At 42.3% G+C, this 62697-nt stretch overlaps 2 long non-coding RNA genes across 2 annotated transcripts; both read left to right on the top strand.

Annotated features, from left to right (window-relative positions):
- The first annotated feature begins 39887 nt into the window (after nt 1–39887).
- LOC306923710 lies at nt 39888–41137 on the top strand. Its single transcript, XR_013790100.1, has 3 exons — nt 39888–40030; nt 40148–40258; nt 40556–41137. It is a non-coding gene; the product is annotated as an uncharacterized lncRNA (long non-coding RNA).
- Nucleotides 41138–43862: 2725 nt separating this feature from the next.
- Nucleotides 43863–44605, top strand: LOC306921467. Its single transcript, XR_013789776.1, has 3 exons — nt 43863–44005; nt 44123–44233; nt 44531–44605. It is a non-coding gene; the product is annotated as an uncharacterized lncRNA (long non-coding RNA).
- Nucleotides 44606–62697: the final 18092 nt, after the last annotated feature.

Here is a 62697-nt window from a genome sequence, read left to right on the forward strand (position 1 = left end):
CTTACTTACTTGTAAATCGTCTGGATTAAGAGCATCTGCTAAATGCCTAAATTGTAATTGTAATTGTACTGCAGAGACATAGGGCTCCATTTTCATCACCGCTAAACCCCTTATCCCTAAACTTCTTTGCCTTTTTTACTATTTTGCAAAACATTTTTGAATAGTTCAAATGGCCAGTCTACAAGCTCACAACATGTCAATGTAGATTGGCTAGTTGAACTATTCAAAAAGGTTTTTCAAAATAGTAAAAAAAAGGCAAAGAAGTTTAGGGATAAGGGGTTTAGTGATAAGGGCTCCATTTTTGTTCGAGCATTCTAAATACACAATTTGGGGATTTAGCAGTGGGGAAGGGGCGTTCCCGCACTAAAGTGGTTATTTTGGTCACCTGTCTAAATCCCTAAAACACCTCCACTACCCGTTACATTATGCATAGGTGTGGTTTGGGCTTTATAATAATGAACCCTTACTTTTTATTCTAGACTCAGACAGTATTGTCCTTCCTCTGTCACAGTCACATTCAATAGAGGAGAGAAACAGCTATTTATCTACAGCACATCAGTTTGGCATGGGGAAGTAAGTTTGCTGAGATAACAAGGGGACAAAAGAGACATGTAAGATGATAGAAGTAGCAGAAGGAGAATGTAGGTTGTCACTGTTAGAGATACTTTTGTTACATTTAACCCCAACCAGGCAAGATGACAAAGAACTCTTTGTTTTCGTACTGTAGCAACTACTAGCAAGTCCCTGGGTACAGTTGCAGGGAATGTAAGACATACACAGTACTCGCAGCTGGGAGCTGCTGGTACAGTACTTGCACTGAGCATCTCCAACTGTTGAGAATTCACTACTTTGCTGCTTAGAGGCACTGCATGTGCTGGTACTGTACTGTAGGTGAACAGGGACTGAAAACTGTTCCGCATTCATTTTAGCACCCAGACTTTTCTTATTCAGGCATCTCACACTGATCCTCAGGGCTACTGGCTGTAAGAAAATGCAATCAGTGTGAAATAATACAGTATTTGAGCCAAATGCTATCATGAACAAAACAGCCCACGTTGAATGCACATGCATGCAGATTCATGCATTGTACTGTTACTGTCTTGTAGATGTGTCGGTATGGACAGCAAGTACTATATGGACAGCACATTTCTGCATTCCTGTTTAGACAGAAATAGATGGCGAATTACTTTTAAATAACAATGGCACAATTTAGAAATGTGCAAAAATAAACCATTGTTTTTTAATCTTTTTTTATAATACACAGAATACAAGACATGATTCTATGTACAGTAGCAGCAGTGTAGCAGTCTTTGCATCTGTATTCCTCCATATTCCTCTCTGGCTTAAATAAATAGAAACCGCCATCATATTCAAATGCTAATTCCTCATCTATATGCTCGACCTCAGGTGAACATTCTGATGGGAGTCCAGAAATAGTGCTAAACACTAAACGAGCTCCTCTGTCTAGAAATAGTGGAATAATGGAGGGGGCAGAACCACCGCCCCCCTCCATCAACGCCACTCAACTCCTTTGGAACGTCACAGCATGACAGATACCCCCGACATAACGTTTTCAGACTAATAAAAGAATATAAGCCTGTATTTGGGAGAAATAAATACGTGTTTCCACATTAGCCCGACACCCTACCCCAAACCCTAACCTCACAGGGAAGCCCAGGGTGAGAAATCTGGGACCAGCACTATTGTGTCGGGTGGGCTGACCACCCGCCCCACATCTCGCGGGACAGTCCCGAAATAGCACCGTCTGTTCCGTGTCCCGCAAATATATATACAAAGATATGGAGAAAAACATTTGAGCATGTGAGATTACCATAATCACAATAATCTTTATTCCTTCATATTCAAGGGCTTTTGGAGAGAAATGACTCCAGACTCTCAGAGGGCAGGTGTGTGAGAGTGTGTCTGTATTCAGTTGACCAATATCAGTCAAAATGCAAAATGTGAAATATTGTCAATTAACTATGCGATAGAAAGCCTCCAAGGGTCAAATTATGCGGACTGTTGTTCAATGTCAGCTGTGTTAGCATAAGTCCCTCATTTGACATGGCAGTGCAAGATTGGATTCCTGTCATGCGAGCAGCGAGCATGCTGTTTTAAAGCCCTGTGTTGGCCAAGTAAGCTCATGGATAGATTGTGTGGAATATCATGTATTTGGCTGAACTGGCTTAGCGATCCCAATGTCGCCAATCAAAAACACCCCAACAGTTGCCATTGCTCTCGACCATGACACTGAACCCCCAATTACTCCCATGATACTGCTTCAGTGACAGTAGAAAATGAACCCGAGAGTCTGGTGCATGAATGAATGAATGAATGAATGAATGAATGAAGGGACTGCTTGTGTGCTCTGCAAACAGGGCCTCGGTTAAAAAAATGATTAAAAAGAGGAACAATCTTTTATTTATGTCTTCAACCGGGGGTTCGGGACCCCTAGGGGGTTATTACATGGGGCCACCAAATCTTTGCCTGATTGGAAGTTTTTTTGTACATTAACCGATTGGTTAATGTAAAAATGTTCCCCTTAGGCCCAAACTGCACCAATGATTTACCATGCAACTCCTTGCAACCAAACGGTCACCAGTAGTTGCATGTAGTTGTATAAAACCATTATCTCCAATGGCAGTTGCAAGGAGTTGCATTGGTGCGGTTTGGGTCTCAGAATAGCATCCCTATTTTGAGGGGAACATTAGCCGGAAATAGCAGACCTACAAACTCACAATGCTCACAACTCTGCGAGGCAGAGGTTTAGTGTACTGTAGGTGAAAAAAAGAGAAGACCAAGTACACGTTCTCTATAAGTATTGAGGGTTTAACTGTCTGAAAATACACATTAACATGAATGCAACAAAACGCTACACAAGTCTATGAAGCCATCTATGAAATTATGAAAATGTTTAATCTGCAACACAGTTTATCCAATATGTACTGCTTCATCTCTCTCTCAGCTAAGGGGTCCTCAGCCTGAAAAACGTTGCAGACCCCTGATTTGTCACGACGTCTGACCTCCCAGGACATAATAAGACCAGTAATGTGTGACGCCTTATTTATGCTTGGTTAGTGCATGGTCACACATCTCGTACCGCAAACAGCCGATCTACAAGTTGTGAACGCTGCAGCGAGAGATGGACTAGTGCAAAACTGTCCGCCTGAAGCAGAACATTATAACTGTCTCTTTCATTTCTGTTTATTTACAAGGGACAGTCTCTTTCATCCCCACAGCACAGCACACGGTTGTGTCATCTCCAATGTTCCATTCACTTGTCCTGTATGAGCCACTCATTAACTCTACAATTTACAATTTAGGCATTTAGCAGACGCTCTTAATCCAGAGCGATTTACATTAGGCAGGAACAAAAGTGTGGGAATACATCACATATATAAAATGCATTTATCAAGAAACATGCGTAAACTAAGAACGTAACTAGAACATATCTATATAATGACACTATACATAATAACTATACATATATACTATACTATGCTATACATATGTACTATGATGTGCTATGACTATATACAATGCAATTATTGTGCTGTCTACATGACATGCTATAAGTCTGTTTCAAATGCTATCTAAGTCTAAAAAGTGCTATCTAAGGGGGTAGGATAAGTGCTATGGGCCATGATGGAGTCTCTAGGGTAGGTAACCATAGAGTTACAAAAGATTCTGCACTTCATTGGCTGCACATAGCCTATACTGCTGCACCACACCAAGACTATGTGTATAGCTCAACCTTGCTGCTGCTTGCCATGCATTTAAATCAAGTCCTTTTGAACTTTGCACAACTGAGCAAGCTGTCTCTCTGCTGGCATTCTCCCTGGTGTGTGTACATCCCTGAGCCCAGATACAGCGCGCTACTAGAAAGACAAGGGCACAATTAGACACTTGGAAACACCTGCTGATCAAATAACGCTGGTATTGCTTCCATGAGTCACTCCCCCTGCTTCCAACCACAGCAGACTTAATCGAGGGTTCACAGAAATGCTAATAAACCTCTCACATTTAGGAAAAGTTAATAATCTAATACACTGACACCACGCTAGACAGGAACGCCCAAAAACGTCACATCCGGTTTTAGCCTGGGGTAAGAATTTTCTATGGCTGCCAATGCAACTTGGTCCAATCCTTAATCACATACGGACAAACATCTATGCCGATGCTATCTAACTTGTGGATGTAGCGTGCCTTGTCCACGGGCAACAGATTTGAGGCGCTGTTTACGCACCGTGGTGTCAGTGTATAGTCTTCACCCAATGGCCAAAGCATGATGTGCAATTTGAGATTGATTGGTCTACCCACAGAGGAGAAAAATGGATGAGGACAGACAGACTAGATCAGAGTTTTGCCTTACTTTAATATGGTGTATTAAGATAGTATAATAGTGGAGAAAGTATAGCATAATAGGATAGTACAAAGTAGGATAGGATAATAGTAGGTTAATAGTAAGATATACTATACTGTAGGCCTAATACTAGTATAGGATAGGACTTTTATCCAGCCTCATTAATTTACTGTGCATTTTATTTTCCAGTTGTGTTTTTATGTTGCGTTACCCATATGAAATCCACAAATACCTGCACTGAAATGTGAATGTCTTGTTGACTTGACACGGCAGACTACTATCGCTACTGTGATTTTTCCAAGACAAATCTAGGCAGAGCACCAAAATGTCACGTCTAAAATTCAGATCAAAGACATTTTATCCAAGAATGTCTTGAATTATAAAACGTAAAGAGTGAATCGTCAGACATTAGAAACTAGAAGCCTAAGGCATATAAAATTAATATAAATAAATTATGCAGGTTTCCCCAATAAAACTACCATATACAGTTACTACTGTACATGTATGCTTTTGAAGTATAAATGCCTTGGGTGCGTGTGTGTGTGTGTGTGCGCGTGCGTGCGTGCGTGCGTGCCACAGTCAGAGGGTGCATATTAACAGTACATTATAAGCTTCTTGCTGCAGCAAGTCTCCTGCATGCTTCAGAACTACCATTATATTATGCCTGCACCGCCCAGGCTTGCTCCTGTTTCAGACCCTGATAATGTAAACGGCATCTTATTTTAGAGTTTTAATGGGTAAAGTAGGGAAAGGGAGAAAAAAAGAGTTTAGCAAATGCATGCGTGTGCTGGATAAGAAAGAGTCAGGGAGGAGGAGGAGAAACCTTTCTATACCACAGAGCCTACACCTAATAGGGAATTCTTTCTGATGACGACACAGGCACTATTTGAAGTCTTCCAGCGGTTTGATATCGCAGCGATCAGCGGCTCACTGAGCCGAGGCCAGCAGTCTTCTCATACCTTGAAAGCTAATTCTAATCGAGGTATACTGTACAGTTCTCTCTCGGCCACCGTCTTTCCGAGTCAGACAGAAATAGCACAGTAATTGGGGGAAAGATAGGCTTCCCTTCATGTATATATATGAAGGGGAATAAAGTCTCCTCAAAAGCATACAATATTGTGGTAAGTGTAGCGTGGATATCTGATACTACCTCGGTCGGTTCAGAACCCTGTGACTCCCCCCTAGCTGGGTGAAATGGTAAAGGAGGGACATGACCATCTTAATTAGCTGGCCTTCTCCAGAGGTCACTGGCCATGTTAGCAGCCAACGGTGTGCCTCTGGTCACGGCTCCATAATAATGTCCATAAATCCCACCAGAGGATTGCCATTACAGACCTTATTTCGGGGGTGCGCTCATGCATTATCTTTTAAATGTGCTCAGTGCTCACGCCCTGAAGAGGTAGCAGCGTATCGTCTCTGACCTCTTTCACAGCGATCTGAGCACAAAGGCAGATGAAAAAATGTGGATTGTTCTTTGTTTTTCCTTACGGAAATATCGGTTTGCCTTTTGAGGGACACAATTTGGACTCCTCCGTCAGTCAGCATAGTCTCAGGGGAATGAAAACATTTTGCTAAACACACCGTTCAGAATTGACAGGCTGGAACGTCTTCATAGTTGATCCACTGTCACGTCTTTCATTTATTTGAGAATTGGGCTTGCGTTTGTGCTTGAAACACTGATTCATTTCACAGTCGATCACGAAAGCAGGGAGAGATGGAAGGATCAGGCCGCTGGGGTGGTGGGGAAGAAAAGTGGAGTGCAGACTGCAGAGGAGAAAAGGGACAAATAGAGCGTTGCAGTCCAGGCCCCTATGAGGGCATCGGAAGAGAATTTCCCATTCATTTTTCCACAGATATTTCAAAACATATTTATTTAAAGACCTTTAAGCCTCGGACAAAGCCAACAGCCGACTTGACAAATCATGACAATAAACAATTTTTTTTGGGACAAACAAATAATTAGAAAGAAGCAAAAAAAGGTCAGGTTTTTTCTGAGACGCTCTATAGCAAGACATACACGTGAGCTATAAGAATGAGAGCAAAAAGAGAGAGGCAATAAAAGTGGCGTGTGAAAACAAATGTATGGGCAAGGGAGGCAGTGAAGAGAGACAGTGATTGCGTGTGTGAGGAAAAAAGCGATTATACAATTAAATCAATGAGAGATTGAGCAAATAAGAGAAGGGGTGTGGAGAAGGAGTGAGTAAAGTACAGAGAGAGAGAGAGAGAGAGAGAGAGAGAGAGAGAGAGAGAGAGAGAGAGAGAGAGAGAGAGCACAGCAGGGGTAGGAAAAACAAGAGAAAAGGAAATCAGAAGAATGAGATGCAATGGAGGAAAACAGACAGCGGGCAGGCTGTCTGCAGTGAGATCGCGTGCATACAAATTAAAGAGGCTGTTCTCTGGGAATACATGCATTATACAGTATTGGCAGGAATGGGGAAACGAGTCACGAGCACATACTGTGTGGGGAAGCCTCTGATGAACAGCCAAGGTGACAGACGACCACACAACTTGGACACATTATTCATAGAGAGGACATTATGCATTGGAAATCTGCTTTACATTTTTCTTTAAAGGCCACATTTATTATGAAGTGGAGACATGGACATGTGTTTTGTGGCGTCTTCCTGCCACACACCTGGAGCTCAACTGATGTGTGATGTGTACAACAGTATACTGTAGTCTTGTTTTTGTGACTAAGTTATCATTGTTGTTATTTTAATGCTTATAGAATTGTATAGGTGTCAGCTATTATATAAGGTAGGCTGTTTAACATTTACCAGAATGCCTATGCCTTGGACTTTCTTTTTCCTCTCAACGTTATAGTTACATTTCCGTGTGTCAGCTCGCTCAGCTCTGGTAAATCATGCAGTGTTTTATGGGTATGTTTCTGCCAGTTCAGGATCCACTCTTGTTTATTCTAGTAGAAAGCTTTTGGGTTCTCTTGATCATTAGTATGGAGAGACTAGACACAAAGAGATGCAGGTATGACATTAGTGATGACAACAATATACCTCATGATTACAGACAATTGAACTATGACAATGAACCTGTGTGCTTGCACATTGGCTTTATACACACACAAGAGACTACCTGCATAAATATGAGCACATGCATGCTTGCCTGCACATATATGTGTGCAGATACAAAGTTGCAGCTTTGTATCTGCACACATTTTGTACAGCTAAAGCTGCCCACTTGAACACACTTGAGCATGCACACACACACACACACACACACACACACACACACACACACACACACACACACACACACACACACACACACACACACACACACACACACACACACACACACACACACACACACACACACACACACACACACACACACACACACACACACACACACACACACACACACACACACACACACACACACGTTACAAAGCAAGGGATTACCTGAATGGATACAGTTTTCTCAGGAGGCTGGAAGTGAACAATAGAAGTCATGATGGATTAGACTATGGCTGGATCCACTGTGAGTGTGAGGTCAACAATCACCAACCCAATTGCCAGAGAAGAAACGTTTACCATTGCATGTTTCTGCAAACCACTGACAAGTTGCATCCCAACGTTGCAATGTAGGCTGACGACTCAGCCATGTGTAGGTTTGGCTCTCTGTTCTGATCTACAATCTTCCTGTGAAACATCATAAGTTAGCAGCTAATTATATTATTGCGACTGTAGGTCCCATTTACTATGAAAACCTGCATCTCCCGTCCGGCCATCCGTTAGTCACCCACGCCTCCATATATGGTCACGCCTTGTGACATCACGTCGCCATATATGGCCATCTACATATATTAAGATCACGACACTGACCTCATCTAACCCTGGATAACCATACATGGAGAAGACTGGATCATCACCTAGATTTGCATATATGGAGCCGACCAGCAACTCTACATCTGACCTCAAACCTTTAGATCTCCAGCTGACCCGTTCTGACATTCCATATGTTGATCTGACCTCATCAAACCCTGTACTCAAGACACACTCCATATATGGCCAGTACAGAATTCATTCCATATGTTGATCTGACCTAGCCTGATTATCAGACTGTAGCTTTCTTGAAGCTTCAGTCTGACATTGTCTCCTGTCTGAGCGATTTCAAGGGGGAGGGGATTAGAATTTCCCTCAACCAGTAGCCATTGGTGTTGTTTTTCCCTCCTTCCTCTGTGTGTTGCGCTGCGTGATGACGCTGAAAACGGGACTCGGCGCTGATTGGTTGTTCGTTAGACCCACCCCCAAGGGCCCAGCAGTCTGCCATCACCCAGGCGGATGTCATCTGTTTATTATGATACCCAGGTGGATGTCTGGGTGACGGCAGTCATTGTAGACACCATCTACAATTCTACAGTGGTGGAAAGTAACTAAGTACATTTACTTAAGTTACAGTACTTATTACTTAAGTATTATATCCAAATATTGTACTTTTACTCCACTACATTTATTTGACAACTACTAGTTACTAGTTAATTTGACTTTGATTATTATTACAAAACACTCACCCAAAGCTATAGCCAAACTCTGCAATAGATCTTGGCCGGCCACCCATTTTACATTTGAAATCAGCCCGGGGAGTGATACCATCGCTGTCCAGCGTTGCCGTTGTCTGTGGGAGTGGGAGGTCTATGTGCTTCAATTATGTTTACATCTGGATTCACGGCAGAGCAATGCTGAGGGGGCTATTTTCCAAATCGCCGGGAAGATGGTAAGTCTACCGTGGTGTTATAGGCTAAACTGTGGTGAAAGGGCCCTTGCAGGGGGGCCTTGGGACTTTGAGCGATGCTACTGCATGGAATGTGAGTGCATATACTGTACTGTATTGTCTGATGATGAGTACAGAACGCCCGCATGCGTCTCCATGGCAACTTTAAATGTCTCTAGAGCTTACACTGAATTCACAGGCCAAAAGGGTTGAGGATTACGCACGAGTACTGCAATGCATGGTGGGTAAAATAAGTAACAAACACTGGTGGTGTAGTCGGGAAGCAAAAGTGGGTCAGTAGATAACTTCAGTCAGATGTCAACATACTGTAACTTTGTGGTGGTTAAAAGTACTGCGAATGATGGATGTCAACAGTGTGTAGTGTAGTACACAGCTATTTTTATCGGAAATTCTCTTTCATGAAATCCACAACTCAATCCTCAAAAGCACAGAGCATCCCACCGTAAACATGTACCGTACGACTGGAGCACGCTGGTGTCGCGAGTTAAGTATTGGGGACGGGGGGGGGACATGGCCTTGATATCTTTTTATATTCCTTTGCAAACCTCATTAACAGAGATACACTGTAGCACATCATCCCGTTTGTTCCGTTCCGTTTCGAAAAGTTCTGAACAAACAAAGACGGCGATCATGACTTACATCGACAGTACTATCAGAATACTATAGAAAAACAAATGGTTTGGAAAATGCCTGAAACAAGCCTTTTGATTTGGCCCCTTGACTTGAGAATTTTCTCAGGCTGTCTGTTGTTCCTTTGCCATTTCTTTTTTTTCCTCTCCCATGGCATTGGCCGTTTCAATGTCCGTCTGTGGACATAACAACAACAAACACCACCTTTATTTCAAAGACAGAGAGAGACAGACAATAAAACATATACCGTAATGAAAGACACTAGAGAGAATCTTTCTTTTATGTCTTGCATCAAAGGATTTGCGCTATTGATGCCCATGGAGGATAGAAGCTACAGAGACACAAAGCATGAAGGCACACCTGTTGTGCATTAATTCGTTAATTTAGTTTCCATTGTAAGCCAGTACAACTATAACATTTTACAAATTATGCATTTAAACATGTTTTAACGCTATTCTGGCAAGCATGCACGTGATAATATTTATGCAGGGAGTCTCTTGTGTGTGTATAAAGCCAGTGTGCAAGCACTCAGGCTCATTGTCACAGTCCAATTGTCTGTAATCATGAGGTATACAGTATTTTTTATTTTATTTAACCTTTATTTAACCAGTAAAAACACATTGACACTACGTCTCTTTTATTGTTGTCATTATTGTAATTTCATACCTGCATCACTTTGTGTCTAGTCTCCATACTAATAATCAAGAGAACCCAACAGCTTTCTACTAGAATAAACAAGAGTGGATCCTGAGGAAACAATGAAACATACCCATAAAACACTGCACGATTTGCACCCACTGAACGTTACAAGTGTCGTTTTAAACGACACGACATCATAGTTATAATAATAACAAACTTTATTTATAAAGAAAGCACTTTTCAAAACAATGTTACAAAGTGCTTTCGAATACAGAATGAAATGCAATGCAGTAGAATAAAACAACAACCATAAACAAATTTAAAACAAGTAAACAGGTGAACACAAAATAAAACAATCAATAAATCAAGTGAAAGCCATAACAGGTGGGTTTTTAGCTGTGATTTAAAAGAACTCAGAGGCTAATGTGTCTTAGGGCATCTGGTAGGGCATTCCACAGCTTAGGTGCCCGGGCCGAGAAAGCCCGGTCACCCATGGTGACAAGCTGGGTAGCCGGAACTTCCAGGAGAGCTTTGCTTGCCGATTTAAGGCTACGGCCTATGGGGCTCCAGCATATCTTTGATATAGATGGGGGCCAAGCCATGTAGTGCTTTAAAAGTGGTAATTACAATTTTAAAATCAATCCTAAAATGAACAGGCAGCCAGTGGAGGGAGGCGAGGACAGGAGTAATGTGGTCACACCTTCTGGAGTTGGTCAGTAATCTGGCTGCTGAGTTCTGTACTATTTGGAGACGGGAGCATTTTTATTGAGTCCGGAATAGAGTGAGTTGCAGTAATCTAGGCGTGATGTAATGAAAGCTGCATGAATTACCTTCTCAAGGTCAGAGAATGAGATACATTTTTGCTATATTTCGGAGTTGGAAAAAACAGGATTGTACAACCTTAGTCACTTGCTGATTAAATGATAGACTGGAGTCGAACATCACGCCTATAGATTACGGGCTACACCTTTGACGTTATTGGACAGGTTGCCAAGCTGTGACTGGAAGGCGGGGATGGAATTTGGGAGGCCAAAGAGGAGGATTTCAGATCATTAAGCTGGAGGAAGTTCTGGGACTGGGACATCCAGCACTTGATGTCCGACAGACAAGTGAATGACATCATAGTTGCGATGTTGCGTGGTGATGTCATTTCGTGTACGTAGGCTCCACTGTGATGATGTAATATGTATAATAACCGATTGCATCTAATGAAAAATAAGCGCTCGTCAGCCAAGTCTATGGACTTTAATGTTTGTTTAGGGCAGTAAAGGACAACATAAGACGTCATCTGGCTGATATAAATACTGCCCTCCCTGCGCCCCTCACTTCACAGAAGTGTGATTTGTTTCCTTGAGTTAACTCTTTTATTGCCCGCTAGGTGGTAGCAGCTCAGCCTTGCCAGCCATTGAGTCCCATTGTACGAGCCTCAGTTTTCATTTCCGGGTTATCAGGGAGGTGGGGGCTGTTGTTATGAGGAGTGATCGTTAGCATGAGCACACACTGTTTACCTCTCGTCAGAAACGGTTACATGTACAGAGCGATGCGAGACAAAGTCACAAATGAAATCCGATCATCGGATGCATAACGGCTCACCATGGACAGCGCTCAAAGCTTTAGAGATACAGGGCTTTGAAAATCCTGCTTTTAACCCTTAGAAGATGAAAGACGCCAATTGGCGTCTTCATCAGAATTCCGTAAATGATCAATGACGCCAATTGGCGTCTTCACAGTTTTTGATGAATCTAAACATATTAATATGCTCCGAAGCGCTGTTTAAATTCCTGAGCTTATATTCCAACTACATTACCCAGAAAACCCGTGTCACGTGACACACGTGTACGTGTTGCCATTGGAAGCTGGTCCCACCCCCTGTAAACAGTGGGGGCAGAGGGAGTCTTCATAGTTTTCATTGTTTTGCCTGTTTGCCGTCTCGCCCGAGCGATTTTCTAGCAGAAAAAGTTGAAAGCAGTACTATTTATTTGAGCGAGTTTTGTGGTAGTAGTATTGATCCATACGCGTCCCAGTCGCCTTCTCCAGGCGGAGTAGCCCTGGTCCAGTGCTTACAGCGAGACTCGCTGCTCCCTCCCTCCTTTTTTCATTGTCTCCCCATCGTCGTCCGATGAGCTATACCGGGAAACCATTGAAGAAGACGATCAACCCGGAATGTTTTGAGGTAATCTTATTGTAGAAAATGCCCTTCTATAGTGATCAGAAATCATAAGATGATCGCTACAAATAGATGCTTGGATAATTACTACTACTAGTCAGATCATGACGCCAGAATGACTCACCACGATGGCCCCCAGCCATTAGCCAGCACCGAAGGTGCTGGCTAATGGTGTTGGTCGGTGCATTGGTGCTGGCTAAGGGCTGGAGGGGGGGGGTTGGTGTCGATCGGTTGGTTGGTGCAGTACAAATGTATCGTAGCAGGCATGCACGCATGGCAGTACAAGTATTTTATATTGTAGCGTGCCTTATAGGCGATCTGATCTTTAGAGTAATGTTCGCTCCTTTTATTTACTGTCTACAAAGACGGAGAACAAACATGCATCGTTTACTGAAGCAACGCGTGGTTATGATGACGTTGCTACAAGGATCGGAGGGGGGACGGGGAGTGAAGCTAACAGTAGCGTATTATATAAGATCTGTATGACGTTTCATTGACGTCTGAGCTTGCATGATAATTGCATTCATTGTATATTGTATACAATCATGATTGTACATTGTTTAGTGTGTCTCCGTGTGATGATGATGATGACGATGATGTCAGATAGCCTACGTCCCCCCCCCCCCCCCAACTGGCTATTGGCCGGGCTGACTACAGCTAAATGTTTATTTTTATATATTTAGAACTGGCATCAGATGAGGAGGAGGAGGATGATGATGATGATGATGAAGACGAAGAGTCAAGACTGCGATGGAGTTCTCCGACACTGAACCGGATGCATTCATTCATTTCAGTTGTTGTTTTTTTTAAATTTAGCCTACACACACACACCGTCAAGAACAACTGGAATGCAGTGGTTTGGGGACACTGGGGAGTTTGGGGACAACTGTTTTGTATGTAGGCCTATTTATTTTCTGTAATATTTATTATAATTGTATTATGTTAGTAGTCATAAAAAATAAAAGACAAGCTTTTACAATGAGTTAGACCTGTCATGGCTATTTTGTTCACTAGTCTGAGGTTTATGGTTTGACTAAGCGAGTTTCAACTGTGATTTACTCTGTAGCGGTAGATGGTAAGAACCCAATTTTTTTGTTATAATACAGTATACATTCAAGTCTATATTTTGATACATATCATGGGCACAAAGTCATATCAAAACAATGTCCTTGGATGAGTTTTTTATCAAAACTGTTTCTTCACAACAGGTTTTTGAGATACATGCATGAATAGACACGGTACTGGTAAGACTATGTAAACATGGTATATATCAAAATGTGCGTTAGAATGTCTAATTTTACCCCAAAAAAGAATTGAGTTTATATGATGTTCCATTTCAGAGCTAGGGGGACTTTTAGCTGGATAGGTCAGATTGATCATGACTGACCATGCTATTTATAGATGGCAAAATATCTACAGTGGTACATGTGAGAAACTTTTAATTTTATTTTAATTGAACTAGACAACTCACCCTTTAAAATGAGATATTGCATGGCTATGTACGCCCAGCAGAAAAAAAGTTATTTAGAAAATAAAACTTCAACCGGTCATAACTTTTTTTGTTGTCCTAGAAACACTACCCAGTGTAAATGCAGGCTCTTTTAAATGGCTTCCAACACCACAACTAAACATTTTATCAACTCAGTTCATTTTTTTCCTGGAAGCAGACAAGCCAAGCTTTCTCTGAAGGTCTTTCGTTGTCACACATTCACAGCAGAGAATTTTCAATAAATCATTCAAAAACGCCATTCTGCCATAGAGAAGTCTAAAAACTATATAGAAATCCTTGAAACTCTCAAAGAGTTAATGGAGATAAATGCCTGGATGTACCGGAGCAATGCTAAAAAGTAAATTGATGGTTGCCGCTTTCATATATGGAGTATATTGGGGGGGGGGGGGGGGGGGGCGGGGGGTACAAACATGTATGTAGTTGGCTGATCCCGTACCCTAGGGGGTATACGATTATGTTTGTAGATGGTAGAAAAATAATTAATAGTTATCCTTTCAACGTAAAAGGTTGATTGTTACACAGTGATTCACATTCTTTAATGGATGATGTCAGGGCATTCCACATTATGGTGACAGAGTATATAATGTAAATTTGTATTGTATATTGGGGTGCCGATTGACTGTTTTACACATCTTTGAAAAAGACTATTCAGCAAATTAAAATACACACATACAATTTGCCTGGTTGGAAATGGGCAAAACAAGAAAAGATGTAAAAAATGTGATTAGCACAAGCTTGCTTCTTGCTTTTAATGACGAGGCACAGTGGTCTGGCAGAACACTCATCAGAAGTCGCAATTGAAAAGCAATTTGAGGAAAAAGTCACCATGCAGTATGAAAAATGATGAAGCTAAATAGATCATTTCCATCCTGGCCATTCACATGTGGCAAGGTGACTTTGGAGAGAGTCATGCAAATGAGGATGTGGTTGATTATCACACATCCTTATTGAATCACAAGGAGGGAAAAAGGCTGCAGTCAAGAGTAATGCAACAGAGAGCTAATGAAACAGAGCCCAAAGGGCCCTTGATTTGGATAATGGTAAATGGTAAATGGTGCATTTATATATAGCGCCTTTATCCAAGGCGCTCTACATAGATTCACCCATTCATACACCGATTGCGGCGGAAGCCATGCAAGGTACCAACCAGCACATCGGGAGCAATTTCGGGTTCAGTGTCTTGCCCAAGGACACTTCGACATGTAGACAGGAGGAGCCGGGATTCGAACCGCTGACCCATGGATCATTGGACGACCTGCTCTACCTCCTGAGCCACAGCCGCCCCGGGATGTCCCCAGGATGTCTATTCAATAGTAAGGCAGTGGTGGATATAGCAACAGCCTGGTTAGGGAAGACCTGTGATCACCAGAAAGACAATAAACTGAACAAGGTGCTCCCCTGCAACTACTGTGCGTCTCTCTCAACTCCAGATACGAAAACTTTTATTTCAACCTTTCGCCATATTTTGGGCACGTCATAAAAAAAAATCAGTTTTCCCCCCCAAAACAGCAGAAACAGCCCCAATGCATTGTGAGCTTGTAGATTGAATATTTTCAGCTAAGATATTTAGTGTCGAGCGAAAACAGGAGGTGGGCTATAGAGAGCCCTCAACTACTGTAGACATAGCTCCAGTGGAGATTATGATTGTACAAGACAGCTCTCTGGCAAGACTGTGTGTGTGTGTGTGTGTGTGGTATAGTGAATATGAAGCAGAGCATCGCCGTATTTTCAAAAGCATCAGTGCTCCCTGATTAGATTAGATTAATACAAAATCCCACCTGTTTGAAGTGAGGGGCGGTCAATGGGAATTTAATCTTTGTGTAGGACAGAAATAGCTGATTTGCTCGTCCACATATGACATCAATTCTCCATTCATTGTCAATGGGAATTTAATGTTTGTGTAAGACAAAGATCTACACTAATAGCTGAATATAGGAGGGGCTAGAGCCCCTCAAAAAGTAAACAACTGTAGCCTTATAGGCCACTGTTTCCCAAACACTGGGTCAGGAGTCAGGACCCATTGTTATGGGTCCCCTTATCTTTGAAATAAAAGAAAAGAAAAGCTTTTGATGAATTAAAAACAACATTCAATGATTTTCTTTTCAGTCGTTTCATGAAGAAATAAAGGAAAAATCCAAGAAATTCCACAAATCAGAACAAATATTTAAGAAGTAGTGAAAATAGCCGATCTACAAGCACACAACGCGGCGCGAAGCGACACGTTGTGATCTTGTAGATCGCCCCGCGTCCGAAACGGTTGAGAAATGACAGAGTTACCGTATGGGGGTCACACGGTACTGTACAGCTCTACAGTACAGTACAGTACAGTACAGTACAGTACAGTACAGTAGAGCTGTATAGATAACTGTACTGTACTGTACTGTACTGTACTGTACTGTACTGTACTGTACTGTACTGTACTGTACTGTACTGTACTGTACTGTCACACCCGAAATCATCATACAGTTAACACCCTGATGGAACACAAGGACGGAGTTCTCTGTTCAATCAATTAGTAACGCCCAGTGCTCAGGGAGATTGATCAAAAGGACGGAGATTATTGATATCAAAACCGATCGCACCGCTCCACAGGCTGGGAGCGTCTGTTGCGCAACATTCAATGTTATTTTCCGGTGGGACGTCATCGAAAATGTCCCCCCCCCCCATTTTAGCCGACGAGACCGAAAATCTTAAAACGTGAATAACTCTTGATCTAAATCATTCCGTCCAATTCTAAAAAAAGATTGTGTTAGACGGCCCATCGCGGTCCCGTCGCTAGTCGCGTTAGAATTAATCATACCTCCCGTTGTTGTCGATCGCATCGATAGTGTTTTGGCTACATCTAGCTACTTCAGCTACATCCGGGAAAGCATCCGGTCCGTCGCAAAATGTGCTCCGCTGCTATAAATCGCTGGGCGCTCTGATTTAATGGATGAAATAACCCTGGGCGTTTGGGGTGTTAATTATGTGTCTGTGTGTGTGTGTGTGTGTGTGTGTGTGTGTGTGTGTGTGTGTGTGTGTGTGTGTGTGTGTGTGTGTGGCTGCGCAACAGTGACACTTGGTTGTGAAAACCAACCAAACACTATATTCGTACTCGGACAGACAGACCCAGGCAGCCAGGGACAGACACACATAGCTCCGTAATGGAGTGGTTGCACCACTCAAAAAAAATATTACTCACAGAGATAAAAATTAACCTACATAACTATTCCCCTGGTGGACTCAGCGGATTTATGATACATATATGTGGAATAGTCATCATCCACCAATTTCCTTCACGGGGGTCTCATAATGTATGCATCTCCTATGGAAAATTGATTATTTCACTCTAGCCAAAGCTCTATCCTCTTTAGAGTGTTCCGTTCTTCAGCATGACGACCCCTTAAGTGGCTTACTGGAAGTACTGTATAAGCATGGGACTGTGAACTCAATGTTTTATTGAAGTACTGTCTAAGCATGGGACTGTGAACTCAATGTTTTATTGAAGTACTGTCTAAGCATGGGACTGTGAACTCAATGTTTTACTGGAAGTACTGTCTAAGCATGGGACTGTGAACTCAATGTTTTACTGGAAGTACTGTCTAAGCATGGGACTGTGAACTCAATGTTTTATTGAAGTACTGTCTAAGCATGGGACTGTGAACTCAATGTTTTATTGAAGTACTGTCTAAGCATGGGACTGTGAACTCAATGTTTTACTGAAGTACTGTCTAAGCATGGGACTGTGAACTCAATGTTTTATTGAAGTACTGTCTAAGCATGGGACTGTGAACTCAATGTTTTACTGGAAGTACTGTCTAAGCATGGGACTGTGAACTCAATGTTTTACTGGAAGTACTGTCTAAGCATGGGGCTGTGAACTCAATGTTTTATTGAAGTACTGTCTAAGCATGGGACTGTGAACTCAATGTTTTATTGAAGTACTGTCTAAGCATGGGACTGTGAACTCAATGTTTTACTAGAAGTACTGTCTAAGCATGGGGCTGTGAACTCAATGTTTTATTGAAGTACTGTCTAAGCATGGGACTGTGAACTCAATGTTTTATTGAAGTACTGTCTAAGCATGGGGCTGTGAACTCAATGTTTTATTGAAGTACTGTCTAAGCATGGGGCTGTGAACTCAATGTTTTATTGAAGTACTGTCTAAGCATGGGACTGTGAACTCAATGTTTTATTGAAGTACTGTCTAAGCATGGGGCTGTGAACTCAATGTTTTATTGAAGTACTGTCTAAGCATGGGGCTGTGAACTCAATGTTTTATTGAAGTACTGTCTAAGCATGGGGCTGTGAACTCAATGTTTTATTGAAGTACTGTCTAAGCATGGGACTGTGAACTCAATGTTTTATTGAAGTACTGTCTAAGCATGGGGCTGTGAACTCAATGTTTTATTGAAGTACTGTCTAAGCATGGGGCTGTGAACTCAATGTTTTATTGAAGTACTGTCTAAGCATGGGGCTGTGAACTCAATGTTTTATTGAAGTACTGTCTAAGCATGGGGCTGTGAACTCAATGTTTTATTGAAGTACTGTCTAAGCATGGGGCTGTGAACTCAATGTTTTATTGAAGTACTGTCTAAGCATGGGACTGTGAACTCAATGTTTTATTGCATGGAGACAGATGATGAGTAGATTGAGTACATATATCCTCCATGGACCATGGCTGCGTGATGAAGTGCCTTTGAACAAGACGAATCTGAACTGTTCCTGATGGTTGCCTCTGCAGTGTATACGTGTGTGACTGTGTACCGCACAACAAAAAACGCAATGCCTAATGGTGTTGCGCCGTGTGTGTGTGTGTGTGTGTGTGTGTGTGTGTGTGTGTGTGTGTGTGTGTGTGTGTGAGAAATGTGAGTGGCTCGATGGATCGATGGATGGATGAGAAATATGGGAGTACATTGCAAAGCGAAGTGGAGTGGTCAGAGAAACTATAAGCACCGTATAAATTCAGTCCACTTACCATTTAGATTGGTGGTTTAAATGCTCAAGGGGAGGGTTTTATTCTTATACTCGGGCATTAAAAGGGCTTTGTTGTTAACCACAGAGGTTCAAAGGCATAGCAAAGTGAAGGTGTTAAATAGAGGGGCCTCTGTTAAACTCTGCAATGATGTACTTTCCTGTGTGTGAAGCTCCACTCCACCAACTCACCACACGTTACAAAGTGATGACAAAGCGTATAGAAATGAGCCATTCACAACAGCAAGATCAGATACACATTGAAATCTGAGATTATGAATGAATTGTGCCTTAGTAATATGTGGACACTGCATATGAGTATAGTAAGTAGCCTTGCCGAGCCATGAGGCCCATAGGGCAGGAGCCCATCTCCTGTTTCTGTAGCGTGAGGCAGCTTGATGTACAAGTACACCCCCTGGACATGACGCTAGTATGTCTCACACTGCATATGAGATGCATGTTAATGCAAAGTGAAGGCTAAAGGGGACTGCGGCTATACACACACATTGTCAATTATTTTTGTTTGGTGGTGAAGAACTATTGTTCATCTTTTTGTTTGTGTGCGTGCGTGCGTGCGTGCGTGCGTGCGTGCGTGCGTGCTGTATGTCTAAACATTCACACCTGAGTCTAAACACTGCATTAAAACATAAAGGCATAAAGCCACATGTGAACAAGCGCATACACGTGCCGATTGGAAAGTTCCCCCAGTCTTTCATCGCCAGAGCTCTCTTCCTCCACACACATCACACATCATCTATTTTGTTTTATTTCCAACGTTTATGGAAATATTGCCTTTGTTCTGCCAGAGGGGTGCAAGCCAGCTGGCAAAAACACAAAGGAGTGGCATTTGAGCTTTGTCTGTGGTATTTCCAAAGAGGATGGGCAGACCAGGGGGTGGGGGGGGGGGGGGGGGGGGGGGGGGGTTACACAAATACAGTAGCCACGTATCCACATCACAGGCTCATTTCGCAAACACTTTCAACAATTGAATTATCACAGTGGCGGCACAGCGCTATAATAAAACTAATTTCACTTTCCCCCCATTTAAATTCTGCCCTGCTTTCCTCTCTTGTCGGTGCCATGTTTTTGATGGCTTTGGCTGTAATTCATCATCAGGCGCTATATTAATATAGGGAAAGATATGACAGCCACTGTAGACCTGTACGTGTCTGCTGTCATCAGAGAGTGCTGTTTCAAGTGGAGGAACCAGTGAGATAATCTGCCATTTGGAAGAACTTAAATAAATAAAACCTGTCACTCTCACAAAATGATTACTAATATGGGCGCAAACACATACTGTGTTATAATTGAAAGCAACAACTCGTCTTTGTAAGCAATTATGTTTTAGCGGTTTTCCACCTACTCTACAGTATGAAGCCCAAACATCATCTCCGTTTCACGTCTTATATTATTATTTATTTTTCTGTGGCTTTTTTTTTCAATTTGCTCCCTTTTTCTGCATTTGCCAAAAGCTTCAGAACGGCACTGCCTAACTGAGAATCCTAATCACGGGGGTGTCCGTCTCTGCTGGGTACAAGCGTGTTGGACAAAGTACTCAACCCCAGGCAGTAATTGAGTCAAAGTATAGATACTTTAGCATACAGTAGATGCTCTGTCAAATGTGTACAAAAGTAGCCTGTGTGCCTTTGAAAATATTTTAGTATTCAAGGGTAACAGCACACACTATGAAGTTATAATAGAGTGTCTATAAGTGGTCAATGTTCAGGGTAACAGCACACACTATGAAGTTAACTAATAGAGTGTCTATACAGTACGTGATGAAGCTTTACTCACAAATTGTGACATGTCATGTACACTGGGCTCACTTACTTCCTGGACTACATGTTGTCTCAGTAAGATAATTTCCCCCCCCCCCCTATCCACAAGGAGCAGTGTACCAAAGGCAAAGCATTATGGGAATTGTAGTGCGAGAAGGAAGTGAGCCCAGTGTCCATGACATCATGGGCACATTATCCACATGAAAACCCCAGGAAAATGTTTGTCTCCCAAACATCATTAAAACTACATCTGGTTGCAAAAGGGGTGGAGTGTCCCTTTAATTTATTTTTGGAAAAGCATAAATGTAATTAATGCATATAATTAGTCACATCTGCCTCGTGCAATTATTTTGTTATGAAGCCTAAAAGCCATAAATAAATTAAAACTTTGTATTAATGCATTTAACATCAAACACAATTAAAATTGTTAATCGCAATCATATGATAATGAATCATCAATTTAGCACGATAATGGTGACACAGCCATAGTTTCTACTCCAGCCATATGTAATCCAGGTACGTACCGTGTGGGGCCTTCTGTCGCTCGGTTGAAGATAAGCTGGTATTAATAGAGCCGCGAAGGTTGTATAGCACATATGTCTCGAGCACCGTTCGCCTCGTAATCTCAGGGAGAGCGTTCGTTGACACCGTTATACGTTTCAGCTCTCGGGGGCTTGGTGCATCGACTCCGTCCAGGTTCCATCTCCATGCCCCCTTTCCTGAGTATACACTCTATTATACCAACCATCTCCTGATGACTGCATCCAAGGTCACATGGTTAACTTGTAAGACACATACATATACCAACATTACACTCTTTATCCATATTTTATACACTGTAGAATAAATATAATATTAAAGGGATATTTTTTTCATTTTCTTTTAAATATCAATGCATTACTGTATTTAAGATTTTCCAGAATTGTTAAAAAATTATAACAGAGCAGATCTACAAGCTCACAACGCAATGTGATGCATTGTGAGCTTATATATACACTATGTTCACTATATTTCAATACTTTCTGAATGAAGTGGAGTCAAATGTCCAAAATGTGTCTTATCAAGTTATCAGTGGAGTGAGTATCCAAAAATACAAATACTCAAGTAAAGTACAGAAGTACTCAAACATAGTACAGTACAGTACTCACTACTCAACTCATGTACTGTCCAGCACTGGGTACAAGGACATGAAAGCAGCCTAGTCACCCCAGTCAAGGTAATGACAACATCTGGATGGTAAGGGAAGGGAAATGTGCCGCTGGAACACATCAACGCAAAATCACTACGGTTTGAATTGTTTAAAAAAAAAGCACGAAATCTCTGTACATCTGTATGTCTGTCTGTACTGTAGTTCACTTATCTTGAGAATCGTCCGCCAATCGTAGCAATGAAAGGCATGCGCCCATAAATGATATAGCCATATATGGAGATCCAGCTGTCCAGAACTGCAAGCTCACAACATGTCATGAGCCAAAGCATTGTGAGCTTGCAGATCTGCTATTTTCAATTCCCTAATATCTTTGTAGGAAAGTTTGTAGGAAACAAACAAAAAATACTGAATATGTCCTCACGATCCATACAAATGTATCTACGAGCCACAATGTGCCTCTGGCATGGGTGCTCCAGCCAACACAATTGGCCGCTTTCACAGGTGAGAAACCATTTGGGGAAGGTGATCTCTTTCTCTGCACCAGTGAGCCCTCCAGGTTGGAGTGCCTGTTCATGCAGTAGCAGAACTGGTAAGGATTGCTTGTTGGTCCTCACTGTCAGGTGAAAGGGAGCGACTGGCAACTCCATTTGAAGTCAATCCAATATATTTATAAATCACATTTACTTATTGACCAAAATGCTGTACAGCCAGCGTAGACCAGGAGGTAGGCTAAATCAATCAAATACAGAAACCATGAACTTAAACAAGACATAGAACTTAGAGGTACCAGTAAGACACCCTGAGGGCGAGAAGCGAGCATGCATCCCTGGGTGATGGCAGACGGCAGACTGCTGGGCCCTTTGGCATGGGGGGTCAGATCAACATATGGAATGAATTCTGTACTGGCCATATATGGAGTGTGTCTTGAGTGTAACAGGGTTTGATGAGGTCAGATCAACATATGGAATGTCAGAACAGGAAGGACGGGTGGGGAAGGATCAACATATGGAAAGTCAGAACAGGTCAGCTCCATATGGAGATCTAAGGGTTTGAGGTCAGATGTGATCTTTTTGAGGGGCGCTAGCCCCTCCTATACACAGGTTTAATGTTTGTTTTTCCTTAGACAAACATTAAAAACGCCATTGACAATGGACAGAGTTTAATGTTTGTTTTGTCACTAACACAAACATTAAATGCCATTAACAATGAACAGAGTTTAATGTTTGTTTTGTCAGTTACTGTTAAAAGCGCCCCTCACTTCACACGGGTGTGATTTTTGATACAGAGACAGTCATGGCGGCAAGACTAACTAACAGGAGAGGAGAAAAACTTTATTTTTTCATCCAAAATGAGTTAATAGCACAGGCAGACTCTTCACATACTAGAGCATGTCTGAAATAAATGTCAGAACTGAAATCGTAAATATTAAATAAATGCTTAAACATGTAGGCAATATGGCTAGGTGTAATGTTAGAGACCACAGAAGTGAACCTTTCAAGCCTGTTTTCTCAACTCATTACTCTATAAGCTATTATCTCCGAAACTGATGGGTCAAACTGACCAACCAATATATCAATTTGAAGCTATAATGGGGATGTGGGGGGGAAAATATATGTGAATAATTGTTTTGAAATTACTATTGTTGTTGTAAAGAAAAATCAATAAACATATGTTTGTTTGTTTTTTTAAATCAATGACTTAGCCTCGGTCAGAATAAATGCGGTCGCAACAAACAAACAATCAGTAATAAATACACAAATTCAAAAATAAATCTTTGATATAAACAATAAAATCAACCATATCAGGGATATTCAAACGCTATAGTGAATAAAAGAGCATTGAGCCTTGGCGAAAGATTCAATGGAGGGGAAAGATCTAGGGAGGGGAATTCTGTTCCACGAGTCTAGGGCTGCGACAGCAAAGACTTGATGCTGAGTTTAGTTCAGCTAGACAGCTAGGAGGCTGAGGGACTTGGAGGAGGGGTTAAAAGGTCAGCGATGTAGGTGGGGGCCGACCCTAGTGCTTGATAAACCATCAGAAGAATTCTAAAATGTATTATAAACCACACTGTCAGCCAATGGAGAGAGACCGGTATGCTTCCTCTTCAGAGTATGTGTCAAATCTATCACTGTTGTTTTTTTTTTTTTTTAGACAATAGCAGTACAGACAGACCATGAACAAACAGCACAGTCATACAACAAAACATCACTTCTTGTGTTATTGTTTCAGGAATTATCTATAATTTGAATTAAAGATGCATTAGTGTATGGGGCAAAACCAAACGATCCAGCAGGAATCACGACAAAAGCATCTCTTTCAGAATGCCTCCACATTTTGAGCATTGCACATTCCGGTAGCATACATTACATCTCAAAATGTACTGCTAGCCCTCTGTGGGAGCCTGATGGCTCCAGGAGGGCAAACGTCTGTTTGTTTCTATATAAAGCAACCTGCTAGCAAACTCTCAGAGAAACCATCATAGCCATGCCTGCTGAGTCTCTGAGTATGTTTGTGTGGGTGTTTTATTTATTTTTGTAGTGCTCGTATTCTCCATTCATCCATCGTTGCCCAATGGGAATGTGTGCCATTCCAAGTGACTGCCTTAGAATCCCTACAATCAAGCTTTCTTTCTATCGTACGCACGGTATATTTCTTTTGTTCCAACTTTAGCTTTGTGTATGTCCTTTGTGTCTACAACACTTTGAAAAGAAATTTCCTACTCAATATTTCGGGGAGGAGAGTTTCTGTGTCAGTTTGGGGAAAACAATGGATGTGCTCTTTCTGTCAAGTTGTCAACCCACAGTGCATTGGCACTTTGGGTTATGAGAGGAGCACACAGTTGTTGCACCGTGCCATGAAATGTTTGCGGGAAACAATTGAGACATATTACGATTGCCCATGCAGTAATTATGTAAGAATTCAAGTGACTAATTATTAACCGTCATCATTTGTGACTCTCTTCCATCTCCTTTACATAAGATGATTTAACTATGCTGTGGCTTTACAGTCAAAGACAAAATAATTAACAAGGAGATAGCAATATGGTTTACTTGACTCTGGACTGGAAGTTTGGTGGACACTGCAGAGGAATAACCCACAATTCAAAGTGGTAAAAGCTTGTGTGTTGTATTGCTGGCAGTGTTTTTGTGGTGTGGAAGCTCATGGTTATGATGCTTGGGTGGCAGATTGGCATGGAGGTAGGAAGACTGACTAATGAGTGACGGTGGCCAACTGTAGGTCACTTTTGACTTGCCCAGTAGCCTACTCAAAAATGGCACTTGAGTTTTGATACCTCTTTCTTAGCCTTACTGGGTTCACAGCAATAATTATTTCAAATATAGCTACAAGCAGCAATAACAGGGGCCAAGGAATGCAGCAATTTAGCTGTGCAACTAGCAATGTGCAAACAACTAGCAATGTGCAAATGGCAATGTGCAAATACTGTTCATTTCATCAACACCATGAATCTGCAATTACAAAGCAGGGTGCCAGTTGACCGGTTTCCAGACAGCTACTACAGGCTACGTGTTTGACAGGTGTAAAGGACAAGTGTTGCATGGGCCGGTCGAGCACCCCCTTTGATATATAAAGACTCGAATATGTTGGCTATTCCTCACTGTCAGTTTCCCTTGTTTGCACGCCAATGGGTCCTCAGGGGTTTTCTAATTCACAGCAGAGGTCACCCCCGAGCACACTGCCTTCTGTCTCGGTTATCTGTGGCGTGATATCGCTTACCCCGTCTCTCATTCAACAAGCTGTCAAGCATTTGACATTTTTTGCTCACTTGGGCAAGTTGGGCCTACATTTTGGTGAACGTGATGATAGATTATACAACAGGTAGTTCCAAGCAATCTGATGGTTGAAATAGGCTCTCTAGCCGTGCTTAAACCAGCATGATGGAACACCTAGCCCTAGGACTAATCACATTAAAAATAAATCGCTCCACAGTCCTCACCTGATTAGACCGTAATATGGCACAGCTGTCCTAGCCTACAACCGCCTGCAAGCACTGGAGAACAACAAACAGCCAGTACCGCGTTCAGAAATTGACTAGATTGTTAATTTTGATTTATTTGGTGTACTAACATGTGATGAATGGTTGGAAGAGGATGAGGAGTGGTTAACACTCCGGTGTATTTTATACTTTGTGGTATGACGGTATCGCACGGTATGAAAATAGCCGATCTACAAGTCACTTTGGCCACGCAACACGGTCATACGACAGAGCATATTGGAATTCCTCCCACTGACTGCACCGGGCCGGCATTGACAGCTGTGTTGATTGGTGAGATGGTGCGGCTGAGCACTGCTACTTTGAATCAACAGGGAGGGACTATTTAATGTCTCAGTCAAATTAACTTCTATTTACAGGGAAACAGACTAACAGAGGTCGAATCAATATTTTTTTTTGATGAGTGAATTGCCCCACAATATGAATACATTTTGATGTGTTTTGTTTTGTTGGCAACTGTATAATCGCAATATTACACGAGAGGGTGTGCTTTACCGTGAATATTGGCATGACGACAGTGATGCGGTCAGGAAGGAGACCAAATCGAGTACGTAGGGTTGATTTGTTATGAATCTGCTGGATGCTGTAGCTCCACCATCGGGTCTATTAGCCCACAATGCTAGTTGGGGAAGTGTGTCATATGGACCTACAGTATGCATGTGTATTGCTTATTTCCATGCACCATAAAAGCATGAGTAAATCTTTATTACCAAATAAAAAGCTGCTGCGATGAGTTTAGGCAAGTTCATCCTCAACATCCTTCCATGTCCATGATGAGTTCTTTCTTTACGACTGGCTTGGGATAGCGCTTCATTACAATGATTTATGTGGCAGCATATTCATTAGTTGCCACCAGTGAGGAGCCATACAGGGAGAGTGTAATCATGTAATCCATCAGGTCATTTTGCACAAGGAATATAACAGATACAAGCATAATACAGTAAGCACAACTTTTACTGAGCCTTTAGTGATATTTGACCTGACGAAGATGTGACTGATACATCGAAACGTTGTCAATGTTTACCTGCACCCTGTGAATTAAAAAGGGCTCGAACTGCCTGTGATGCTCCAGTGTTTTCCTCCCTTCATCAATCATCAGTCCTGCCTCTGAGACTACCTCAGGCTTGAGGCACGGTGGAACTCCCTTTTCCTTTTGTGATCTTGTTCCACTTCCACCACAAAGAAGACCTGTTAAATTAAAGGGTAAGACCACTTTTTTGAGGTTTGGGTTGTGTAGTTACCTTGCCATGATGTAACTCCAAATGTGGACAAGAAATAAAAAAGAATTGCTCCAGTGATTAGTGTAATATCTTGTGTTTGTGGGTTAGTTCAATAAGACAGCGTTCTTGAAAGAGTAGACGTAATGTACTGCAAGAATAATAATATGAGGCAGTTACAAACAGGAGCACAACAGGTTCTGGCGGGCTCTGTATTGAGAATGCCAGCACAGCCCCCTGGGAAAGCTGTGTGTAGTCTCTAGGCATTACTAGTCAAACTATGTAGTGATCAAAACAGATCAACACAACACAGACATGAATAATCAATGAAGCAAATACGATTTGCTCATATCATTACAATTAGAAATTGATAATTCAAAATATGCTCCTCATTGACTTACATTGTACGCTGAAACAGTCACTCTTTTAGTACGTAAACAAACACAAACAAAGTTGATTCAGACAATATAGAGCATCACCAAACCTCATGTGGTTTTATTTTTTCATAATTTTTTTAACTTCCTGTTGATTTGTCCATTTTATTAGGAAGAAAACCTGGACTGGATCTGTGGATCCGGATCCAGATCTTCAAATAATATCTACAATATCTTTCTAATCACTGGAAAGAATAAATACATATCTTGTCCACATTTGGAGTTACATCATGGCAAGGTAACTACACAACCCAAACCTGGTTTGGGTTGTGTAGAGTTGTGTAGAGTAAGTGGTCTTACGCTTTAAGTCTTGCTCTATTTTTGCGGTGCAAGCACTCCCATAGTGCGGTGCGGTGCGGTGCGGTGCGGTGCAAGCACTCCCATAGACAGATATGTGTGTCCCTGGGTCTCTGGCTGGCTGGGTCTGTCTGTCCGTCGTGTCCGAGCACGAAAATAGCGTTTGGTTGGTTGGTTTTCACAACCAAGTGTCACTGTTGCACAGCCTAACACACATACACAAACATATTATATACCTGTATATCAAGCAATGTATAAGAATATTTGTTTATATTCTCATGTAATGTTGTATGCCTATAAGAAGCAACAAGTAATACGATGGAAAAAGCCCAGAAATATGTCCTGTAATATGCTAGACTGTAATGCACGATACCCTTACAATAGTCAAATAAATAATACAAACACAACAACAAACGTTTAGTTTAATATGTGCTGGCTCTTCATAAGCCACCAAAGGCATTTGAAATAATAAGGGTTCTGGTCTGAATGTGTGTGCGGTGTGCCCCATGGGCCCTGCGGTGTACGTCTCAGTCAGGGTAAAGACTGCAACCCGTGTTCTACATATACAGGCTGCCTAAAGGCCATACCTCAGCCAGAGCATTACAGCCACTAATTACCACAGCTTCCACTGTACATGCCTTGTGAAAGATAACTAATGGCTCTAATTTGAATATACGGTGTCCGATGGGGTGAGCGCAGCATTAGTGACATGGGGATTTGTGTGTGTGTGTGTGTGTGTGTGTGTGTGTGTGTGTGTGTGTGTGTGTGTGTGTGTGTGTGTGTGTGTGTGTGTGTGTGTGTGTGTGTGTGTGTGTGTGCATGGGTGTGCACGTGTGTATGTGGATGATTAATACGATATGAGCCTCACTTTAATATGCTAATGTGACTTAAACCGAGCGGGTGAATTCCTAGAGAATTACAGCAGTTAGCTGGGGCAAGTATTTCCGTTTCAAAGGGGAAAAATTATGATTTGACTTGATAACTAGGTCATGATGACTGGCTGATCACAAGTAATGTAGATTATAATTTGTATCATTTGACACTGTATGTGTAGGATGGGTGACAAATTCCAAATATACTTTGTCAATGAATTTAGCTTTCTCTCTCCATTCTTTCATAAACTATAGTAAAACCAAACCAAAACAGGGCGGCGGTGGCTCAGGGGGTAGAGTGGCTGGATGGTAACTGCAAGGTTGCCAGTTCGAACCCGGGCTCCCCCAGAGTTGGTGTCGAAGTGTCCTTGCACTATATATTTCTAAAACTATTAAACTATTTCAAAGATTTATTTTCAGGCAAACATGTCCACCGTAAGATGAACCTAAATAGGTTTGAATGGGGTTTCTAGGTGTAAGTATGTAGGACTAGTAGCATGCCAAAGTTTGTGCTATTGCCATTGAGAATGCATTGGGCGGTTAAGTTAAATACGGGGGGGGGGGACATATTTTGACAGCAGAAACTGCCTGTCATAATTTCTCCCTATTCCAAAGCCCCCCCATTATATATTTAAACTATTTTCAGCAATGGTACACTTATTTCTTCAGTGGGTAGATCTTGTTGAGCTGGTCATTTTGAAAGTAGATCTCACGTCATAAATGTGTGGGCACCCCTGCTGTATCATTTTTAAAAATTGCTTAATTTTACAGTGTAGAATGAAATAAACTTGTAATTGTAATTTATGTACACCGTAACTTAGCTCAGGGGTAGAGTGACCGGATAGCAACCGCAAGGTTCCCGGTTCAAATCCGGGCTCCCCCAAGGTTAGTGTCGAAGTGTCCTTGAGCAAGACTCTGAACCCCTAATTGCTCCCGATGTGCAGGTTGGTGACGATGTGCAGGTTGGTGCCTTACACGGTTTCCTCCGGCATCGGTGTGTGAATGGGTGAATGTAATGCACAATCTCTGTAAAGCGCATTGGATAAAGGCACTATATAAATTCATCTTCTGAGGTGTCACATAGTGTACTGTAATTGCTAGTATCAAAATCTCAAATTGAACAAAGACAACCAAGTCAAATAAATCACAATGTAAATAAAGCCAGCCATTTGGGCCGTCTACCTGCTTTAACTCTACGGATCAGGCATATTACGTGTTCTGTGCTCCTGGCGTGCTGCAGCGCAGAACAGGTTCTAAAACAATGTCTGCACATAAATCATCTGCCGCCTCCTGATGGGAACTAATTGCACTGGCTTCTCATTCATAATTGAATTGGAGTGAATTCAGCGAGAATCGGGGCGCGACGATGCATCATGGTTTGGGAGCTTAGTTTCACTTGTCAAGCTCCTTCTCCCTTTGCATCCTTCATTCATTCATCATTGATGAGGGTGTGTTGAACTCGTTCACTTCACTCCCACTCAAGAGATGACATAGTCAAAGAGGCACAGTCTGATCTGTGGGCACTGTCTGATCCTCTCCTTGCATGAAGAGGACATGATTTCTGATGAATATGGCATAATTGCAGAAGGAATTCAATTAACCGCACATTCAATAATTTATGTGGCAAATTTGGCGATAGCGTTTTAAAGTTATTGCAAATGAAATTATTATGCAACACATTTCAATGTCTTCATATTCCTACCAGGGAAATAGTAATGTAGCAGTTTTGTATACCACCCAGAACATGCAAAAAGGGAATACATGCAATGCGTACTTTTACAAGATGTTTGCAGAGTTCATAAGGTAATGTATGAATGGACTATGGACCTGTTACTAATATAATTATTTACAGTCCGTTACTTATTTAAATGAATAAAATGTTATTACTTGCGCGAGCAGAGTGCAAGTACTGTTTTCGGCTGCGTATGTCGGTGACTCCCTCGGCCAATCAGGGATCGTGTATTTTTGGTGGCTCCCTCGGCCAATCAGGAACCACCGTTCTTACATAAACGTACATACTAAAGTCATCAGTCAATCCCTGAATGGCAGAGCGACGGCACCAACATACGGAGCCAATCCAGTTGGCCGAGGTGGCCACCAACGAATCAAATCCCACGTGGGACATACATATAAGATATGAATGAATATATGAATATATCAGCTATTGTTTTTGAATGAAACCATAACCTGTTAAACGAACATAATAAAATGTGCTCGCCAGACCATGCCGAAAATAATTGCAGTGCAGTCCCGGCATGTGCTCTGCATTCTGGAACAGCATGCAATTGATAGCACCCTAATTTATGGATCTATGAATCTCAAATCTCGCATTTCTTATCAGTGGATGTATCATCCAAGGCAGTGCACGAGACGCCACAGGAGAGAAATATTCAAAACCACTGCACATCCATGGTGTCGCCGCTGGCAACATCTTATCTGACATGTTATCAGCTCGGAGCAATTCCTTTCTTTTTCATCTCCATGGCTCAGCAGCACCACCACAATGATCTGTGTGTGTCGCTTACAACATACAAGGAATTTTCCATTAGTGCTTCTTTTTTCTTTCTTTTTTCCCCCCACTATCCTTCCTCCTACATGTGCGTGCCAGGGCAGTAAGTGCCTCTCAGCCGTGCTGTATAATGTGATTGATCAACTGCTGGGTTGTTATCATTGACAGACCATGTATCATTAATGGTCGACAGACCGTTTCCAAGAGAGTGGTGGTGTGTTTGCCACTTGATTGCAGGGTGAAAGCGAGGACATCAGGCTCTTTGGAACAGCATGCGTGTGCCAAATATTATTTATCATTCCCCCATCAGCAACCATAAACCAATTTTAAGGGCTTGCTAGTACAGTGTAACTTATACAAATGAAACGCGGAGGCTTGTGGAATGGATTTTAGATATTTGAGGAGTCAAGCATACCAGGTACTTCAAGCACAGCCGCCGGTGGTTGTTAAGTCTATTCAATAGAAATTTAATTACGATAAAATGGATACATCCAACCCCGCCCTGGATCAACGGTTAAGAAGAACGAAAACACTTAGTTTTGCTCCAGGGTCAGCAGCAATTCCAGAGGGCATACAACAACTGCAGTATTCTGCCCATTTACCAGTGCCATTTAAGACTTGCAGTACAACAACTATTATATACAGGAATTATGCTTCAGCATGACCTTTCACACTTTGGTTCTGAGCCTGCGGTGTGGTAATGACAGTGACGGTGTGAGACAAAAGGCCAAACAGAGATGTGGATGTTGAGGGCATCAAAGCTAAGAGGGTAAACATGACACAAATGGTCTTTCGGCCCTGTGGGACACACAGAGTTGGCCACTGATTGCTTTCATTAGTCCCTCTTAAATCAAAATGTCAGGCAGCTGTGAAGAAAGAAGCCCCGCCGTGGTCCGTGTCAGCGGATGCCTTTTCTCATGTCATGCGATCTCGGCCCATTACCAGAAGAGAGGGAACATCTGTGCTCAAACAGACAGCTTTTGTTTCCGCCATCACATTTTGATTTCATTTTTTTTTATCATTATGGAAACAATTACCATTTCCTATTGCTTTGCTATCATTTTGAGGCAAGTAAATGAATAACAACGAAAAGCTATTAATTTGTTCAGCACCTCAAGTCAAGCCAATGCAATCTCCTGTCTATGCACATATTCTGGCCATATTTGTCTCCACCAGGCCGAAGGCATGGGGAGAGAGTATGTTTTGCACTCCGTCCGTGTGTGTGTCCGTCCGTCCGTCCGTCCGTGTGTGTGTCCGTCCTTCCTTCCGTCCGTCTGTGTACAGCTAATCTCCGGCACCGTTAACCCGGGCATGGGGAGAGAGTATGTTTTGCACTCCGTCCGTGTGTGTGTCCGTCCGTCCGTCCGTGTGTGTGTCCGTCCTTCCTTCCGTCCGTCTGTGTACAGCTAATCTCCGGCACCGTTAACCCGGTCGATGCCAAACTTTGCACACACACTCCCTGGATGCCAACTATGAACCTCTGCCCCGCATTTTCCAGAACGGCCTGTTATAGCGCCACCATGAGGCAGCTTTTCACATGTTTTACCTAAAACTGCACCGATCTGCGTGAAACGTTGCATGCACACTCCCTAGAGGCCAAGGACAAACCTTTGACCTGCATTTTCCGCATCTGCCTTTTATAGCGCCACCAGGAGGCCGACTTTTGTAAAACACATTTTTTGATATTACTCCTCCAGATTCTGTCCAAAAATCTCACAAATCGTTACACAGTATCTCTATGGTCATGTGCTCAAGTCGGATCTGTCCGATATTTCATATTCCATCCTAATTGGCTATAATTGGCTTTCACAGTTTGCAAGATTGCCCCGTTTTGAACAAAAGCCTCAAATCATGAACGCAGCATGCAATTTACGTGAAATCTTTCACACATTTTCTTACTGGGCTGAGGAATATATCCCACCCTTTTCACATTGGCCTGTTATAGCGCCACCAACAGGTTGATTTTTGCAAATCACATTTTTGGAACAAAATGCCTCAAATCATCCAATTGCCATCAAAGGCAAACATGTTTATATTACTCCTAAACGTTTTGCCAAACATCTCACACAGTCCTATCCTCCTGGTGGAGACCTGTGCCCAGAAGGGCACTTTTTCTAGTTTGTACATGTTTTATAACAACATAGTACTGATTAAAGGGTATTCCACTTAAACCCTAGGTCCCCCGGGACTCTTATGTTACAGTAGGTAACAGGAAACCACAAGGCGGAATCAGTACTATGAATGGGTACTTCTTATTCCGCCTTGTGGTTTCCTGCCTGATGACTACAATTCAGTGACTACAACATGACGTAAATTACCATCCGCTCCAAACCAGTTCACACAGCGATTTTGGAACACAGACCAGGCTTTCCTCCGAGGTGGTGACGCGAGGTTAGGGTTCATGTAGTAAATAGTCTATTATTCTGGACACATTTTTGCACGTTTTTGACTCTATGAAAAACAATTATTTAATATTCATCTGTAAATATCACATTGTGAATACATGCTCTATAAAAACTGTCACATTATTAACTAACTATAACTCTATTGTATATTTGTCTCCACCAGGCCGAAGGCGCATGGAGAGAGTATGTTTTGCACTCCGTCCGTCCACGTGTGTGTCTGTCTGTGGACAGCTAATCTCTGGCACCGTTAGCTTGATCGCAGCCAAACTCTGCACACACACACTCCCTGGATGCCATGGCTGAACCTGTGCCCCAAATTTTTCATATGGGCCTGTTATCGGCCACAAGGAGGCCGATTTTTGCAAAACACATTTTTTCACAGTACACCTACAGATTTGGCCCAAACATCACGCACATTGGTACAGTCTCTCTATAGCCATTACACAAAACGGGTCATAATCCATCCTGATTCCTGATTGGCTAAGATTGGCATCCAAAGTTCGCAAGAGTGCTCCGTTTTGAACAAAATGCCGCAAATCATGAACACATCAAGTGCTTAACGTGACATTTTGTACACACATTCCCACTAGGCCGAGGAAGAAATGCCACTTGAACCTTTTCAAATCAGCCTCATGGTGGCGCTATAACTGGCCTATTCGTGTTTTTACCTATAAGTGCACCGATCTGTGTAAAACCTCCCTAGAGGTCAAGGAAAAACCTTTGCCCTGTATTTTTCACAACTGCTCTTCATAACGCCACCAGAAGGCCCACTTATGTAAAACCTTTTGATATTCATATTACTCCTTCAGATTGTATCCAAATTCCACGCAAATCGATACACATGATCTCTATAGTCTAGTCTATAATCTAGTCTATGTGATCAAGACGGGTCTATTTGATTTCTCACATTCCATTCTGATTGGCTAAGATTGGCTTCCAAAGTTTTCAGGAGTGGCCCGTTTTGTACAAAATGCCGCAAATCATCAACGCAGCGTCTGATTGCGGTGAAACTGTGCACGCATATTGGTACTATAGTTTAATATGGATTACACTATAATGTGAGGTCCAGTTGTCTATTACTCGTATGTGCGATAAAGTTCTCTGCATCATACTAAATCACCATCTACTGTATCTAGCCTCCATCCTATGGTGGGTAATCTCCCAAACTTGTGGAGCATTAAATGATCCATCGGTCCACATATAACGTTGGGAATCAGGTCTGGAGTGCAGTTGTAGAAAAAAGGCTGTGAATAAAAATCTGTATGGCCTGAAAAACACTTCCTAGCATATTACGCAAGGCCCAAAAGGATTAGACACAAGAAGGCTGACAGTGACTGGGTGTGAATGCATGTTAATAGCCTCTCATGTGGACAAAATTGGGCTCACTCTCTACAGCTGGATGAAAAGGGCTGGAAGACATCGAAGTGCATGCTCTTTGATGGTGGAAAGCCATTAAGGCTGCCAACTGCCAAGACAGTAGTGCCATAGTGTGGCTGCCAAATGGCGTGCATGGGAAGTCACCGCCAAAAGCATGCCTAACTGCACCCCTCCACAAAATATGAATCCGGCTTTTATTGCTGCACCTAGCCGTTTCCGACTGAAATTTCCATTTGCTTAAAATTGGATGTGCTCACTGAGAATTATTGCCATACTTTATCACATACAACAATAGGTGAGAAACTCCCCTGGCCATGTCTAGATGAACGACGCGTCATTTCTATTTGTGTGTTTTTTTATGAACCTCGGAGCTGATTAGTGACTCAACCCTGCAATGGAAATTTACCTCACAAGTTCACAACATTTAAAACCGTTTCCTGCCCAGAGGACGGAAAGATAGCATAGAAGGAAAAGGAACAGAAGACACCCCATAAACAAAGAGAAAATAAATAAATAATAAAAAGCAATGCACCCAGAATGCACTGTAATATCTTCCAAAACACAGCAGAGAGAGAGATTGCATATGCAGGGAAACCTTTCAAAACGAATTCATCATTCCTTTGCATGACAACAGATCTACTATATTTGACTGGGAATTAATATTTGTCAGGGAAAATAATCCCCTGACAAATATTAATTATTGTAATCCCAAACAAACAGTCGCTCTGGATTAAGCCTGATTATGCCTAAATTGTAAATTGTAAACAATAACAAAAAGAAAACGGGACGCTTGCAGCCCCAAAACAATACTGGAAAGAGAGCCGAGATGAAAATCTTTCAACCAGCTGTAAGATTCAGTACAGCAATTTGTCTCCTCTGTCCATGCTGTATTTATTACACGCCTGACCCAATGTGCCTCCATGTTTGAGAGGCTGTAATAAAGACCTGGCTCAGTTTGCTATCTCAGCCCCATTGATCCTTACTCTGGTGTTTGTACCAGTTGAACTGTGGTTTCCCGGTAGTCACAGGGAATTGGCTTGTTTCTGCAACAGTGAAGGTCTCATTTAAGCCGTGCAAATAATGAGATGGAGGTGTAGATAGATAGGTCTTATTATATAAGACATTATTTTAGATAGAAAATACAATAAAAGATGGTTTTATTCGCTATCAAATCTGTAACCCGTACGTAATTTGGAATTCCCCAGTTATAATGTGAGTCGAAACACTGGTATTATTTTATCACTTTAATAAGCCAACAAGCTCGTCTTTGGATGCTAAAAAGGGGATACAATTAATACAAGTTAAAAACATAACCAAAATAGTTCAGGTTGCTGTCTGTAAAGGTCTTAGACCATGGCAGCGTTAACAAATCTCTTAAAAAATATATATCATACAATAAAAGCCTTTTTATGCCCCTAAGGCAATATGCTAGTGAGCTAGTCCATCTAATTCTAATTTATGTCTGATCATTGTGTCATTAGTTTCATTGCCTTGTCGTTTCTACTCTGATCAGTCACTTTAGTGCATTGCAGTCTTATTTTAATGTTTTTTCTTTATTTTCTAAGAAAAGTGCTATAAATCAAGTTTACTATTATCACAGTGCTATAGTGCTATACTATGCATAATGCAGTAACGCCAGACCTTTTCTTCACAGACTGTTATCAAACAGATATAGATACTGTAGATACAGTAGAGATTTATAATTTTACTCTTACAGATTTAAGAAACACTGAAAAACTGAAGTTAAGTTAAATGTCAGCAATTCTGTCAGCACATTCTAAGTGTACATTTTGAATATTAAAGATAAGAAATCCTTTCATTGCAACCGTAGGTCTCAGATTACTATCAAAACCTGCAAATCCCCTCCGTCGCTCAGTCACGCCTCCATATATGGTTGTAGGTCCATCACGCTTTGTGACACGTCACGCCATGATATATGGCCACCAGTCCATCACGCCTCGTGACATGCTCCATATATGGCCGTCTCCTTAATATGGCCGTCTCCATATATGAAGATCACAACACTGACCTCGTCAAACCCTGGATAGCCATATTTGGAGAAGACTAGATCATCACCTAGATCTGCATATATGGAGCCGGCCAGCAACTCATCAAACCCTGTACACTCAAGACACGCTCCATATATGGCTAAACCTCATCAAACCCTGTACACTCAAGACACTGCTCCCACTGCCACCCTTAGATCTCCATATATGGAGCTGACCTGTTCTGACATTCCATAATGTTGATCTGACCTCATCAAACCTGCATGTACACTCAAGACACACTCCATATATGGCCAGTACAGAATTTATTCCATAGGTTGATCTGAACCCCCATGCCAAAGCGCCAGTGCTCGCCCAGCAGTCTGCTGTCACCCAGGCGGATGCGTGCATGCGACCTCGCTCTTTAGGGCAAGGTCGATTCTCGCCCTCAGGGAGTCTTACTGGAATATTGTATGTATAGGTTCTGAGATAGCGAGAGTGTAGTAGAGTGTATAAGGTCCCCTGGCTAATAGATATTGGCAAACCAATGTGTTTATTAAATTGAATAATGTCTTATAAACATCAATAATATGCTATAGCATATCATACAAAGTTTTGTCACTTTACTTAAAGGTCACAAAGTCATGCTATAGGGTATTATAAAATGATACAACTGCTAATAACCATTGAAGAATGTTGCCACTTTACTTAAAGGTCGCAAAGTCCTGCATGCTATATCATATTATTGATGTTTATAAGACATTATTCAATTTAATACACATTGGTTATAATGCATTATGACACCGACATTACAGAACTTCTCTATGTGCCCTGTGCTGTTCCACTGAGCATAATAATGCATTATGACCAGCACTTATAATATGTTATAAACGTGGTTATAAGTTGTTATACATGATTACAAACATTTATAACGAGTGTTATAAGGCCATATAAGCACATTATATTGCATTATAAATGAGCTTATAATGCATTACAAAGGTGACCTTAATATAAACCATTAAGGTACCATTAAGATACCAAAATCTTCTTCCCACTCTGCATGGTAGTGATATGTTTTAGGCTTCTTTGCCGCGCGCATCTTGCTATAGGAATAATAATGGTTAGATATCCCTTTAATGTGTTTGTTAACAACAGAACAGACCCGATGTTCCCCACACTTGAAAACAAGGCACTGCATAGTTTTCAAGGGGGGGGTTAAAGCCACCGGCGCGCCGCCGCCTGCCGATGCGAGGATTGTTGTTGTTTTTTTTCATGGCAGGGCCAAGCAGTCTACCTGTGCAGCGCTTGCGAACGACTGGTCGACTGCGATCGACGCAATGGGCACCCCTGCATTACATTAACCTACAAAACAAAAGTAAACATAATCACTCAGGTAACCAGTCAGAAACTATAGGGCCTACATGTGAGCACAGTTGATTTGATTTCAACCATAGTTTGAGTCCTCTGTATAGAACACGTTACCATCCGTCTCTAGTTTTAGAACCGTAGGCAAGGAGTTCACAAGGTTTGCCCCCTTTACTGAGAATGCAGACTGTCCGAATGAGTTGTTACACATGGGAACAGTACAGTTACCACTTGTTGAGGCTGTAGATCACCTATCATACGATAAAGTATAGTGGTGCATTACACACATGTATTACACAATCACCTCCCCCGCCAACCCAGCAGCCTCAAAAAACCTCACGCTTGATGTGTTGGATGTCCCCGGCTCTGCAGCAGCCATTTGTAATGCGACACCCACCAGCAGCAGCCGGTACAGTCACCAACGGGGGTGGGGGTTAATTAATGGCGCCTTGGCTTGGAAATAACGAGCATGTGCATTAATCATCTCATCTATATAGGATTATCACCACTGAAGCCCACGGCCAAGATGCAATCCAACATACACGGTTGTCGATTTTGTTTTTTTCCTCCCTCTGCCTTTATTTCCAGGGAACTCCACTGGTCTCGAGGAGAGTACATTCTGAATTATCCTTCTCTCTGTTGAGCTCTTTGCCACGGAGCACTGATGAAGTTGTACGAATTTAAATGTCTGTCCCACACATACACAGATGTGTTTCTCTCCAGGCGTTTTCACATTCAGCCAAGTTGGCAGCCAGCGTGTCCCATCATCCTCTCATTTTGTTGGAAGAGCCAGCACTGAGACAGATGGATCACATTAGGCAACCTTGTTCTGTCCCTTGAGTTGTGACCACTTGCCAAATCAGCTGTAAAAAGTTTAAATTAATTTAATTTTATGTTCAAGTTATAATGGTGTGTACAAAGATGCTAACGCACACCAAAGTCCGAGAGAGAGAACTGCAGAGGAAATCTTGAAAAAACAAGAAGGTGGTTAAGACTTCATCAGGTAAGGCTTAACCGCTGAAACGTTGGATTCATTTGTCTTACCTGCTACGTCCTAATAAAATATTGGCACTCTGGCTATTGGCGTGTGTGGCCACCTTCTTGTTTTGTCAAGATTTCCTCTCAAGTTATAATGGTGTCCATTATGAGTCAACGTCAAATGAACTGATAAGAATTTCTAATTTATTCAGATTTACTACATGTTTTCATCTTCTTGAAGGAATTCTTGATACATTTTGACCAAATGAAGGCACAAAGTTCATCATTGTGGCTTACTATTAACTCTCTTGTGACTGCAATAGTCCTGTACATTTTCTGGAAATGCAAGTTGTAACTGCCCGTGACACTAGGGTTTAACTTCAACTATTTCTTTATTTGAAGTCAATTTGTTTACTTACTTTGCCTATTTTTGGGTTGCCTTTAATCTGAAACTTCCTGTATTTTGGCTTACTTTTACTGTGAAACTTCCTGTCACTACACCTACATGTACTTAGCTGGGGCCTGCTAGTTAGAGAGATAGCATTCACACTGTGCTGAGCCAGATCAACAGGGAAGAGAGACGCACACCAGCGTTGGGTGTGCACTCCAGCGTGTGTTTGATAGACTGCGTGGCAAGGTATGACATGTTTGATTGCTTATATGCACCGTGCACCTTTGTACTCACTTAAGTAAGGTTGCTTGTACATCACAGTTTTAGCGAACCGTTTTGACTGAAGTTGTGTTTTGTCTACAGTGCCTGTCACACTATGTTGTGGCCATTGACTGTTTGATGTGACTGTTTGATGTGGCCTGAGATCCAAGTTGTTTTATGCAGCCCTTTAGCACCCTCGATGAGCAGATTGAGGTAAATGATTGTTTCTTTGTTTGGTTTTGTTTGGAGTTTCATTCATGATTTACTTGGGATTAATTGTATTTTGTTTGGCGTTTTTGTTTGGTTATTGTGCATTTTCCTCTGGTATTTATTTGTCTTAGAATTGAAATGAATTGAGTTCTCGTATCACTGCTTTTATAATTGACCATAAATTAATCATTTTATTGTTGATTGTATGCCTGAAGTGATGAATTAAATGCACAGCTTTTATAATGGAACTATAAATATTTCGATTATGGAATTGTAACTATGTATTCTATATCTTTATAGTTTTCACGGTGTTGGAACAAAAATAAACACACCCGTCGAGACCATTCAACCTTGTCGTCATTTCATCAATCGAGGGCGCTTACAGTGAAAACTCATCGCTGAATGCAACTCAACAGTCAACACCAACCCATCTCATCTACAGCCATCATCTACACAGCCATCTTCTACAGCCACCAGTTCTTCAAGTCACCAGCTCATTGTTACAAGTTTGTCACACAACACCACAGTAACCCATACATTGAGAGGTACCTATGCCAGGTAGCCTCTACATCTTGGACTGAATAAGTTTGAAGGTTGTGAAAAGGACAATGCAAAAACAAAATAAATAAAAACAACAAAATTAAAAAAGAAACTACAAAAAAAAAGGAAACTAAGTGTAAGTGTATGTAAATAGATTTTTAAGGTTCTTTACACATGTCAAGCTATTTAACAGCAAACTGAGAACTTTCAAGCTGATTGCATTATTGAAAATGTAAAGGGGACATTTGCATAAACTGTGCTGAAATTTATTTGGTTGATATTACTCCTCTTTGGGGTTTTAATTGTACATGTCTGTGGAGCTCCTTTGTATTAATGGGTTTGATGCACTAAATGTTAAATCACAGACATAAAAAAATAATAATAATTGAAGTGTCCGTGCTCTAACAACAGCTACAGATTCCAAACAAATGGCAACCTCTGAGACAGTAGTCAATATGCAGCAACCCACACACTCTGAAGAGACAACAGCCAACACACAGGATGCCACTGAGGCATCGACCAATGCACACCAGGTCAGATTTACCAAAACTTATAACACCTGGGCACAATTGGCTAAAAATATTCGAACCACACTAAAAACATTTTGTTCAGAAGAGGATCTCCGTGTCATGAAACAAGCTAGCCAGAAACAACACAACACAATAATTGAATGTTACGAATCAATACAACGCAACGGCACCCCTACTCCAGACACTGTAAAGAAAATGGATGCCTGCGGCACTATCACCTCAGAAATTTGCGAGATAGTGGATAAATTCCTGGACACCGTCGGCCAGCCTTTCAATGAGGTGCTGGCGAAGTTGCGTATCAGCATGGCCTTTGATAAGGAGGCGTATGGGTCCATTTTCGGACACACCAATACGGAAACTGTCGTCTCTGACTCTTCAGATGGGACGGAAAACCGTGCACAGTCCCGTGGAACCCATTCATTGCACCCATCCAAAACTCCTTCCATAGCAAATAGTGATGATTCAACTACCTCCAGTCGCCACTCCAGTACGTCCTCCAAAGCCTCCCAGAAAAGAGTTGATGCAGAAGCAGATCTTGCTGCCAAACAGGAAACAGCCAAGGCACTACAGGAGATCCATAGCCAACAAGTCAAACTGCAAGAGGAAAAACTTAAGCTACAACAACTTAAGGCCCAGAAGGACATCAGAGTAGCAGCAGCACGGGTTCAAGCTTATAACCTATTTGAAAGTGATTCCGAACATTGCAATAAACCACCCTCTGCTTCTCCAAACATCACATCATGTTTCACAAAGTACCAAGCAGAAGCCTGTATAGCCTGTCACCCTATGGCCTCCCCCTTCCTAATGAATCGTAGGCCTGCGGATGAGAGGACCCCTAAAGGAGCCAGAGCTTTCCATACCACTATCCAGAATGACCCCAAGCCTGCATTCACCTGCCCCATATGTGCTCAGAAAGCACATAGTATTGCTACATGCCCCAGCTTTGCAAGGACAACTATGGAGGACAAGAAAGCTTACATTTTTGAAAACAACCTCTGCTTCGGATGCCTGAGAAAGGGACACGTCGGCAAGGAATGCAGGAGAAGACACACCTGTGGCATATGTAATCGACCTCATCCTACCTGCCTGCATAATGGCAGAGATAAGAGAACGGGGGGAGAAATGTCGAAGGACTCCACAGATAACCATACAAGTCACGAGACCCATGCTGCCATCGCATACTCGAGCACTATTCCTGTTTGCATGTCATCTACAGAGGACCCACAGAGGTGGGCGACTGAGTTGGAGTCTCGAGTAAACTGTTTAGAGGCCGAGTTAGATGACCTGCGCACCCATAAACGGATGGCCTTGGTGCATAATGAACACCTGCGGATGGAAGTGGCCGAAATCATGATAAGGAATGGAGAAACAGTGAAGCTTCTCAATACCATGAAACAGAGCCAGGATGATGTCCTCAAGGCCAAAGAGCAGCTAGACAGTGAGTCCCGGCAAGGGACCAAGACAGATCAGCAAGAGATCGATCGTCTGAATAAAGAACTGACGGAACAGAGAGCGGAATTGGCCAACATGCACAATGCTCTAGGAAATAAGGACATAGAGATTGATAGAAATCATAGAGAGCTAGAGGCCTTAAGGGCTCAGCTTAAACAACAGCTTGCCATCACTGTAGAGCAGAAGCAGGAGACTGAACAACTGAGAGAGGAACTGGATCAGACACAAATTGAATTAAATCATACAAACAGTGCCCTGCGAAGCAGAAAAACTAGTGACTCTCAGCTGAACAGTACCATAAAAGATCTACAGGCAGAAAATAATGATCTTGGGCGCTCTGTGAGGGATCAGGAGGTAGAGCTCTCCTCCCTGAGGGAGCAAACACGGATCCAGATGAACACCTTGGACCAGGAGAGGCAGAGAATCAACAAAGAACTGAAAAACGTACTGCCCCAACTCGAGCAGGAGTGTAGCGAAGGCAAGCAGACATGGAAGCTACAGGAAGAACCGTTATGTTCGCTCCAGTGCACGGCGGTTGAGACCAAGGGCATTCTACCGAACGCTGTAGTCCAAATTTATGACCCCATACATGTCCACTGCAACAGTTCCCCGGAAGAGCTGGGAGACATGGCTGCTATAGAGGTCCCCTCCACCAAACATGGACAGCAACAAATTAATAACAGCCCAAACGGACTCATTAGGACAGACAACAATCAAAATGGAAAAGGACACTCGGGTGACGGACCTGGAAATGGAAAACTAATTGGCAGCAAGATCTTTCCTCTAATCCTGTCATCTAAAGGCCAATTGCAAAAGTGGTTCTTTACTTAAAAGTGAATCACCAATGTATCCTCAAACCTCATGTACCTTGTAAAGACATTTTGTGAATCATGTTCCGTTCAATCCAGAATGATTTGCCCTAGTAACATGATTGGGGGGAGTGTAACTGCCCGTGACACTAGGGTTTAACTTCAACTATTTCTTTATTTGAAGTCAATTTGTTTACTTACTTTGCCTATTTTTGGGTTGCCTTTAATCTGAAACTTCCTGTATTTTGGCTTACTTTTACTGTGAAACTTCCTGTCACTACACCTACATGTACTTAGCTGGGGCCTGCTAGTTAGAGAGATAGCATTCACACTGTGCTGAGCCAGATCAACAGGGAAGAGAGACGCACACCAGCGTTGGGTGTGCACTCCAGCGTGTGTTTGATAGACTGCGTGGCAAGGTATGACATGTTTGATTGCTTATATGCACCGTGCACCTTTGTACTCACTTAAGTAAGGTTGCTTGTACATCACAGTTTTAGCGAACCGTTTTGACTGAAGTTGTGTTTTGTCTACAGTGCCTGTCACACTATGTTGTGGCCATTGACTGTTTGATGTGACTGTTTGATGTGGCCTGAGATCCAAGTTGTTTTATGCAGCCCTTTAGCACCCTCGATGAGCAGATTGAGGTAAATGATTGTTTCTTTGTTTGGTTTTGTTTGGAGTTTCATTCATGATTTACTTGGGATTAATTGTATTTTGTTTGGCGTTTTTGTTTGGTTATTGTGCATTTTCCTCTGGTATTTATTTGTCTTAGAATTGAAATGAATTGAGTTCTCGTATCACTGCTTTTATAATTGACCATAAATTAATCATTTTATTGTTGATTGTATGCCTGAAGTGATGAATTAAATGCACAGCTTTTATAATGGAACTATAAATATTTCGATTATGGAATTGTAACTATGTATTCTATATCTTTATAGTTTTCACGGTGTTGGAACAAAAATAAACACACCCGTCGAGACCATTCAACCTTGTCGTCATTTCATCAATCGAGGGCGCTTACACAAGTGTTTCTCAAACTTTGTCTTTTGTACCTGCACTTTATCTGATTTTTGAACCCAACTACCCCCTTTACCATACATTTTGCTTAGAAAACTGCAAGAGAAAACCATAGCTAACATAATGATGCTATGAATTAATAAGCTTTTGGAGAATATGACAGCACAAATGAAAGACCTGCAATTACTGCCATCTGTGCAGATTTCTTTTAAATTGTGGCCATAAAAGTAAGTTGTCAATATGTTCAACATAAACAAGCAGATACTTTTGCTTTCTATATCAATAACAGTTGTGCTATGGATTTTCTCTCACACGTACCCCCTGTGGTACTTCTGCCTATCCGCATCTGCCTATCCGCACAACATTAGCCAAACCAATGCACCAAGCAGCATATTTGATGAGGATATTTAGAGAACAGCCATGTTGTATTTGACACATTCCAAGTAATGCAAATTAAAAAATATTTAGTAAGCTCATTGTAACAATTGAAAAGAGGTGTGGTACAAAAGGATAGACTAACCTGAAATAGCATCACTGTCTACCATATTGTCCAGAAAAATACAGGCTACATGTTCGTTACATATTCAGCTCACACAGGTGCGATACATGACAGAGCAAAAGGCCTCATCTGCCTCCCACAAATCTTCAAAGACTATATTTCCTGTCGTAATTATAATGAATGACTGCAGCAGGAGCTTTGAACAAACAACACCAGATTTCTTCCTCAGTGACGGTGAATGTCAGCAATGCTTGAATGCCAGGCACAGCACCTACACCCCCCCCCCCTCTCAGAGCACTGCAATGCCACGTGCCGCCAGACATAATTGCACGTGCACCGAGGCCACCTTATGTGCTCATCATTGAATCTGATGATGGCTTCCTTGACAGTGATTTGCAAGTTGCCAGTGTGTATAATTGCCATCTATGTGACATGGAATGATCCTCAGCTATGTATTGTTTCAGTGACGCTGTACTGAATGTGCACACTATTGCCATCTGCATATTTACTGGTGTTTGGTGAACCCATGGCCTTGTGTTTGGTGAACCCATGGCCTTTCATCTAGCAAGGCAATCGGCAAGTGGCAGCGGTGGCCGAACGGATAGCGGCGCGGTCTTGATACCGGAAGGTTCCTAGTTCGAATCAGCCGTCCGACACGTTAAAATTACCACCGCTGAAGTGCCCTTGAACAAGGCATTGAACCACTACGATGGTGTGTTCTATGAGCAGGGCCTGGCTGGAAACAAGTTCTTGAGCTTAGCCCAGATACCCTGGGTAAATATAGATTTCATTTAATTTCATTTCATTTCATTTCAAGCTTATTTGTAAAGCACATTTCAACAAGGTAATTCAAAATGCTTTACACAAAACATTGAGACATTAAGAAGACAGAGCATTAACACAGCGAACGCTAACCGCGTATCCATACGTTATTAATTAATCAAACGTCCGGTGCTAACCACGTATCCATACGTTCTAATCACTTTTTTATAGCATACTTTCATTCATCTTTTTACCCACCCGGACAATGAAGAACCATCCCCCTGTCATTGCTGCTTAGTCCCGCTCACGTGATCAGAAAAAAAAAAAACCCTCCCCTCCTGAAAACAGGAGGGCGGGCCGCTTTACGTGTAGAAGCCAGTGTAAAATGGACGCGCCCATGTCATGATCTAGTCGGTGTGTGAAAAGAATCAAATTTCACCTAACCTCGCCTCACCAGGCTTTCCTCACCTCGGACATTTCACCCAACACTATAATACTCGATTCCCCCCTCCCCTCCTGTTTCTCCTGCAGGAGGAGGGCCTTGCGAGATGGGGGCTCTGTCTCTCGGAAAAAAACATGATGAACGGAACGCGGTTACGCTGCCTAAACACATGATCTGCACCGGATCGGCATTGCATAACGTCTGCAACACACATGGACAGATGCATGTTTCCTTCTTCATACTGTAGCGACCAAACGATCCCCGAGCCTACAATACTACGAACTAACAAACGAACGACAGTATCGAGAGGGGCCGCCATGACAACAGACAGTCTACTGTTGGGGGATCACGTATCGCCATGTAGAGCCGTCATAATCGGAGATCGCTCGGACGTGTGATTGTAACGCTTTTTTATTCATTATAATTGTAGTGATAAGACCGCAATGAACGCGTCGGGGACGTAATCGACCCGGGTGTAATGTATAACGAACTTTTCCGCGTCCTAAACCGTGGTGTTGTGATCTGTGGAAGTCATTTTCTCCTTGTCGTCGACATCACAGCCGGGCTTAGCACCTCTCTGGACACTCCCGGTGAAGCCTTTTTTTTCCTCCATCGCTCCCAAACTGCATGCCCAGGCATGTTCCCCTATACTAGCTTGAAAAACAAAATCAGCTGATGATAACGCGTCTCACCGTTATACTATAGTTCTGAACCGAACGGTGGAATGGGACTTTTCAGAGTTATGAAGGTTTATAGTCAGACATTGACAGACATATAAAAATAAACACAATAAATATGCTATGCATCCTATACACCGAATGAAAGCCCTGAATGTGTACTTTTACGAGGAAAAGAGTAAACATTGATCCCATGTACAGTTTGTCATAAATTGGTTACTGGATGCACATTGCGCCCACCAGATATAACTGCAGAGAAGACATGGACCCGAACTCAAGATTCACAAAATAAGGCCTATTGCGACATATAAATACTATATACCGTATGAAACAGAAGACTCTCTGCTTTCATAAGGAAAAAAATTCTACTGTAATAATAAAAAATCACACCCATGTGAAGTGAGCGGTGCAACTCTACTTCTCTACTTATTCACTACAAGTTGCGCGGTGCAACTGTAGAGAACAGTTGCACCGCTCACTTCACAGGGGTGTGATTTTTATTATTACAGTAGAAGTTTACAGACCAAACTGTAAATAAAAGCTTTACATGACTTTCTGCCTCAGTCCGTATATAGCGAGCTGTAGTGAATAAGTAGAGAACAGAGTTGCACCGCTCACTTCACAGGGGTGTGATTTTTATTATTACAGTAGAAGTTTACAGACCAAACTGTAAATAAAAGGTTTACATGACTTTCTGTCTCAGTCCGTATATAGCGAGCTGTAGTGAATAAGTAGAGAAGTAGAGTTGCACCGCTCACTTCACATGGGTGTGATTTTTTATTATTACAGTAGAATTTTTTTCCTTATGAAAGCAGAGAGTCTTCTGTTTCATACGGTATATAGTATTTATATGTCGCTATAGGCCTTATTTTGTGAATATTGAGGAGTTCACGTCCATGTCTTCTCTGAAGTTATCTGGTGGGCACAAGCTGCATTCAATAACCAATTACTGTCTAACTGTAGATGGGATCAATGTGTACTGTTTTCCTCGTGAAAGTACACATTCAGGGCTTTCATTCGGTGTATAGGATGTATAGGATATTTATTGGGTTCAATTTTATATCTGCCTGTCAATGTCTCTGACTTTAAACCATCCATAACTCTGCTCGCTGTTCAAGATAACCACTTCCAGGCAAATGCAGGTGTTGCAAAAAGGTCAATATCTCCAGAATGGAACATGGTAAAATCAAAATGTATTTTTTAAATTGAAGTGGACAAGTTCAGCTTTCTTTTGATGTATGCGTGTGATTCTCGCTATAAGAGAACATTTTGCTGTGGGCCCCCGAACAAGGCCTTTGTGCAATGTTAAACGGTAGCAACATCAAAATAGGCCTGGGGAGATCCTGTAGCAATCAAAGTGTTTAACACACATTATTAATGGACATTTGAATACAATTAAAAGTAAGAAGAGACTGGTAGTGGTAGCTAGTATGTAGAATGTTGGTAGTGTTAAGAGTGTTACCAAGGACGAGTTTATGGGGGTTTGATAAAGTTAGATCGCGCTCTTCACCACCGTGTGAAAAGCTCTCGGTTGCTAGACGATCGATGAACAGGAAATGAACCGGAAGTGGGAGCCTCCTTCCGCTTCAATGTAAACTGAAAATGTTTTATCCATTTATCTAAGATACTTTTCCCAGTTTGCAGTTTTGATCGAAAGAAGCTTTATTTATGGCTCATACTGTAACTGAATTGAACATGGTGGACCCTATTGTAAACAAGTGTAATGCTTAATTGGGTCGTCCACTCACAGTTAACAGCCTTTGTATTTAGTTTGTGCTTGAAATGTACTGTAATTCTGCAAACTGTTAATAAATATTTCAATCAATCAATCAAACGGTTAAAAAAATGTATCTTTCGGCTAAATTCAAATAAGATCGCAGAACACATTACCCATTACCAGTTTTACTTCCGGTTCATGGTATTTGGTCTTCAAAATAAGAGTATACTCTGAAAACAGGGCTAAAACGCAGCAATAAATAAATCTAGCAGTACATGCATGGTGTTGATAGTTCCTCCTGGAGCTTGGGAAATATGAATACTTTAATCTATATAGTAGGCTATATTGTATTGTTTCATGCCGTTTCTGTTTGGTCGTGTCTGTGAGCAACGACACCTTGGCCTGAAGGCCTGTCTTAATCCAATCAACCTTTTGATCAAGCACTATGTAAAAGACCATGTCACACCTATTGTTTGTTATGAGACAAATCAGCAGGGTGGCGGCAGCCAAGACAGTCAGAGGGTCTGTATTATACTGTACTCTTTGTGATGGTCATGGAAGAAATTGAGGAAACCATGCAAGGCACCTGCACATCGGGAGCAATTAGGGGTTCAGAGTCTTGCTCAAGGACACATCGACACTAACTCTCTGTGTATACTAATAGTTGCACGTCAATCGGCCCAGTGGTGCCTGAGATAAGCTGCTCACAGACAGACAGACAAACTCACAGGAGTGAAAACAACTGTTGTAGAAGAAAAACAAAACACTCATTAAAAGGCAGCAGCAAACAGAAAAACAAGTATTAAAGAACAAACATAGTAAAAGAGTGGCAAACAGAAAGTCTTCTGCTTTGATTTAAAAGAACTAAGAGTTGCACGGGGTCACTGGGAGTTTATTCCATATACGTGGTGCACAGAAACCCGAATGCTGGTTCTCTGTGTTTAGTTCTACTCTGGGTTCAGACAGAAGACCTATCCCATAGGATCTGAGAGGTCTGAATGACCTATCACAAGATCAGAAATGTATTGTTTGGCCCAGCAGTATTTTGAAATAAATTCTTTAAAGGGATTGTGACGTAAAAAAACCTGTTTTTTTTAGGTTTTAAAAAACCTGAAGTTTTAGCATTCAGTAGATATTCTGTGGTCTGGGGTTTTCTGGACTGTGAGGTAAGAGTCAACAAATCCCATATATGACATAGGAATTTGGCAGAAGATGTCAGTCGAGGGATTTTCATTGCAGCTCAAAAGGCTTCAGAACACACAGAGAAAATCCACTGAATGTTCAAAGTTCAGGTTGTGTGGGTGTATTTCAGGTCATAAACCCTAAAACAAAAACAAAAAATAAAAAGAAATGAAAATGAATGTCATGAAACCTTTAACAGACAGGGAACCAATGTTAATATCTCAGAATTGTACGGATTCAAGAAGTGTCCATGGTTGAATGTGTTTTGACATATGCAATGACCTTAATCCCATATACAATTTAATTGTGCCCAATGTAAAAGTATTTAACAAAGAAAAACAATGTATTTTTAATAAAAATATAAACATATTTCATTGTCTGATGATTTAACCTCTTTCCGTGCTTGTGAAAGCAAACATGCTGCAAAAAGCCCAGATCATAATTTATATACAGAATGCAGCAGTAAATCACAGTACCATATCACAGTACCATATCACGCTGGGCAGTACCTATGCTGTAGACTCTACAGCGTACTGTAGCGGTACTTCCGCCAAATTTGGCGGAAGTACCGCTCAAGGAAATGGAGTTGACGTTTTACAAATCTGTTTACATTCTCGGTGAATGGAACGAGTGTTGTGATTGGTTGAAAAATATCGTGTCCGCGGGAAGTCTCTTCGCAGATGAGTAAGGCTGGGACCGAGGCTAGTACCATTATAGACTGTGGACTGTGGATGATATCCACATTAAATACTCGAGGTACAGTGGTTTTAGATTTTGAGGAGATTTAGAGTAGCAACATTTTTAACCCTCCTCGCTTCTCTACAATTTAAAGATTATCACAGACTGGAGTTTGTGTCTGAAGATGCCACATGCCAAACATGGACGCTGGACGCTCAATGAAAGCATTTTAAAAGATATTCAATGTTTCAGAAACCAAATTGGATTCAATTCCGTGTTTCTGTAATGGGAATGTTTGTCATCATCTGAAGACAATGTATGAGAGCTGCACAACCTGAATAAATACAAAATAAAATGAACTCCCCACAGATTTATTCTTTTTCTTTCTTACATTTACCAGCGGCACCTAATGGTTTCATACATGTTTAATGTATTCCAGTGTTGCCTGTCAATGTGTGTGTGTGTGTGTGTGAGGGGGGGGGGGGGGGGTTTAGAGGGATTATTGAGGGTGACATCAGTCTTTTACAGTACATGGCAGCAATGGGGGGGGGGGGGGTGAATCACATTTGGTTGTAATTGCCTCAGTCATCAGGCCATAAGCGCCATGCAAAGCCATATCTTCAGAAAACACCATACATTTTGCACACTCGCTCCCCAAGGACTCCTTGGAGGACGGCTGACTGCAGACAAACAGGACAGACTGAACCTATACGACGATACACTGAAGCCCCAGAGTTTGCATATTCCTTATATTATGCATTTCATTCACAGCACATATACCTGCATGCTGCACCAATGTTGAAAGTTTATGTGCATTCTTCTTCAGAAAAACATTCTGCTATAGTGTCTGATATATTTTTTATCTTATATATTACGACATTCAGACATTTATACGATATATGCTTTTAGCTAGAATGGGTAAACATTACGATTAAAAAATGTATATTTTTCCTTATTGGCTGTCTCTGAATAAGCTCTTAAAAGAATTAAAGAACATTTAATTAAAGTATGTTATATAACAGTTAGTTCCAACCAAGTCATTTGATTGGACATGATACATTCTGACTGCAGAGTAGGACATTATTGGGACTAGTGTGCAGGAAAATATGTGTGTTGCTTGGTAACAGTCCATCCTAATGTTCCAACTATTTTGTGTCGGCGGAGCCAAATACATGATGAGGCCGATTCTACGAAGGCCATCTAAATCAGTGGTTCCCAAATGGGGTCCAGGGACCCCCAGGGGTCCTTGAGGGAGGTCCAGGGACCCCCAAGGGTCCTTGAGGGAGGTCCAGGGGAGTCCCCAGGGGTCCTTGAGGGAGGCCCAGGGGAGTCCCCAAGGGTCCTTGAGGGAGGTCCAGGGACCCCCAGGGGTCCTTGAGGGAGGTCCAGGGGAGTCCCCAGCTAAATTATAGTTTTGAACCAAATGGACCCTTATGGGTCTGTAACTCTGAGCGTGTACAGATGGAACCAAATGGACCCTTTACATTAACATAGATTTTACAATATAAATTGTGGGTCCCAGAGATAGAAATGCCATTAAATGGGGGTCCGTATTAGCCTCGGCCCCAGCCTTACTCATCTGTGAAGAGAAAAGCCTGGTCACAGCCTAACTTCCACCCAAAACAAATGATACCGTCTAGCGTAGGTTTTGCCCAGCGTGTCAAACTGGTAAGTAAGTAAGTAGCCTTGCCGAACCATGAGGCCCATAGGGCAGGAACCTCTCCTGTTTCTGTAGCGTGAGGCAGCTTGATGTACAAGTAGGCTACACCCCTTGGACATGACGCTAGTATGTCGCAGGGACTTACCCCCAATCCAACCCTTGATGCTGAGTGCCAAGCAGGGAGGCACGGGGTCCCATTTTGGTATTGCCCAGCGTGGGTCCGTATAGACTAATGCATGTCAAACTGGGGGTCCTTGAAATTAAACGGGTTGAAAATCACTGTTAGAGCCGTAAAAAAAATCTTCTCTTATACCCCCATAAGAGAAGATGGCATATCTTTTCAAATGGGGGTCTGTGGGTTAATTAGTGTCAATTTGGGGGTCCTTGACATGAAACAGTTTGGGAACCACTGCTCTAAATCAATAGTTCTCACTTTTTCGTGCCTAGGACGCCCAAAATGATATTGCATTTGGCCGTGCGGAACCCCCAACTGGAAAGGTTTTGGGCCGGGAGGGACCCCCAGCAGAGAAGATTTGTGTTCAAATATACCATTTAAATATTCTTGAGAAAAACTGCAGAGCTGCTATGTGTCCCAAAGTGGCTGCAAAAGAGTGCTGCTATTTATTTCAAAAAAGCTTTATACCTTGTATAATATGTATATAATGACAGAATGTGACATAGCTCTGTTTACACAATGCTGTACCTCCTCCAACTGAATATACTTTCCGCATTTTCAATGTTTTTTTTATTATATTTTGACACTTGCTTTGGCAATGTAAATGTGTTTTCTCATGCCAATATTATAAAGCTCCTTTGAATTGAATTGTGTTCTTCCACATGATTTATGTCCTTGAGCGGTGAAACTGGCAACGTATGATGTACAGGCGGAAATGTGATTGTCGTCTAGTACGTGCGGGAATTGATAACTGGCATAATGACTGACTAAATATGGAGAAAAATGAAAAATGGTTTAAAAAAAATATATTTTAATAACAATCTGATGTCACTTATTCATGTTAAGTAATAGATTACGCTTGTAGAGCTGTTGGATAAAAGCAAAGCGTCACACTTGTGATGTTGTACTGTACAGTATTAGCACGGCTGTGATTATCCTCGGCACCCAGTCGCAGTCTCTGAATGACAACTCTGCTGATACAGTAAATGGTAAAGAAATGGTGCATTTATAGAGCCTATTTATCCAAAGTGCATTACAATGTGTGCATCACACACACACACACACACACACACACACACACACACACACACACACACACACACACACACACACACACACACACACACACACACACACACACACACACACACACACACACACACACACACACACACACACACACACACACACACACACACACACACACACACACACACTTTTGAAGGGCACTTTAGAATGGGTGCCTGTCTGATGACACAGACCATTGTGCTACTTGCGAGCGCGAGGGCCCATGAAGGTTTGAATGTGACTCCCTCGCATTCTTGCTTGTCTACACTGATATGCAGTATAAAAGCATAAAAATGCACAAATTAAATCTATAAGAAAGGCACAGGCGCCCGCTGGCCTAGTGGTCCAGCCTCCAGGCGCATGCCACATCTAGGCTCTGGCCTGACAGCGTGTCGCGTGTTGAGTCCCGTTCATTTCCTGTCAATCTTCACAATAAAGGCAGGAAAGCAAAACAAAAAAAATCTTAAAAATAATTATAATAATAAAAAAGGGCACACTGACTCATCAAGGCCCCTCCATTATGTCTACATAATGGAGGGGCCTTGATAACTTTAGTTATTACTCAAACTATTTCCTGTTTCATGTCAACAGGAACGTGATGGTTTCTCCAATTTCCCACACTGCTCTAATCTTCCCATTACTGACAAATCCCACGATTATTTCAGCGTCCATAAGATTTAAGGATAATATTGCACAATAAAGTCAAGCATAACCTTTTTAATGGTGATTTGCAATTACTTATGTAACCAAAGGAGAACGTTCCTCTATGATAAACCGGCACTCACAGATCATTGCCATGAAGGCAGACTGTTGCCAACTGTACAGTACACACCCACGCAAACACCGACTGATGCAGCAATTTCCAATAGACTGTATATTGTAGCTCTATTCATCATCAAGCTCTCACCAACAATGGGTCATCAGTATAAAAGGAGAAAGACGGTTCCTTTACACAACATCAACAGTCAGCAGAAAGAAATGCTTTAAAAAGCCCTTTCTCCCATTAACCCATTTTGGACTGAGACCAGATTCTACAAAATGTCTTCTAAATCATGACAAGCTATTTCATGTCAACGACCCCAAAAATTATATATAATTGGCCGCCGACCCCCATCGGAAAATATGTTGTTCCAGGGACCCCCCAGAAGCAAAGACTTGAGTTAAAAACGTTCACTCGGAAAGAATATTCAAAGATTTGCGCCACATTTTCAAGATTTTTCAAAAATAGCACATGTACAAGCTTGTAGCGCGGCACTCAGTGCTATTTTTCAATAGCTAAAGTATAACATAATGCTTAAAACACCAGAAGACCCGGACTAACCGTCCGGGTCTTCTGGTGTTTTAAGCATTATGTTATACTTTAGCTCAACCGTCTGGGCACCTAGGCTGCTGAGCCATGATGAAGTCTACTTTCAACCTATCAATAAAGGCAGAAAAAGCCAAAAAAATATCTTAAAAAAGAAAAAACACCAAAAGAGGTTCCCATCCTGAATAGGTTCAACTGGAAGGCAGTGGGCTGATCACTGATGTTCTGTGTGTGCCACGCACAAGTGCTACCATACATTCATAGCCTATCCTCATCCCAGAGGGCCGCAGGGTACTGCCCGACTTGGTGACGCCAACCCTGAGATTGCTTTCCGTGCGACATGGAGGCATATGAGAATGTACTTGCCTCAGTTGCCTGCACCACCGCGGAAGCCATTATTTTAATAAAACTATTGTGCATTTAAATGTTATGGAAACTGATGTTCCCCACAGGTATAATCAGACTCCAACCTGATTATAATTTGAATGTGAATTAATGTTGAGTAATGCACAGCAGCTGGTCACTGTAGGTGGCGCTCCCACCATGCCATCCAAAGATGTCTCTGCAGAGTTCTTTTCAGTGGTGCAAAAAGTACTAATTTTTTACTTAATGTACTTAATGTTACTTTCTGTAATGTAGAATTACTCTTCTACAAGTAAATGTCCGGAATTCGAAATGTACTTGCGTAAAAGTACAAAAGTATTATCAAAATGTACTTCACAGTAAAGTAAAAGTAAAAAGTACTCATTATGCAGAATGTCCCATTTCTCAAGTTTTCAAATGTATAAAACTCTTTTGAAAATATCAGATCTACAAGCTCACAATGCCGCATCGCGACGCAATTGTGATGCCTTGACAATAACCTACAAAAAACCTTGAACATTCCTCATTATAAACATGCACCGGTACATTTCAAATTCAGAAGGAGTAGAGACCAGACTCATGTGCCTAATACGTATTTTGTGTACTTGTGTACAGTACATGCATTGCACATCCACATACCTGTATACTGTGTGTGTGTGTGTGTGTGTGTGTGTGTGTGTGTGTGTGTGTGTGTGTGTGTGTGTGTGTGTGTGTGTGTGTGTGTGTGTGTGTGTGTGTGTGTGTGTGTGTGTGTGTGTGTGTGTGTTCGCACGAGCACACACGTGTACATGCAGGTGCCATAATGAGCAACCAGTGAAGTGTGTCCTCACATTGTTAGAGCCACGGGGGTTGGATGACCTCCTGCAAACTAATTAAGCAGTGCAAGAGCAGAGATAATTAGAGGTAAGCACAGCACACCGTCTCCACTGCAGCGTGAAACATACGGGACTTCCTACACATCACCCAGCTACCATGGCCTCTGAGTCAAAACAACGACTGGCAAAAGGTCAAAGAAAGAGGGCCCCAAGTTGATGGAAAATCCTCAAGTTCTCCGGCGAGGTCCTGCTGTCTCTCTCATTATAGTCCGGCAGCCGGGCTTGTGGGTTGGGAAATGTGGCATATCTAGTCTTTTTTATTGGCCTAAAATATTGTCTATATTACATTGATGAATCCACTGGATGTCGGTATTGGGCAATTTGTTTTATAGTGTTTAATATGTGAGCCTACCATTAGCATCCTACAGTATATAAGGCAAAAATTGCATTATGCTTTAAAGGCGTAGTGAAATGAAAAATACGTTTTTCACACTTTTAGACCATATCTGTGGTCATCATATGGGCATACCTAACAATGGATGCCAAAAAAACGAAAACGTACCTCGTGATGACGTGTCGAGGCCCACATCGATAAAAGCCAATCAAAATGAAGCTCACCCGTTTAATTCCCCATTCGTCCAACACTGTCCAACACAGCTGGTACTGATTACAGAAATCCTCAGTTTTTATTCCCATTCAAGATAACATCCAGACAGTGTATTACTCGGTTTCAACTTAATCATCACGCTAAAATATGTATCTGAAAACATTATAGGGTAGAAATAAGCCACATAACAGTAAACTGGTACAACTGGCCGACAATCTGACTTGTAAACAAACACACACCATGCGTGTTGCGTATAGCATAGCTACCGTCCCTAGCTACCGTCCCATCGCCTGAAGGGATGGGACGCTCTGATTGGTTCAGAAACTTCAGAGCGGTGTTTCTACTTGAAACCGTCTGAAACTTCAAAATAAAATGTCCACCATTTCCGTTTCACTACACCTTTAAGTAGCATGTTTTGCACAAAAAACACTCCTTGGGCTAAAAACGGCCCTTTATCACAAATGTGATGAAATGTGATAAGGTCAGCACAAGTGTTTGTGCAAAATGAATGCTTGGAATGGATTCAGAATCATGAAAACCCTCTAGTTTGACATGTCACATGCTATATAAAGCACAATGAAAATTTGAAAATCTGGCCTTATAAAACAAATTGCTCAATACCGACAGCCGGTCAGCAAGTGGATTCATGAATGTATGTATATAGACAATATTTTAGGCCAAAAAAAAAAGACCATACCAAATTTCCCACTTTAAACAAAAGAAGCCTGTCGGCTGCCGGACTATTACAATATATCCCGTAATCCCTTTTCCTGCTGGGCCTAATTAGTTTTGACATGGATGGGAGAGGGCGTAGGAGGGATGTGCATACATATATATACTTATGTATTCCTTGACGTCTTGATTTCCACCTTATCTTCCGGAGCAGACCATTAACGTCACCAGTGGCCATTACTCATTACAGCCAGGTCTAGGACAGAGAATACTACTTTCCTACTGGGGGGGAGAGGAAGGCAGGGGCCATGGTCATTTATTCACACAACACTATTAACCGACTGTGCAATAGGTGTCCTCAGGCCCATCAGAACTGAAGTCTGGAGATATCGGTCTTCTTTTATAGATGGGACAAGCTTAAAGAGTTTTATTCGTCGATGTGTTTTTCCAAATGGTAGCTATACTGTATCTTGTGTCTGTTTATTACAATGCAGGGGGAGGGTGCACTCTGAAATATGATTCAAGTTTGTCACTTGTTTTGTAAACTAAAAATGTTGGACACAAATTGGTAACAGAAGCCATAATCTGATGGGAACCTGAAGATGGGTTCTTTTATCTTCCTGAAGATGGACTTTAAAAGAAGACACATTTTTTGTGGAAGATGAATCAAGTAAAAATAACCAATAACTTATTAATTTAATAACTCCAAACGCCTGCAAGATACGAGATACTGGCATTTTCAATGTCAGACGCATTTCTGAAATAAAGTATCTTTGCTGTCGAGGCACGGAAAAGCCACAAAGCAATAAAGAACAAATTGAACCAGCATCGTTGCTGTCGGGAGGAAACCACCTAACTCCATTTTCTTTCTTTCTCACACACGCACGCGCACACACACACAGTGTCTGTGACTCTGTGTAGCAGCATCTTTGTATCTTTTGCATCTGCCCGTGTGGGCAGCATAACATTGTGGCAGAGAAGAAACGTCCATAACCCCCCCCACCGTAACACTAACTCAAGCCTGTCACACACACACACACACACACACACACACACACACACACACACACACACACACACACACACACACACACACACACACACACACACACACACACACACACACACACACACACACACACACACACACACACACACACACACACACACACACACACACACACACACACACACACACACAGCTTCTATGACAGTGCTGACATAATGACCTTCGGTCGCAATTATTCCGGTATAGTAAGGCGTAAGGTGATTAGTATTCTGATTCAGGAGAGGTTTCCCTCTGAAAACACTACACCAACACCTTCATATTATATTACTGCTTTCTCAACCACTGAGCGATTCTTCGCGTAGAGCATGAGATTAGACTTCATTTCACTGATTACCGAGGCTTGGCGGTGAACCTGCAGGTGTGAATGCCGAGCGGCATATCTTTGCATATTTAGACTCAGATATTAAAATGGATCGCTTTGAATATTTATATCTCCTTGATGTTGATCTCCTCATGTTCCTGACATTGCCTCGCTTGTGTACTTGTGAGGCTGCTGCTAAGGGTGATGTAAGAAATGTGTGTTCCTGGGAATTCTAATTCCTCCTGACGCACGCACGCGCGCACGCGCGCACGCACGCACGCACGCACACACGCACGCACACACAGTCCTGCTCTTGTCACGTACTGTATGTGACAACACACACTAAACAAAGAACTCATTGATCAAACACAGTCTCAAAAGTTTTAATAAGCCACAAAGGCATTAAACCACCTTCAACCCCGGTTTTCTTAAATGGAAAAGTAACCATATACGATTAATCATTTATTCAATGTCATTTATCGCTTCTGATAAATAATTGAACGTCTGACTAGAACATGTTTGTCTGATATGGCAAATTGCAGCATTACTCTATTTCCAGTATAGACAAGGACTGGAGAAATACACTAAATGAGAGTTTAATGTTTAGTAGATGAGACCTGGGCCGCTGGCATATCCATCTGGGCACCTACAGTATAGGCTGCAAATGCTGGTTTGAATCCTGATCCCGACGACCTTTGCTCTACATGTGTCACTCCCCATCTCTCTCCCCATTTCCTGTCATACTACCCTATAAATAAAGGCATAAAAGGCCCAAAAACAAATCATTAAATGATGGCATTCAGGTTCACAAATTAGATTAGTATGCCTTTTTTCCTGAAAACTTTTTTTGTCATTACTCTTCTGTCATTGACATTTGACAATAATGAGATATGTACAGTACATGTACAGTATTGTGTGATTGTAGAGGAATACGTCACAGCAGCACTCAGGTGCAACAAAACAAATCCTACAAGTGCAGCCAACATTGTGCAAAAGAGCCTTGTGCAGTCTTTTAGTTCTCATATAGTGATTGTAGACCCTTGTACCGGTGTGTATGTGCAATAATGTGCAGAATATGGCATGAACACGGACCATACAGTAGCTGTGTTTCTCAGTCTGCATGGAGAGCATGACCGTGGCACTGGGTTGGAGGGTTAATTCCCTGTACAACTAAATGGTTAGGCCTACAAAACATGTTTTGCCCTAATGTGAAATGGAAGGAATTAAATGTCTTCCACATTGAGTGTGTGCAACTCTTGGCTTTTCTATCAAGTCAAAGGATACACTTTAAATTTCACTCACTACATTGGGGATTCCCTTGCTAAAATTGCAAAAATCACAGAACTGATTACATTGGTGAAGTATTATGTGATCAGTAGTAATACCATAGTGTTATGTGATTAGCATGGTATGTATACAGCAACAGCAACAAGTAGCATTGTTGAAAATATGGTCCTTAGAAAAAAGTAAAAGAAGAAACTACAAAAAGTGCTCCTGCAGCGAGTGCATAAACCGGCAACGGCATGAGATGCGACACTGCCGGGGGAGGATGAATTATGGATGAATGATGACAGCTCCGTTCCGCTGCTCTGTCGGTCTGTTCGGCAGCTGCGCTCCAGCCACCGCAACTGCCAGTAACCTCCCAGTAACACCTGCGGCTGCCGGGGGGAGGGCGGCATGTGCCGGGGGATTATGTCACTCCACTGCCGCTCCATCTCGTGGCCGCCGCTTCACGCAGCAACTGCCGGTAAACTGCCAGTAACATCTGCGGCACTGCCCGGAGAAGGGGCGGCAGCTGTCGGTGAAACTGGGGGGGATTATGACACTCGACTGCCGCTCGCTTCCGCGACAGTGAGTTTGGTTCGACATGCATTGCGTCGTGCTTGCGGTTATGGTTAGGGTAAGGGTTTGGGGTAGAGTGTCCGACTGATGCCGCCGAGAAATACTGCCGCCTGCCGCGCGTGTTCCACGGCTGATGCCATGCATTGCGTCGTGCTTGCGGTTATGGTTAGGGTAAGACTGATGCCGCCGAGAAACACTACAGACTGCCGTGGGTGTTCCGCGGCAGATGCCGCTGCCGGAAAATGCACTCACTCTCTCTCCCTCGGAGCACAGATCTCCACCATGCCAGGTAGGTTATTGTGGCCTCCTGGTGGAGCTATAATAGGCCAATGTTTGAGGCATGATTTGTTCCAAAAATGTGTTTAGCAAAAGTCCACCTGGTGGTGGCGCTATAACAGGACAATGTGAAAAGGGTTGGATTTATTCCTCGGCCTAGTAGGAATGTGTGTGCAAGATTTCCCTCAAATTGCACTTTGCGTTCATGATTTGAGGCCTTTTGTTCGAAACAGGCCAATCCTGCAAACTTTGGAAGCCAATGTTAGCCAATTAGGATAGAATATGAAATACCACACAGATGTATTTTGATCACATGACTATAGAGATAATGTGTACTGTGGAGTCTCGCCACGGTACCACCAGACTAATGGGTGCGTTCCCATGGCAACCAGCCAAACACCGGCTTCGCCGACACGCTCCGCCCACGGACGCGTCATCGAGTCCGTCTATTACCCCTATACGCTCCTGCGCCTAATGCGGCCGCCGCCCGCATTAGTAATCAGCGACAGCCGCGACCCTGTCAACCGCGCCCTATATAAAGGACACTCGAACTTGAGGACAGCCGTGACACTGGCTGGATCACCCAAGACGCTCGGGCAGCGTGTCTACATATTGGCTCTGGATGGTAAGTCCCCACACCTCTCTATATGGATCCCTCGCTGTTAGTTTGATTGTCTGTACCGCAACTCATTCCTGTCTTGTACTCCGTCCTATCAGGCTTGTAGGAGTGGGTCCGAAAGCACACGTCGGAACGTGTGCCCCCCATAACCAGTGACGAGTGGAAACGTCGCACTTACCTGGAAACCCACCTGGCTCGGTTCGAGACGAGGAGGAGAAGGGAACCTCGTATCTCCAGGCAGTCCACCGCACCTTAAGGTCGTAAGGAAAACGTTCTCTTATTCTCACACGTTTTGTTTAAGAAGAGGCACTCCCAGATGGTTGAGAAGCTAAGGATAAAAAGACTGTGAATGAAGAAACTCACCTGATGAGCTCCGTGTCCCTCTCTGTTGATCTTAATCGAAGAAAGGATGTTTAAGTTCCGTTCCACCTTAAACCTGTGAAAGAAGATAGAAATCTCCATGGTGTGAACCCCCGAATGACTTTAAGTTGATTAGAACCCCCGGCACATATCTGTGAAAGAAGACAGACTGTTTTGTTTAATAAGAGACTTTATGCAGTTAACTCCTTCGCTGGCCCACACTGTTAGAAGCAAATCTGAGTATACATACTTTACCTGAGTACCTACCTGTCGACCGAACCTAAGGGGTCCTATGCTACATACTCACCCGGTCCCCTGTAAAGTATTTTTACTCTGATCGTATCCGAGTACTTTTACTCTAAAAGTACTCTGTTGTTGCCTGTGGATAGAGAAACCTACCTAACTACTTACCGACCTCCGGGGAGCCTCCTGGCGCCCCCTGGAACCTGGAAAGAAAGAAGAAGAAAGTTAGACAGTACTACAGTTGGTAGTAATACATTGATATTTAGAGTGAATCAGCAGAAGGAAATTCTAAAATATTTGAGCCTATGCCAGACTCTGATCAAAGGTGGAGGCAAGTTTGGCAGCAGCAGCAGCGGCAGCAGCAGCGTCTGAGAAGAAATGGAAGCACAGCTCTTGTGAAGCAGTGAGTTGAATTTAAAGGGGCCGCCTTGTTGAGGGAATGAGGCGCGATTGGAGTATGGAAGTGTGACGTAACGATCAGCTGAGATGTGAACGACGAATATGAAGCTAGGCTGATTGATACAATCAGCTAACTGACAGCTGATTACAGCTCAAGCAAGCGACTCACGTGTCCCTGTTTAAACTAACGCTGTGCTTCATTATGCCCCATGGTGCCTTCGGCCCGGTGGAGCCCCGGTGTAACACTGTGCTTCATTATGCCCCATGGTGCCTTCGGCCCGGTGGAGCCCCGGTGTAACACTGTGCTTCATTATGCCCCATGGTGCCTTCGGCCCGGTGGAGCCCCGGTGTAACAC

This window comes from Electrona antarctica (assembly GCF_951216825.1).
Source record: "Electrona antarctica genome assembly, chromosome: 1".
In the NCBI taxonomy this organism is placed as follows: domain Eukaryota; kingdom Metazoa; phylum Chordata; class Actinopteri; order Myctophiformes; family Myctophidae; genus Electrona; species Electrona antarctica.